The sequence below is a fragment of the Apostichopus japonicus genome, chromosome 14, assembly GCF_037975245.1.
Source record: "Apostichopus japonicus isolate 1M-3 chromosome 14, ASM3797524v1, whole genome shotgun sequence".
NCBI lineage: Eukaryota > Metazoa > Echinodermata > Holothuroidea > Aspidochirotida > Stichopodidae > Apostichopus > Apostichopus japonicus.
In genome coordinates, this window is record NC_092574.1 from 2,849,856 (window position 1) to 2,921,944 (window position 72,089).

The 72,089-nt window shown below is 43.1% G+C and overlaps 1 protein-coding gene and 1 pseudogene across 2 annotated transcripts; one reads left to right on the forward strand and one right to left on the reverse strand.

The window, feature by feature from the left end:
- Positions 1-8,856: 8,856 nt before the first annotated feature.
- On the forward strand, positions 8,857-21,268 carry LOC139979845 (sterile alpha motif domain-containing protein 3-like). 2 transcript variants are annotated; one of them, XM_071990999.1, is made up of 10 exons: positions 8,857-9,297; positions 10,846-10,901; positions 13,397-14,179; positions 14,508-14,684; positions 15,343-15,439; positions 15,841-15,986; positions 16,539-16,698; positions 17,282-17,459; positions 18,247-18,332; positions 19,068-21,268. In XM_071990999.1, exons 3-10 carry the CDS (start codon positions 13,635-13,637, stop codon positions 19,344-19,346), a joined length of 1,668 nt encoding a protein of 555 aa, XP_071847100.1. In that variant the 5' UTR covers positions 8,857-9,297; positions 10,846-10,901; positions 13,397-13,634; the 3' UTR covers positions 19,347-21,268. The 2 variants fall into 2 exon arrangements, with proteins under 2 accessions (XP_071847100.1, XP_071847099.1); XM_071990998.1 differs by lacking the exon at positions 8,857-9,297 and having other exon boundaries at positions 9,310-14,179.
- On the reverse strand, positions 21,245-25,412 carry LOC139980058 (uncharacterized; annotated as a pseudogene).
- Between the last annotated feature and the right edge of the window lie 46,677 nt (positions 25,413-72,089).

Consider the following 72,089-nt stretch of genomic DNA (forward strand, 5'->3'; position numbering starts at 1 on the left):
CATTCGATTGTTAGGTACAGCACATTCGATTGTTCGGTACCGCAAATTCGATTTATCTGTACCGCACTTTATATTGATCGGTACCACACATTTGTTTTATCGGTATCGCGCATTCGTTTTATCGGTACCGCACATTCGATTGATCGGTACCGCACATTCTATTGATCGGTACCGCACATTCGATTGATCGGTACCTCACATTAGACTGATAGGTACCGTGCTTTCGATTTATCGGTACCGCACATTCGTTTTATCGGTACCGCACATTCTATTTATCGGTACCGCACATTCTATTGATCGGTACCACACATTCGATTGATCGATACCGCACATTCGTTCAATAGGTACCTCACATTCGTTTTGTCGGTACCGCACATTCGATTTATGGGTACCGCACATTCTATTGATCGGTACCGAACATTCTTTTGATCGGTACCGCACATTCGATTTATCGATACCGCACATTCGTTCAATCGGTACCGCACATTCGTTTCATCGGTATCGCACATTCTATTGTTCGGTTGTTCGGAACCGCACATTCGATTTATCGGTTCCGCTCATTCGATTGTTCGATACAGCACATTCTATTGATCGGTACCGAACATTCGATTGTTCGATTATTCGGTACCGCACATTCCATTGATTGGTACCGCACATTCGATTTATGATTACCGCATATTATATTGTTCGGTACAGCACATTCGATTGTTCGGTACAGCACATTCGATTTATCGGTACCGCACATTATATTGATCGGTACCACACAATTGTTTTATCGGTATCGCACATTCGATTGTTCGGAACCGCACATTCGATTTATCGATACCGCACATTCTATCAATCGGTACCGCACATTCGTTTTATTGGTACCGCACATTCTATTTATCGGCACCGCACATTCTTTTGATCGGTACCGCACATTCTATTGATCGATACCGAACATTCTATTGTTCGGAACCACAAATTCGATTTATCGGTTCCGCCAATTCGATTGTTAGGTACAGCACATTCGATTGTTCGGTACCGCACATTATATTGTTTGGTAGAGCACATTCGATTGTTGGGTACCGCACATTCGATTTATCTGTACCGCACTTTATATTGATCGGTACCACACCTTTGTTTTATCGGTATCGCACATTCGTTTTATCGGTACCGCACATTCGATTGATCGGTACCGCACATTTGATTGATCGGTACCGCACATTCGTTCAATAGGTTCCGCACATTCGTTTTATCGGTACCGCACATTCGATTGATCGGTACCGCACATTCGATTTATCGATACCGCACATTCGATTGATCGGTACCGCACATTCGATTGATCGGTACCGTACATTCGATTTATCGGTACCGCACATTCGATTTATCGATACCGCACATTCGTTCAATCAGTACCGCACATTCGTTTCATCGGTACCGCAGATTCTGTTGATCGGTACCGCACATTCGATTTATCGGTACCGCACATTCGATTGATCGGTACCGAACATTCTATTGATCGGTACCGATCATTCGATTTATCGGTACCGCACATTCGTTTGTTCGGAACCGCACATTCGATTTATCGGTTCCGCTCATTCGATTGTTCGGTACCGCACATTCTAATGATCGGTACCGAACATTCGATTGTTCGATTGTTCGGTACCGCACATTCGATTGATCGGTTCCGCCTATTCGATTGTTAGGTACAGCACATTCGATTGTTCGGTACCGCACATTATATTTTTTGGTACAGCACATTCGATTGTTCGGTACCGCAAATTCGATTTATCTGTACCGCACTTTATATTGATCGGTACCACACATTTGTTTTATCGGTATCGCACATTCGTTTTATCGGTACCGCACATTCTATTGATCGATACCGCACATTCTATTGATCGGTAGCGAACATTCGATTTATCGGTACCGCACATTCGATTTATCGATACCGCACATTCGTTCAATCGGCACCGCACATTTGTTTTATCGGTACCGCAGATTCTGTTGATCGGTACCGCACATTCTATTGATCGGTACCGCACATTCGATTGATCGGTACCGAACATTCTATTGATCGGTACCGATCATTCGATTTATCGGTACCGCACATTCGTTTGTTCGGAACCGCACATTCGATTGATCGGTTCCGCTCATTCGATTGTTCGGTACCGCACATTCTAATGATCGGTACCGAACATTCGATAGTTCGATTGTTCGGTACCGCACATTCGATTGATCGGTTCCGCCCATTCGATTGTTAGGTACAGCAAATTCGATTGTTCGGTACCGCACATTATATTGTTTGGTACAGCACATTCGATTGTTCGGTACCGCAAATTCGATTTATCTGTACCGCACTTTATATTGATCGGTACCACACATTTCTTTTATCGGTATCGCACATTCGTTTTATCGGTACCGCACATTCTATTGATCGATACCGCACATTCTATTGATCGGTAGCGAACATTCTTTTGATCGGTACCGCACATTTGATTGTCGGTACCGCACATTCGTTCAATAGGTACCGCACATTCGATTGATCGGTACCGTACATTCGATTTATCGGTACCGCACATTCGATTGATCGATACCGCACATTCGTTCAATCGGTACCGCACATTCGTTTTATCGGTACCGCAGATTCTCTTGATCGGTACCGCACATTCTATTGATCGGTACCGCACATTCGATTGATCGGTACCGAACATTCTATTGATCGGTACCGATCATTCGATTTATCGGTACCGCACATTCGTTTGTTCGGAACCGCACATTCGATTTATAGGTTCCGCTCATTCGATTGTTCGGTACCGCACATTCTATTGATCGGTACCGAACATTCGATTGTTCGGTACCGCACATTCGATTGATCGGTTCCGCCCATTCGATTGTTAGGTACAGCACATTCGATTGTTCGGTACCGCACATTATATTGTTTGGTACAGCACATTCGATTGTTCGGTACCGCAAATTCGATTTATCTGTACCGCACTTTATATTGATCGGTACCACACATTTGTTTTATCGGTATCGCACATTCGTTTTATCGGTACCGCACATTCTATTGATCGATACCGCACATTCTATTGATCTGTAGCGAACATTCGATTTATCGGTACCGCACATTCGATTTATCGATACCGCACATTCGTTCAATCGGCACCGCACATTCGTTTTATCGGTACCGCAGATTCTGTTGATCGGTACCACACATTTGTTTTATCGGTATCGCACATTCGATTGTTCGGAACCGCACATTCGATTTATCGATACCGCATATTCTATCAATCGGTACCGCACATTCGTTTTATTGGTACCGCACATTCTATTTATCGGCAACGCACATTCTTTTGATCGGTACCGCACATTCTATTGATCGATACCGAACATTCTATTGTTCGGAACCGCAAATTCGATTTATCGGTTCCGCCCATTCGATTGTTAGGTACAGCACATTCGATTGTTCGGTACCGCACATTATATTGTTTGGTAGAGCACATTCGATTGTTGGGTACCGCACATTCGATTTATCTGTACCGCACTTTATATTGATCGGTACCACACCTTTGTTTTATCGGTATCGCACATTCGTTTTATCGGTACCGCACATTCGATTGATCGGTACCGCACATTTGATTGATCGGTACCGCACATTCGTTCAATAGGTACCGCACATTCGTTTTATCGGTACCGCACATTCGATTGATCGGTACCGCACATTCGATTTATCGATACCGCACATTCGATTGATCGGTACCGCACATTCGATTGATCGGTACCGTACGTTCGATTTATCGGTACCGCACATTCGATTTATCGATACCGCACATTCGTTCAATCGGTACCGCACATTCGTTTCATCGGTACCGCAGATTCTGTTGATCGGTACCGCACATTCTATTGATCGGTACCGAACATTCTATTGATCGGTACCGATCATTCGATTTATCGGTACCGCACATTCGTTTGTTCGGAACCGCACATTCGATTTATCGGTTCCGCTCATTCGATTGTTCGGTACCGCACATTCTAATGATCGGTACCGAACATTCGATTGTTCGATTGTTCGGTACCGCACATTCGATTGATCGGTTCCGCCCATTCGATTGTTAGGTACAGCAAATTCGATTGTTCGGTACCGCACATTATATTGTTTGGTACAGCACATTCGATTGTTCGGTACCGCAAATTCGATTTATCTGTACCGCACTTTATATTGATCGGTACCACACATTTGTTTGATCGGTATCGCACATTCGTTTTATCGGTACCGCACATTCTATTGATCGATACCGCATATTCGATTGATCGGTAGCGAACATTCTTTTGATCGGTACCGCACATTCGATTTATCGGTACCGCACATTATATTGATCGGTACAACACATTTGTTTTATCGGTATCGCACATTCTATTGTTCGGTTGTTCGGAACCGCACATTCGATTTATCGGTTCCGCTCATTCGATTGTTCGGTACAGCACATTCTATTGATCGGTACCGAACATTCGATTGTTCGATTATTTGGTACCGCACATTCCATTGATTGGTACCGCACATTCGATTTATCATTACCGCATATTATATTGTTCGGTACAGCACATTCGATTGTTCGGTACAGCACATTTGATTTATCGGTACCGCACATTATATTGATCGGTACCACACATTTGTTTTATCGGTATCGCACATTCGATTGTTCGGAACCGCACATTCGATTTATCGATACCGCTCATTCCATTGGTCGGTACCGCACATTCGTTTTATCGGGACCGCACATTCGATTAATCGGTACCGCACATTCGATTTATCGATACCGCACATTCGTTCAATCGGTACCGCACATTCGTTTTATTGGTACCGCACATTCTATTTATCGGCACCCCACATTCTTTTGATCGGTACCGCACATTCTATTTATCGATACCGAACATTCTATTGTTCGGAACCGCACATTCGATTTATCGGTTCCGCTCATTCGATTGTTCGGTACAGCACATTATATTGATCGGTACCGAACATTCAATTGTTCGATTATTCGGTACCGCACATTCCATTGATTGGTACAGCACGTTCGATTTATAATTACCGCATATTATATTGTTCGGTACAGCATATTCGATTGTTCGGTACAGCACATTCGATTTATTGGTACCGCACATTATATTCATCGGTACCACACATTTGTTTTATCGGTATCGCACATTCGATTGTTCGGAACCGCACATTCGATTGATCGGTACCGCACATTATATTGATCGGTACCACACATTTTTTTTATCGGTATCGCACATTCGATTGTTCGGAACCGCACATTATATTGTTTGGTAGAGCACATTCGATTGTTGGGTACCGCAAATTCGTTTTATCGGTACCGCACATTCGATTGATCGGTACCACACATTTGTTTTATCGGTATCGCACATTCGTTTTATCGGTACCGCACATTCGATTGATCGGTACCGCACATTTGATTGTCGGTACCGCACATTCTATTGATCGGTACCGCACATTCGATTGATCGGTACCTCACATTAGACTGATAGGTACCGAGCTTTCGATTTATCGGTACCGCACATTCGTTTCATCGGTACCGCACATTCTATTTATCGGTACCGCACATTCTATTGATCGGTACCACACATTCGATTTATCGATACCGCACATTCGTTCAATAGGTACCTCACATTCGTTTTATCGGTACCGCACATTCGATTTATGGGTACCGCACATTCTATTGATCGGTACCGAACATTCTTTTGATCGGTACCGCACATTCGATTTATCGGTACCGCACATTATATTGATCGGTACAACACATTTGTTTTATCGGTATCGCACATTCTATTGTTCGGTTGTTCGGCACCGCACATTCGATTTATCGATACCGCACATTCGTTCAATCGGTACCGCACATTCGTTTCATCGGTACCGCAGATTCTGTTGATCGGTACCGCACATTCTATTGATCGGTACCGCACATTCGATTGATCGGTACCGAACATTCTATTGATCGGTACCGATCATTCGATTTATCGGTACCGCACATTCGTTTGTTCGGAACCGCACATTCGATTTATCGGTTCCGCTCATTCGATTGTTCGGTACCGCACATTCTAATGATCGGTACCTGTCACAACTTCCGTGGGATAAAACAAAATGGCACCTTCTAGCGCCTCCTCTGTTGCGACCCCGGGTTTTTCCTTTGGCCTTCAAGGCCGATAAAAATAAAAGTTTTAGATAGATTCAGGGAAGTAAACTCAAAGGACCAAAAGACTACTGAGATGTTTCTGAAAGTTAACAAAACGATATATTTACAATGATACGATCTCTACTGATTTGTACAAGGATTATTGGTACTAGAAATTTGGAATATTACAGACAGATTTTACAATATTATACGGCCGTTAAATTTTTAAAAGATTACTTAACTTATCTTACGCGGCGCGTGCCGGCTCTCGGTTCCTTTCGTAGCTGTTCTGACCTCCTTGCGTCACCAACAACGATGTCGGGATTAGGCTCCCTCGTAGGCTGGTATCCCGTGACTTGGTCAGGAGCAAAACCGTTCCCCGCTGGTCCAATTCGACTCAACGTTTGTATCCCAAGGATGGCTTCCTCCTGGGTGAACTCCGAAAAACTCTGCCGAAGTCACGCCTGTCCCGGTTAAACGACGCACCAATCTAATAAACAAACAGTCCACCGGTTCCTCCGTCCGTCGTCTCGATTATTCTTTTATCTCAGATGAATTTCTTTTTACAATAGATCGGAAAACTCTGAACTAAACTCCTCATCACCGAAAATATCTCTTCTTATATATAGCCGGGTTTAATCTCCCGAAAGTTCTTTTCCCGGAATCCTGACGGAAAAACATCGAGAATCATCCATGTCTCGAAGATACGACTGATAGTTCAACGTTCATTGGTCGACGATATCCGGTCACCTGCTAAAAATAACTTCCCGTATGGTCTGGGAATTTGTACTCGCTAATACCGAATAGCGCCATCATTTCTCGACGCTTCCAGAAAAAACGCACAAGTTGTCAGTCACGACGAGTGACCTACTTATCACCCTGACCAGCATATACTGAATACACGTACAATGAATAAAGTCGTTCGTGACAATTACTCCCCCTTTAAGATAAATATTTTAAATATTTCATCTATAAATGGACGTGTATGCAACTTTAAATTAAACATAACTAATGAATATTGATAACCATCTTAAAATACTCAAACTAACAATCCCATAAATGTCAAATTCTATAAACTATAAACAATTCTATAATCCGACAAAACTATGTCAATCATAAATGTATGATAGCATAACAACAATCAATAGTGTTACAATTAACACATCTACATCTGATTAAATGAATGAATAACCCGCTTACATTCGGCTCATATAATCTGCACCAACATTGTACTTTCCTTTGATTGATTCTAGTCTGAATCTATACTCTTGTAGTACTAATGCCCATCTCATAATTCTTGAGTTCAGCAACTTCGCTCTATTTAAATAAGTGAGTGGTTCGTGATCAGTCTGTAAGACGAACTCACTTCCGTACAGATATACATGGAATTTCTGTACTGCCCAAACTAATCCTAGGCATTCTCTCTCAATCACTGAATAATTTCTTTCCCTCTCCAATAACTTTCTACTAGCATACGCTACTGGAAAAAAACTCTCCTTCATGTTCCTGTAGTAGGACCGCACCTATCCCTACATCGGATGCATCGGTCCTCAGAACAAATTGCTTATTTACATCAGGAAGCCTGAGAAGGGGTGGACTAATAAGCGCTCGCTTCAGATCATTGAACGCCTTGTCCTGGGCGCTTCCCCAAATCACTCTATTGGGTGAACCCTTCCTCGTCAGGTCCGACAGTGGGGCAACTAGTGCAGAGTAGTTTGGTATATAGTCTCTGTAATACCCCGTGAGACCAAGAAACGACCTGACTTGGGTTTTCGTCTCGGGTTTTGGAGCGTTTTTGATTTTATCAAGGGTACTCTGCTTCGGGCCCAACTTCCCGTTTCCAACTGTGTGGCCCAAGAACTCCAATTTAGTGAACCCTATTTCACACTTACTCGGACGAGCTGTCAGTCCGCTCTCTCTCAACGTCTGAAACAACAACTCCAAACACTCTACATGCTCATCCCATGTCTCGGTATGAATCAAAATATCATCCAGATAATTGACAACATTTGGCACATCCCTCAAAATGGTTCTCATTAACCTAGTGAAAACTGCCGGTGCCCCAACCAATCCAAAGGGCATCGTTTTAAATTGCCATAACCCATCTGGTGTCACAAAGGCAGTCTTCTCTTTTGCTGACTGTGTCATTTCAACCTGCCAATATCCCTTCGTTAGATCGATTCGACTGAAGTACTTGTCATTCGACAATTCCGAGAATATCTCTGTCATGGTTTGCATAGGTTCAGCTTCATACGTGGTTACTTTATTGAGCTTCCTATAATCCACGCAGAATCTCTTCGTACCATCAGGTTTAGGTACCAACACCACAGGTGAACTATAAGGTGAGTTTGAAGGTTCAATGACTCCCATGTCAATCATTTTCCTAACTTCCTCTTGTAACGAATCTCGCATCGAGAGTGGTACTGGGTAAGGCTTTGCTTTGATTGGCTTATCAGTAGTTAACTTGATGTCACATTTGAGAACATCAGTTTTGCCAGGTACATCAGTCAGGACATCAGTGAACTTGGATAACACTCGTTTAACCTCGTGTGATTGGCCTACACCTAATTCGTCATTTACGACAACATCCGATGCCGATTCACTCTGATTAGTCTGCAGCGCAGGCAGTTCGAAACAAACTTTCCTGCTCCTCATCCTCAGACATTGAAATGACTGTACACTGAAAAAATATTGGACGCTTTAGTGAGTTTAAATATGCAGTATGACGAGTAAATGATCGAAACACTCACTTCATATCATAAAGCTACTCACTTCACATTTATTTGTGAGTGCTTCTAAATACGTGTTTCGGTAAATGCGTTTTATAATACGCTTTTGAGTAATATAATCGAAATACGATCGACTGTAATAAATCTATTCACCAAAATAGTAAATATACTCACAATAATTTTTATTTACTCAATCTGAGTAAAGACAAGATCCGTAACAAAGCCGAAATACTCATATGGAATTTATTTTTAGACAAGTCGTGTTTAACGTTAATATTCATTTGAGTAAAAATACCACTAACTGAGTAGTTGTACGCAACCTCGTCGGCATGCGTTTGAATTGCCGGGCATGCAGTGGATACAACGACTGAACCATGGAACACAAAAATACCGTAAGTCAAAGATTGTACTTCAAAAAACGGTATAATTACTTACAATTTCGTAACTGTAGTTCATTATAAGAAACTATAGTCATTTTACTTGAAGTATTCACATGAAAGAAGTTCATCGTCCTCTTAAAATTACGCAAATGAGGAAAAGTTTTGAATCTGTGATTCACACTGAGCGATCGTCAGGTATAGGCTATGGGCATAAGCAGCATGTGTATGCAGTACGTTAGGCGAAACGTATACGGTATAGGTAGGCATATACAGTAGGCTAGACGTATATTAAATAATACAGAGGGAGACTGCATACTCGTGGGCTGTACAATGTTGCTGTAGCCTAGGGCCCTAGGCCAACGGTAACTCCGCCAATAAATGTGGATAAAGATAGTCGTTCTGTTTCATGTGGATTATATTATGTTATGCTGCCCTTAGTAGACCAGTTAGTACAGTAGAATAGTTTGACTAAAGTGAAGTTAGGCCAAACTGTGTACAGTAAATATGTTGATGAATGTCACCAAATTGTTTAGTCGGCTAACAATATTAATACCTTTTATGTTTGCATTTTGGAGTTGAAACCTTGGCTAAATTTTGTACAGGAAGTTCTGGGGTGCCGAGTTGCAGTGCATATATCACCATTAATTAGTATAAATAGTAAATAGGCCTAGTCCTAATCATGGCATCATCGACATTATCAGATGGTTAGTTTAAATTTATTAATTTTTTTTTTATTCCTTGTTAAAGGCATCTACAGTAGGCCTATGCGTTGGTGATGGCGTGTGTGACGCTTTGGCTTGTAAACATTGATATAACTAAAACTTGCTGGTAATTTAAACTTGGTATACAGTAGGTAGCCCTTTGTAACTGTAGACAGTCCCTCTTGGTTTTCATGGAGGTCAAAGGTCATTAGTCCAAGGTCAACATGTGTCTAAGTATGAAGGCCTGCAGCTAGTATATATGCATTGATCAGTGCAAGACCAATGCACATCTATCTGGTCAGCAATGGGAAAGGTTGAAAATCTTGTATCCAATTTTTCTTTTTATACTTGCAAGGAATCACAAAGTCATGTGACATTCTTGTTTTTAAACATTCAAAATGTTTCATAATAATGCATGCTGGTGACCTGCCAGTGCCAGCAGTGTAACAGGAATTTTCCTCAAATAAAGAACTTTTCACTGCCTTTTATTAGCAATGCACACTAACATGACCTAGATTGACCCTTACGTCTCTCAAATACAGAAACCACCCTATAGGAGACCAAGATCCTTTGGTGATATATTTCAGGTTATATAGGTTTTAAGCACTATATTCGGAAAAATGTCCACTGCAATATAACCAATAGAAGGGTAATTTTACAGTTTTAATCAACAGATTATATAATATAAATTTTGTCAATCATTCATATGAAATTACGCTTTTTGCTCAGTTGGTATATCTGGGTACTACTCCAGAAATGTCATCATCACTGCACAAAAACCATTCATCCAAGTTTTTACCTTTTCTGGTGACCTCTCAGGCCTTGCAATATTTTATATAATTTCTGTTTCATTTTACAGTTTATCAACCAGCATCCTGATGGCGTCTGGAAGAAAACGTATTAGAAGCACTGAAGGTAGTAATGCACAGGCATCTGAAGTAGAGGTATACCTCTGCCACAGGTGTGACTCTTATCAAACTAACAAATTTAGCTACTTGCTGAAACACTTACAGGATGTGCATTCATCTGAGCCTAGCTTTACTGTAAGATGTGGCATTGCCAATTGTGAAAAAACCTACACAAAACTTAACTCCTACCTCTGTCACATAAGAAGAGTCCATGGGTATGCACAAGTACCAGATGAAGTACAACATATATGTGATGTGGTTAATACCATTGGCAATACTGTTGATGCACAGCCAGTGCCAAATGAGGATATCAGTGAAACAATATCTGATACAAGCAATGAAACCATTCAGCGTAATCTAGCCATCATGATTCTAAAATGGTGTGAGAAGTATCAATTGCCAAAAACATGTCTTAATAATCTCCTAGAAGATGTTTCTGTCATTGTTTCAACCCATCAAAGGGAACAACTGAACAAAGTTAAAAAATGCTTACAAGCAAGTGATATTAATGTTGATGAGATCCCTGCATTACAAGAACTATTAAATGAAATCACTTCCAAATCAGTATTTGAATCTTTGCAAACAGAAGCCAAGCAACTTTCTTACTTCAAAAGTAATTTCTACTTAGTAGAACCAATTGAACTAGTGATTGGTCAAGACGAACGAGGAAAAGAAGAAACTTTTCAGTATATTCCAATTCTTGACACGATAAAGTCCTTATTGCAACATGAAGACATATTTGCACAAGTTATGAATTCACATGAAACTTGCCAGGATGGAGTACTGTCTAACTACTGTGATGGAAAGTTCTACAAAACCAATAGGTTATTTAATTCTGATGTTAAGACACTGCAAATATGTCTTTACAATGACGACTTTGAGGTTTGCAACCCAATTGGCACATTTAGAAAAAAACAGAAATTAAACAGCATGTACTTCTTTCTTGGGAATATAGAACCTAAGTATCGTTCGAAACTGCATGTGATTCAGTTAGCATGGCTGTGCAAAACTATATATGTGCAAAAGTATGGTTTTGCAAAGCTAAGTGAATACTTAATCAGAGATCTTCAGGTATTAGAGGAAGAAGGTATCAGTATCTGGAGAAACAATTGTCTGTATCAATTCAAAGGTACAGTTTCCATGATTGTGGCTGATAACCTTGGAAGCCATTCCATTGGTGGTTATTTTGAATCCTTCACAGCTAACAGGATTTGCAGATTCTGCATGTGTACCTATAAGAATTTGAAGGAATTGCATCTCAAAACTGATTTCCTGCACAGAAGTGAAGAGCTGTATAACAGGCATCTGGAATTGATTCAGAATGACCAGAGTCTCAGTTCAGTGTATGGAATAAAGCAAGAATGTCGCTTTAATAGCTTGTCTTTCTTCCATGTAACTACTGGACTACCTTCAGATCCAATGCATGACCTTCTTGAGGGTGTATGTCCACTTGTTTGGAGCAAAGTGTTGAGTCATTTTATACATACAAACAAAATACATTTGTCATCATTTAACCAGAGGCTTGCATTATTTGAACACAAAGGCAGTGATAAAAACAAAAAGCCAACTCCCCTTAGTTGGGCTTCTGGCACAGTTGCTATTAAACAGACAGCAGCACAGATGTCATGCTTCATGAGGACGGCTTTGTATCTATTAGGAGATATAATACCAGAAAGAGATACGCATTGGCAACTCCTGCTTTATTTGGCTGGAATATGTGAACTTACATTTGCCCCAGTACATAATGTCCAGTCACTGTCTTACTTGCATGGCCTAGTAAAGGACTTCCTTGAACTCTACCTTGACATATTTAGGAATGGATTAACCCCTAAAATGCACTTTCTTACCCACTATGGTGAACACATTGCAAACTTTGGTCCACTTTCTGCCTGCTCATGTATGCGATTTGAGTCGAAACATGGTTACTTTAAAAAATTAGCAAGGAAGACGATGAACATGAAAAACCTTGCCATGACTTTAGCAAGGCGCCATCAGCTTTTACAGTGTTTTTATAGTACATCTGCATTTTTCCTTGAAGAAAGTAACACCACCTCTACAGGTGGTAATGTTGTTGACATTAGCTGTTACAAAGAGAAAGTTAAGCATGTGATACAGAATGGCTTAAATCTTGGACCACAGCAGCAAGTATTTAGGGCTGAATCAGTTACAATCAATGGTGTTACCTATCACAAAAAAGCAGTTCTGATTACTGGGTATGATGATACATTCCTCCAGTTCAGTCTTATAGGTGGCATCTTTCTCAAGTCTGGAAAAACATATTTCTTAGTTTCCCAACTAGACACACTGTATTTTTCAGAACATTATCATAGTTATGTTGTTAAACCAGATCCTCATGGGTTGTATGTATTGCTTCAAGTACATGATCTGCTTGATCCTTTGCCTTTGCAATTTTGTATTTGTAAAGTCGGTATGTGTGTTGCTACAAAGTACAGACTGTTGTCAGAATTTACATAAACTAAGATTGATCTATTTGACTTACAGGTGTACTGCCAGCTGTCCAAAACATCTCTTTTGCAATTTCATTCGCTGAAGGTGGACAGTTTGTCAAAGCCCTAGATTTGTGTGGCTCACGATATGATGTAACCGACACTATAGTATGTGAAAGTCAAGCAATTGTATTTTTTTCGCTTCTTGGATTTCTTGCTGTAGTGAATGAGGCTTTCAGACAGTCATGGGATGTTCATGTACATGTAGTTAACAATTCAAACTTTCAGTAAACATGGAAAATCTCCGATTCCTTGCTTCTTACAAGGATGACAACATTGTAATAACTGCAAAGAAAACTGAAAACATTCTTGATGTCGTAAAGAAAGTGTTTTCATTACCTGGCAATTGCGATGTGAAGCTACAAGTGTTTGACACAGAATGGAAGGAGTGGGTTAACAAAGATCCAAAAGAAATAATCAACAGGGACAAAGTGAAAGTTATTTCAAAGAAACAGCCTGAACCTTCTCCAGTTGTGCCTAAGACAGGAATAGTTCCTTCATGGATAGATGATGATATTGGAAGCCTTGCTGGGCCCTCATCCAGTTCCCTACACCTGCCACAAACACACACTAATGCTTCCTTGTACGAGACATGTTTCATTCTCCCTGATGGTGAAGACCTAAGTTCCGAAGTATGTCTTGAGTCTCTTGAATCTGGTGAGGACAGTACTAGTCTTTCAGATGCCATTGCTGATATGGTAGATTCTTCAAGTTCATTACCCAGTTCAACTAATTACCCAGTGTCTCAGCAAATTCCTAAGCAGGTTGTGCCCAACAGGTATGTGTATTTTGTGCTAATTGTAAGAGAGTGGTTTACCTGAAATGACCTCTGACCAGCTATTACAAAAACAACAAGCTATATATGCCTAATTAAAACTAAATGCATACCACTTATACACATATTGCATAAACCATAGTGTTCACATGGGATCTACTTGCCTTTAAAAAAATACAGGAAGGAACTATTTATGGTCAGGCATTAAAACACAGGAATATCAAACAATTTTGCATCATGGAACAGTTTGGTTGTAAGAACTGGAACTGAATTAGTGAAAGCAGAATATCAAAGAAGATAACTATTACATAATGTTGACTTCTCTCTTTAGTCTTTACAACAGAATGGACAAAGTATCTCTAAAACCATGGCCTGCCAAATTTGACATTCCATTGGATAGCATGCCAGTTGACTTGCGAAATACCTTGGAAGAAGGCATATATCCCAATGAAAGACAACGTCGAAAACTGGTGCAGATCCTTTTTGACAAAACAGCAGAATATGTCAGGTAACAAAAAGTACCCAATTAGGAGTATATGCTTCATAATGAGCTATCTGTAACATAGGTCAGTCTAGCATGCATTGTTATCATGAAACTTTTCAGCATGGAGTGCTGGGGCCAGTGCATGGTCACAAAAATTTTAACAGGTGCCAAAATATACAACTTTGCATATGCCTGATGTGATCATTATGTATGCAGTTTGTTCAGGAGGTCATTTGATCTGAAATTGAGTCCACAACTGGCATTACTAATTGCAGAACTGGGTGTCAAGGGTATTAATGATTTCATATCTCTGATGCAGCTGTGAAGGATGATAGGTTGATGGCTGACCAATTAAATTCATAATAAAAACATAATGTAGTATTATTTCATTGTCTGTATGCATGCAATTGTTATACCCAAAAGTTATCATTGTTCATGACCTCTGCTGTTTTTAGAAGTAAAGTTGAAATATGTAGTAGGAAAAGGTGTCAAAGATGGTTGATGGGATAGATGATAGTTGAAAGGTGTTGCAAGTTGAACATGCAGAATGGTATCATTTATGATGGAGATTATTGGAGGGTGCAGGGTGGTTGAAAAGCATGTGCTTAAATCTTTTAGTATGAAATGTACCTCCAGGGACTTATTTGTATGAATTTAGATGTCTTCTTCTTTGATCTGACAGATACCCAACCAAATCACAGTACACTGACGTAGCTACAGCACTGGTTGAAAAGTTCCCTTGCCTAGCATTCAATGATATTCCATCAGTTAAACCCCATGTAAGTATCCCCAGGAGATTCACCAGAAGGGGTAGGTGGCTCACAAAATGCACTCTTTTTGTTTGGACAAGGTGAATAGCTTACATGGAGAATGCTGATTGTACAAGCCACCAGGGTTCATGCCTTACAAGTACAGGCACACTGTGCGACCCACTTAATTATACCTTTATTAGTGATGCAGCCTGAGGGTTCTGAAATTTTAGACCTGACCAGTGTTTCCAAGGGTGGTGAGATCAAGTGCTGTTAATTTAGCAGTAGTTCATAGTAGTGATATCCATTATTGATTGCTACAATATGCAATGTTACTGACTAGGTAGGAAACAAGGAAACAGTAAAGGGATGAAAATACTTAACTTGTAGTACTATTAATACATTTGTTATTAATATATGTATCTTTTCAGGAATACTGGAAAACAAAGTTGTCAGATAAATTCCGCAACGAAAGGAAGCATTTCAATGATGGACTGATAAAGAGGCAACCAAAAAGAAAGAGGGTGGAACTGCCAGTAGACACAGAAGACGAAAGAAGTATTGAAATGCATCAGAGGTATTTCCATAATTATTTGAATTCTTGCTAAATGTGAAGGAATCACTATATTAATGGTGGTGTGTATATATGACACTTGCTTATGAGGGCTCTGATCTTTTTGGTTTTAATGTAAATTGTAACCTTTGCATTCATGCTGGTTTGCTCATGCATGTGTGTGTGACACTATCTTGTAAACAAGATAGCTCAACAAGGAAACTTAGACATCTTTCATAATTGGTGTGTGGATATACCAATTGCATTAAAGTTGCCATTTGTTTTTCATGGAGGTCAAAGGTCATTTCAGGTAAGCAGGGGCAAAGTCTGAAAACCTTGATATTATTAAGCTCATTATTACTATGTCAGTCATTTGTAATTGTGGGGTTGCTGTGAATGTGAGATATAGGGAAAAAAATGTGGCCTGACATGAGTAAAAATTTGACCCATTTCTTCATACCTATCATTGTGTGGATTTTAACACAACATAAAAGGTCAGCAATTACTTATAGTTTAATGTGAGTTTTAGTTTTGGAAATAATCAACATTCTAAGCAAACGTTGTATCTATTGTTAGATGGATGAAGGAGGAAATAAGAAAGAAAACCAAGAACAAAAAGAAAATGGCAGAACTTATGAAATTGACGTTCCCAACAAGACGTCGAAGTATCGTGGAAGATGGAGCATTGGTTAAAACCATAAGGGAGAACTATCCAGCCTTGTTTGAAACTGAGGAGGTACTTTTAACTGCTTGTCAGTTCATACTATAAATGCAAAGCTTTTGGACCAAATGGAATAATTAAAAAAGAGAAACATTTCCATTGTATTCAATTTGGAATTCCCAAATAATTCATTAATAGTCTTCTTGAGGATAGGGATATTGCTTACAATGGAACACAATCATGTTAAAGACTAAAGAGTATAAGGAATTTTAAGTAATGCAGTACATGTTCCCAACTGTATTTGGGCAAGGGAGGAACATCCCCTTGAAGTAATAAATATTGATCTGTAATCTGGTCTACATACGAGACAGCGAGACACCTAACTATATGAAATATCCTGCCTTTCCATGTGCCCAAATTTGTTGAAAAATGTATCCATAGCAATGATATGCCTAGTTATCAAATCAAAATGGGCAGAAATGTAATGCTTAAGTTAAAGAAATAAAGAGTTGGGGTACTTCCTGTTTTTTTGCTATCAGACCTATGTAACATCTATATTTTCTGTTTTGAGTTTGCAAATATTAGTCCTTAAAGCTTAGAATATATGACATGATAATTTTTTTCTGATATTAATCTTTGAGCCCTTTTCATTTGGTAGTTACTGCAGGAATTTCAGAGAATAACTGGAAAAGAAATGTTTCCAACCATTCGAGATAGCCTTACTGGAATCTCATCAAAAGTAGTAAAGTTTGCTGAAAAGCAGGAACCAAAGAAAAAATTACTACGGTCTTTAGAACTACAGAAGATCTTTACAGTTGAGCAGACTAAAAAGAAAGGTAAAAACACACATGATTACTTTGATAGGTCTAGTAAGGATCAACATTCCTTGTGGCCATGTTCTCATAATGAATTCAAACATCTCCTTCCTTAGTACTAGCCATAGTGAACTCTGTTCAAGTGATAATAGAGCTCATTAGCAGTCAAATATGTTAATTGTACTAATTCAATAATGCAAACTTGTATGAATTATGTCCCATATGTTGTATGAAGATTTCCCATTACAAGTAGGTCAATCCTGTTGATTACTGTAGTGTTTCAAAGCTGTATTTTGTGTAGAAATTTGCCCATCCGTCCATCCTTTCAAAGCAATATTCTTCCAGGGATTGCATCCAAACTTGATGAAACTTAAAGACAATTATTAGTACCTGATGGTACATAACAGGTGTGCAAGGATTCAATTTTCATCATCATAATTTGGCAAGCACTGCTTACTGAAGTAAAATTTTGTATTTTGAAACATATGTTTAACACCAGTAAAAACATAAGAACATGTTTCAGCAATGTGATTAAAGACTTGTCCCACTGTGCTTCTGTAATACTAACTTTGAAATGCACATAACTTAAAGCAAAATCCAATAATGCCCAAACCAACAATCTTCCATCCTATAGATATAACTGTCTCAAGTTAGGTATGATTCTTCATGGGTGACATTGTTGTGGCCTCACTGCTAAGTGAGAATTGCATTTTTGTCACTGGGAAACAGTATTGTTTTGTTTTGGTTTGTTTACTTTATCATGTCACATTAATGGTTTCACAATGTTTCTTATTCTTTTCTTTCTCAGAGCTTGAAAATACATGTGCAGTTTTCATCTTGTCAAAATTGCTATCATCTAAAGACATCTTATGTAATGAGGAGGACAGAGACATGGTAATTATGTAATGTAGATCAGTTAGGAATATGGGTTTCAGTAAAGCATATGCCAAGTAGATATGTGGGTACCAAAGAGTCATAAAGGTGCCAAGTTGCTAGGTGGGTCAAGGTACCAAGTTGCTAGGTGGGTCTCAGGTGGACAGGTATCAAGTAGATGGTTTGTTGCCAGGTAGGCAGGAAGGTGACAGTTAAGTTCTTCGGTGTTCTTAGGTGCCAGGTAGGTAGGAAGGTACCAGTTTTTATAGGCTGCCAGATAGGTAGAGCCTGTCCAGCAGTGGCGTAGGAAGGTACTTTTGAGTGGGGGGGCTGAAGACTGATGGCCGGCCTGGGGGAGGGGTCTAAGGGGAGGGGGTGTCCCCCTCCCCTTTGGAATTTTTTGGCATTTCCAGGTGGCCTCAGATGCAATTTGGTGCAATATAGCACACTTCAACACCCACTCCATTTTGTAAAGAATTTTGCATTTTCACCTGGCCTTAGATGCAATTTGGTGCTTCAAATGAGATTTTTTTTTCTCATTTGGAAATGAAAAAGGGGTTTTCTGACTTGCGGAGCGGGGGCGGAACGATACTTCCGCCCCCCCCCCATATTTTTCACTGGGGGGGCTGGCGCCCCCCAGCCCCCCCCGGTTCCTACGCCCTTGCTGTCCAGTATGTTGGTGCTAGTGTGGGTTCAAAAAATATGCATTGTTTGTATAATGTACACTAACAGTGTTCTATATTTCTTCTATTTTAGAACACTGACATCACATCCCCAACCATATTTTGGAGAGGACAGACACCTTGTAATGCAGATAGGTTCATCATACATGCTGAAAATGAGGCATTTGGTGATACAACTGATGTTATAACTGCGTTGGGAAATTTGATGGCCACTTATTGGATCTTCAATATGTCATACCCCCAAGAGTCTAAAGACTTTTTCATTTTCACAGAAATGATACTTCTCAAACTAACTAATGGGAAGCCAACCAGAGCAGTGAACAATCTTGTCAGCATATTGAAAGGCTTTTAGATATCAATTGCTTGTAAAAACGACTGGGATTTGTAAAAAAATTCAGAAAAATTATGTCATATGAATCAGTTAATTTCACATATTGTATGGCCAACTATAAATCAACTTGATTTTCAGTAAGTCATACCCCAGTCTTTAAAGCCTTTATTGTATGATGAAATGTAATTTCTTAACTTAATAATAGAGCCCACCCAGTTTAGTTAGCAATTCTATCAGCAAACTGAACATTATGTAGATGCATTAGCCTTCATAATTCATATAGATATATGAGACATATGATGGAACATGAATCAGTTAACTGTACAACATGAAAATGTTGTATGTGGTGTGCAGTGAAACACAAAACTAGTATATGATAGTGTCATGAGAATACCCACTATTAAGATTCATTCCTTTGGGAAGCCTCCCCCCCCCCCCCCAAAAAAAAAAAAAGTAAATATCTTAAAAGCAACCATGTGCATTTATAGCAATTACTAAAAGTATTGTTTCGTTGTAAAATCAGTATGGAATCATATGAATACAATCTTTTAACATGCATATATTAATGCATGAAACTTAATTATGTTGTTATCCTTTAGGTTCACTGTTCATTTTACTTGTAAATGCCACAGTTAGTTTTGCTTGGTTGTGGATTAGTGGATGTATTTGTAGTACATATGTCACTACTGAACCTTAATTTAACACAGCATGGGAGTTATGGTACAAATATGTTTAATCTGTTTATGACATTATTCATGAAGTTGTGCTCTTATCCTTAAGGCTTATTTATTTATTTATTTTTGGGAAGGCAAAAAGCAATTCAAAATCATACTGGCATGTGTATCATGAAATTCATGAAATTTGATTTCGATTGAGATTTCTGTTTAGATGGGGCATGGTGAAAATGACAGGAATACTCTGTTGTTATATATCAGTCTCACTTTATTCTATGTTGAGTTTGACAGCTGTCAACTCAAAATGTTCTCCGCCAAACCATCTTTGAGCAGCATGTATAGTTGTGTTAATTAATGTTTTTACTCTTATTCTTTTGTTTAAACATATTAGTATCTGCCCACAGATGTTTTCCTTTGCTTGTTCTGTTCCTTTATAAATTGTCACTCAATATATGTTGCATGGTTCATTCAGTATAAGTTATTTGTAAAAGCTAGTATAAAGATAGCTAAAAAACTACCAGTACATATGCAGTAACTGTGGAACTGTGACATTTGAATGTCAAGCTGGTACAGTTGGAGAATGGTGGTGTCATGTTTTTAAAGTTAGAAGGACATATCTCATGGGTCAAAGTACTTGTAATGGACCTGACTATCACTTGTAAATTTGAGAAACTACCAGGACCAATTAAAAATCTAGTTGCAATATATACATTTCTTTGTATTTAAATCAGTAGAGTGCCAATCCATTTCAATCTGATGTATAAATTAAATTCTTAATTTTTTATCTGTTGATAGGGAGGAGGTGGCAATATGCATCACTGGCCAGATGATTGTTGGTGGGAAGGGGTGATGCAAAGGGGGTGATGCAAAGGGGTACTGAAACTGTCCAATAATGCCACTGGCCTTAGTATCCTGGGAAACTGTTGATTTTACCAACTTTTAATTTGTTTCTGCATATTCCAACTTTGTTGCTTCTTCAAAACATTTCATTTCTTCTTCAGTTTGAATAGAAGTATAAAAACTCAGCTCTGTGTTATTATGGATTTTTTTAAACTGTTTTGAGTGTTATTAAACACAAGTGAGTAAATAAACCACATGGTGAATACTATAAGGGACGAACTGTAATACTCAGCTAAACGAGTATTAGTAGCTTTTCACTGAGTAAATATACTCCTCATAGCTGAGTTATATTACTCCTATGGTGCATACTATAAGGGACGGAATTACTCACGTTTTTGAGTAAATTTAGCCGAAATATTTTTTCAGTGTAGTCCCAACCACATTTGACTTGTCCCTACTTATGTACTCTTTCAGCAGGTTTGCATGAAAACTTTTCGACTTCCCATTGACATCGATTGAATAGCTTGATTCGCCAATTTCACTCAATACGGTGAATGGCCCCTTCCACTGCATCAACAGCTTGTTTTGATCAGTAGGCAAGAGTATCAACACCAAATCACCTGGTTTGAACTTACGACTTTTAGCCTTCCGGTTATAGTACTTCTTGTACCTCTCTGACGATTCCTGTAACTCTGATCTAGCCAGAGCGCAAGTCTCCTCTAGCCGTTCTCTCAAATCTAGGACATACTGATATGTTGACCTAGTTTCAGGGTTGTCCACTTCAGATGTCCACATCTCTTTCAAAATGGCCATAGGACCTCTCACTGTCCTACCATAGAGTAACTCGAACGGTGCGAAACCTGTGCTGGCTTGCGGAGCCTCCCTATACGCAAATAGTAGTGGTCCTATATAGCGGTCCCAGTCTGACGGTCTCTCCTCACACATGCGCTTTAGCATCCTCTTCAAGGTACCATTGAATTTCTCAACTAGACCGTTGCAGATCGGGTGGTAGGGGGTAGTGGTGAGTTGTCGCAGTGACAGTAATCGACTCACCTCCTTCATCACATCTGAGGTAAACTGTGACCCCCTGTCAGTCAGGATCTCAGATGGGACTCCCACTCTTGAAAATATGTCCACCAAAGCTTCTGCCACTCTCTCAGTATCTATGTTACGCAATGGAACTGCCTCAGGGAACCTTGTTGCATAATCGACAAGTGTTAGGATATACCGATTCCCATGCTTGGAAGTAGGACTGATCGGTCCGACAATGTCTACCGCCACCCTCTTGAATGGTGTGTCAATCAAGGGCATGTGACCCAATGGGACCTTGGTGACCCTTCCCTTATCACATGTTCTCTGGCAAATATCGCATGACTTGCAATAACGCATTACGTCGGATCCTACACCTGGCCAGTAGAATTGAGACTGAACCTTGTCAGTTGTCTTGGCTATCCCTAGGTGACCCGCCATAATACTGTCATGAGCCAGTTTCATCACTTGATTTCTGAACTTTTCGGGTACAACCAATTGGTCACTAGGCTTGTCATTCCCCGAAACTTTGCGATATAGAATATCATTCCTTAAAATGAATTCGGAGATCCCCTCTTTACCTTTCAGTGGTCTGGGATTCCCAACATGCTTAAAGCAATTTTTGAGGGTTGAATCCTCCTTCTGAGCTTGTCTCAATTGCTCAGGTGTTACGTCATCCATAGGAACATTAGCCGTTTTTAGGGGTTTCAGATTTTCATTTCGTTTTTGCTTTTGTGCACGTGTCTCTACGGCACCTCCAATATCTGAGTCATCGCCTACGTCATCACTTGGAATCATTTGATCCGCAGCGACTTCCGGTTCATCACGTGACTCAACACTGGTTCCTATTTCAACACTAGCTGTTTCTTCCACATTGTGAGGTTCAAACTGCTCACTTGGAACTTTTTTTACACTCCAATCTGGGTCGGGATTCTCAGGACCTCGAACACCAGGAACATTCCCAATTATTAAGTCATACACTGGCCTCTTCATACAGAGAGCCTTGAGGGATCCTGTGAAAAAGGGCGTGTCCACCGCCACGATAGCTTCTGGAATCTTCCTCACTGTACCGTCAATCAGTACACACAGTTGATCTACACCGGTCAACTGATCATTGGAGATCAAATCTCTCCTAACGATGACACCAGAACACCCGCTATCGCGTAACACTGACACCTTCCTCCCTTTAAGATAGCCCTCAACCACCGGCATGCGCTCCTTAACATCTGACAAAATTTTCTCAGTAATGTCGGTAGGCTCCTCACACGCCGCACTGACTATTGGGATCTCGTGACCACACGCTAAATTAATTGAATAGCTGTCACTTTCCTTGATTTGTTTCATCAAACACAGATTCGCGGTTTGTCCGCTACGATGATCTTTTTGCGACCCATCGCTCGATCCTAGCTTGTCGGGTTTGGCATTTTCAGTCGCAACCGCCGATTGCGCTTTAAACCTCTGCCTGCAATCGTTTGCCTTATGACCCAATTTCCCGCAAACAAAGCATTTTATGGCTGAACGCGTGTTTCTGTTTTCACCCGCGTCCACAATTTTGGTTTTGTACTCCTGACTGTTGGGGTTACCGTCAGGTTTTTTCCCATTTCCCTGATTTGTTTGGAAGGATTTCACACATTTTTCAAGATCCCTGTGATGCGCTTCTAAGTATTTGTCAGCCAGCTCTGACAGCGCTTTAGAAGTCTTGCAGTCATGTTCTCTCAGGAATAATGCCAATTCCTTGCTGCATACATTTAGGAACTGCTCCCGCAACATGAGATCTGAAAATTCCTCGAACGTTTTCTTAATTCCGCCCATTTCCAACCATCTGGCCATATAATTTTCCAACCTTGCCATGTATTGAATTGATGTTTCCCCTTTTTTGGGCCTTTCTCGTCTGAATTTCTGACGGAAGCCTTCCTCTGTGAATTGAAATCGTTTCAACAGGGCTTTCTTTAGCTTTTGATAATCTTGTGAGTCATCGGGTGGCAGCCTAGAGTAAACACGGAGACTTTCTCCCTTTAGACACAGACTCAATTTAATGCCCATTGTTCCTCTGGCCACTCTTGCGCTGTTGCAAATCGCTCGAAGCGCAGCAAGTATGCGTCGAGGTCTTCCTTCTCATCAAAGTGAGGCATTTTGGGCGTTGGGATTCTATTTGGCTCGCGGCTTGAAGTGGAGCTACGGGAGGAATTCAAATCGGCATCGCCATTGCTATTTTGCTGCAACTCAGCTTGCTTTTCAAGCTTAGCCAATTCAAACATTCTTTGTTTTTCCGCCTCAGCCCTTTGCTTTTCCGCCTCAGCCCTTTGCTTTTCCGCCTCATCCCTTTGCTTTTCCGCCTCATCCCTTTGCTTTTCCGCCTCAGCCCTTTCTTTTTCCGCCTCAGCCCTTTCTTGTTGCCTTTCGTCACGAGCGATCTGCTGCTGTTCTTTGACGAAGTTTAAGAGTTCGCCACCCGTAAGACCCATTTTAGCCCCCAACTCAGTTAATTCTCTAATATCCATCATTCAGTCAGGCAAACACATGTACCAATAACAATATATCAAATATATATGGTTTCAGAAACTTCTCAGTTTGTAAGTCACTTCGGGATATACTCCTTTCTGGTGTTTTACACTTTTCCCGTTTTGTTTCTATCTTTTTAAACACTTCCCCGGTTTGTTTCTATCTTTTAAACAATTCCCGTTTTGTTTCTACCTTTTAAACAATTCCCGGATAAGCCCCCATTAATTGTCACAACTTCCGTGGGATAAAACAAAATGGCACCTTCTAGCGCCTCCTCTGTTGCGACCCCGGGTTTTTCCTTTGGCCTTCAAGGCCGATAAAAATAAAAGTTTTAGATAGATTCAGGGAAGTAAACTCAAAGGACCAAAAGACTACTGAGATGTTTCTGAAAGTTAACAAAACGATATATTTACAATGATACGATCTCTACTGATTTGTACAAGGATTATTGGTACTAGAAATTTGGAATATTACAGACAGATTTTACAATATTATACGGCCGTTAAATTTTTAAAAGATTACTTAACTTATCTTACGCGGCGCGTGCCGGCTCTCGGTTCCTTTCGTAGCTGTTCTGACCTCCTTGCGTCACCAACAACGATGTCGGGATTAGGCTCCCTCGTAGGCTGGTATCCCGTGACTTGGTCAGGAGCAAAACCGTTCCCCGCTGGTCCAATTCGACTCAACGTTTGTATCCCAAGGATGGCTTCCTCCTGGGTGAACTCCGAAAAACTCTGCCGAAGTCACGCCTGTCCCGGTTAAACGACGCACCAATCTAATAAACAAACAGTCCACCGGTTCCTCCGTCCGTCCTCTCGATTATTCTTTTATCTCAGATGAATTTCTTTTTACAATAGATCGGAAAACTCTGAACTAAACTCCTCATCACCGAAAATATCTCTTCTTATATATAGCCGGGTTTAATCTCCCGAAAGTTCTTTTCCCGGAATCCTGACGGAAAAACATCGAGAATCATCCATGTCTCGAAGATACGACTGATAGTTCAACGTTCATTGGTCGACGATATCCGGTCACCTGCTAAAAATAACTTCCCGTATGGTCTGGGAATTTGTACTCGCTAATACCGAATAGCGCCATCATTTCTCGACGCTTCCAGAAAAAACGCACAAGTTGTCAGTCACGACGAGTGACCTACTTATCACCCTGACCAGCATATACTGAATACACGTACAATGAATAAAGTCGTTCGTGACAGTACCGAACATTCGATAGTTCGATTGTTCGGTACCGCACATTCGATTGATCGGTTCCGCCTATTCGATTGTTAGGTACAGCAAATTCGATTGTTCGGTACCGCACATTATATTGTTTGGTACAGCACATTCGATTGTTCGGTACCGCAAATTCGATTTATCTGTACCGCACTTTATATTGATCGGTACCACACATTTGTTTTATCGGTATCGCACATTCGTTTTATCGGTACCGCACATTCTATTGATCGATACCGCACATTCTATTGATCGGTAGCGAACATTCTTTTGATCGGTACCGCACATTCGATTTATCGGTACCGCACATTATATTGATCGGTACAACACATTTGTTTTATCGGTATCGCACATTCTATTGTTCGGTTGTTCGGAACCGCACATTCGATTTATCGGTTCCGCTCATTCGATTGTTCGGTACAGCACATTCTATTGATCGGTACCGAACATTCGATTGTTCGATTATTTGGTACCGCACATTCCATTGATTGGTACCGCACATTCGATTTATCATTACCGCATATTATATTGTTCGGTACAGCACATTCGATTGTTCGGTACAGCACATTCGATTTATCGGTACCGCACATTATATTGATCGGTACCACACATTTGTTTTATCGGTATCGCACATTCGATTGTTCGGAACCGCACATTCGATTTATCGATACCGCTCATTCCATTGGTCGGTACCGCACATTCGTTTTATCGGTACCGCACATTCGATTAATCGGTACCGCACATTCGATTTATCGATACCGCACATTCGTTCAATCGGTACCGCACATTCGTTTTATTGGTACCGCACATTCTATTTATCGGCACCCCACATTCTTTTGATCGGTACCGCACATTCTATTTATCGATACCGAACATTCTATTGTTCGGAACCGCACATTCGATTTATCGGTTCCGCTCATTCGATTGTTCGGTACAGCACATTATATTGATCGGTACCGAACATTCAATTGTTCGATTATTCGGTACCGCACATTCCATTGATTGGTACAGCACGTTCGATTTATAATTACCGCATATTATATTGTTCGGTACAGCATATTCGATTGTTCGGTACAGCACATTCGATTTATCGGTACCGCACATTATATTCATCGGTACCACACATTTGTTTTATCGGTATCGCACATTCGATTGTTCGGAACCGCACATTCGATTGATCGGTACCGCACATTATATTGATCGGTACCACACATTTTTTTTATCGGTATCGCACATTCTATTGTTCGGAACCGCAAATTATATTGTTTGGTAGAGCACATTCGATTGTTGGGTACCGCACATTCGATTTATCTGTACCGCACTTTATATTGATCGGTACCACACATTTGTTTTATCGGTATCGCACATTCGTTTTATCGGTACCGCACATTCGATTGATCGGTACCGCACATTTGATTGTCGGTACCGCACATTCGTTCAATAGGTACCGCACATTCGATTGATCGGTACCGTACATTCGATTTATCGGCACCCCACATTCGATTGATCGATGCCGCACATTCGTTCAATCGGTACCGCACATTCGTTTTATCGGTACCGCAGATTCTGTTGATCGGTACCGCACATTCTATTGATCTATACCGCACATTCGATTGATCGGTACCGAACATTCTATTGATCGGTACCGATCATTCGATTTATCGGTACCGCACATTCGTTTGTTCGGGACCGCACATTCGATTTATAGGTTCCGCTCATTCGATTGTTCGGTACCGCACATTCTATTGATCGGTACCGAACATTCGATTGTTCGGTACCGCACATTCGATTGATCGGTACCGCCCATTCGATTGTTAGGTACAGCACATTCGATTGTTCGGTACCGCACATTATATTGTTTGGTACAGCACATTCGATTGTTCGGTACCGCAAATTCGATTTATCTGTACCGCACTTTATATTGATCGGTACCACACATTTGTTTTATCGGTATCGCACATTCGATTGTTCGATTGTTCGGAACCGCACATTCGATTTATCGATACCGCACATTCGATTGATCAATACCGCACATTCGTTTTATCGGTACCGCACATTCGATTAATCGGTACCGCACATTCGTTTTATCGATACCGCACATTCCTTCAATCGGTACCGCACATTCGTGTTATTGGTACCGCACATTCTATTTATCGGTATCGCACATTCTTTTGATCGGTACCGCACATTCTATTGATCGGTACCGCACATTCTATTGATCGGTACCGCACATTCGATTGATCGGTACCGAACATTCTATTGATCGGTACCGATCATTCGATTTATCGGTACCGCACATTCGTTTGTTCGGGACCGCACATTCGATTTATAGGTTCCGCTCATTCGATTGTTCGGTACCGCACATTCTATTGATCGGTACCGAACATTCGATTGTTCGGTACCGCACATTCGATTGATCGGTACCGCCCATTCGATTGTTAGGTACAGCACATTCGATTGTTCGGTACCGCACATTATATTGTTTGGTACAGCACATTCGATTGTTCGGTACCGCAAATTCGATTTATCTGTACCGCACTTTATATTGATCGGTACCACACATTTGTTTTATCGGTATCGCACATTCGATTGTTCGATTGTTCGGAACCGCACATTCGATTTATCGATACCGCACATTCGATTGATCAATACCGCACATTCGTTTTATCGGTACCGCACATTCGATTAATCGGTACCGCACATTCGTTTAATCGATACCGCACATTCCTTCAATCGGTACCGCACATTCGTGTTATTGGTACCGCACATTCTATTTATCGGTATCGCACATTCTTTTGATCGGTACCGCACATTCTATTGATCGGTACCGCACATTCTATTGATCGGTACAGCACATTCGATTGATCGGTACAGCACATTCGATTTATCGGTACCGCACATTATATTGATCGGTACCACACATTTGTTTTATCGGTATCGCACATTCGATTGTTCGGAACCGCACATTCGATTGATCGATACCGCAAATTCGATTGATCGGTACCGCACATTCGATTTATCGATACCGCACATTCGTTCAATCGGTACCGCACATTCGTTTTATTGGTACCGCACATTCTATTTATCGGCATCGCACATTCTTTTGATCGGTACCGCACATTCTATTGATCGATACCGAACATCCTATTGTTCGGAACCGCACATTCGATTTATCGGTTCCGCTCATTATATTGATCGGTACCACACATTTATTTTATCGGTATCGGACATTCAATTGTTCGGAACCGCACATTCGCTTTATCGGTTCCGCCCATTCGATTGTTAGGTACAGCACATTCGATTGTTCGGTACCGCACATTATATTGTTTGTTACAGCACATTCGATTGTTCGGTACCGCAAATTCGATTTATCTGTACCGCACTTTATATTGATCGGTACCACACATTCGTTTTATCGGTATCGCACATTCGATTGATCGGTACCGCACATTCTATTGATCGATACCGATCATTCTATTGTTCGGAACCGCACATTCGATTGATCGGTTCCGCTCATTTGCTTGTTCGGTACAGCACATTCTATTGATCGGTACCGAACATGCAATTGTTCGATTGTTCGGTACCGCACATTCCATTGATTGGTACCGCACATTCGATTTATCATTACCGCATATTATATTGTTCGGTACAGCATATTCGATTGTTCGGTACAGCACATTCGATTTATCGGTACCGCACATTATATTGATCGGTACCACATTTGTTTTAACGGTATCGCACATTCGATTGTTCGGAACCGCACATTCGATATATCGATACCGCACATTCGATTGATCGGTACCGCACATTCGTTTTATCGGTACCGCACATTCGATTAATCGGTACCGCACATTCTATTTATCGATACCGCACATTCGTTCAATCGGTACCGCACATTCGTTTTATTGGTACCGCACATTCTATTTATCGGCACCGCACATTCTTTTGATCGGACCGCATATTCTATTGATCGGTACCGAACATTCTATTGATCGGTACCGCACATTCAAATTATCGGTACCGCACATTATATTGATTGGTACCACACATTTGTTTTATCGGTATCGCACATTCGATTGTTCGGAAACGCACATTCGATTGTTCAGTACCGAACATTCGATTTATTGGTACCTCACATTCGATTGATCGGTACCTCACATTCGATTGTTCAATTTTTCGGTACCGCACATTCGATTGATCGGAACCGCACATTCGATTGATCGGTACAGAACAATCGATTGTTCGTTACCGCACAATCGACTGATCGGTATCGAATATTCGATTGTTCGATTGTTCGGTACCGCACAATCGATTGTTCGGTGTCGCACACACGATTGATCGGTACCGCACATTCGATTTATCGGTTTATCGGTACCGAACATTCGATTGTTCGATTGTTCGGTACCGCACAATCGATTGATCGGTACCGCACATTCGATTTATCGTTACCGCACATTCGTTTTATCGGTACCGCACATTCGATTGATCGGTACCGCACATTCTATTGATCGGTACCGCACATTCTGTTGATCGGTACCGCACATTCGATTTATCGGTACCGCACATTCGATTGTTCAATTGTTCGGAACCGCACATTCGATTTATCGGTTCCGCTCATTCGATTGTTCCGTACCGCACATTATATTGATCGGTATCGCACATTCGATTGATCGGTGCCGTACATTCTATTTATCGGTACCTCACATTCGATTGTTCAATTGTTCGGCACCGCACATTCGATTTATCTGTACCGCACATTATATTGATCGGTATCGCACATTCGATTGATCGGTGCCGTACATTCTATTTATCGGTACCGCACATTCGATTTATCGATACCGCACATTCGTTCAATCGGTACCGCACATTCGTTCAATCGGTACCGCACATTCTATTTATCGGTACCGCACATTCTATTGATCGGTACCACACATTCTATTGATCGGTACCGAACATTCTATTTATCGGTACCGCACAATTGATTGATCGGTACCGCACATTCGATTTATCGATACCGCACATTCGTTCAATAGGTACCGCACATTCGACTGATCGGTACCGCACGTTCGGTTTATGGGTACCGCACATTCTATTGATCGATACAACACATTTGTTTCGTCGGTATCGCACATTCGATTGTTCGATTGTTCGGAATCGCACATTCCATTAATCGGTACCGCTCATTCGATTGTTCGGTACCGCACATTCGTTTTATTGGTACCGCACATTCTATTTATCGGTACCGAACATTCTATTGATCGGTACCGCACATTCTATTAATCGTTACTGCACATTATATTGCCCGGTACCGCTCATTCTATTCATCGCGGTACCTCACATTCTATTGATCGGTACCGCACATTCGATTTATCGGTACCGAACATTCTATTGATCGGTACCGCACATTCGATTGATCGGTACCTCACATTCGACTGATAGGTACCGTGCTTTCGATTTATCGGTACCGCACATTCGTTTTATCGGTACCGCACATTCTATTTATCGGTACCGCACATTCTATCGATCGGTACCACACATTCTATTGATCGGTACCGAACATTCTATTGATTGGTACCGCACCATCGATTGATCGGTACCGCACATTCGATTTATCAATACCGGACATTCGTTCAATAGGTACCGCACATTCGTTTCATCGGTACCGCACGTTCGATTTATGGGTACCACACATTCTATTGATCGATACAACACATTTGTTTCATCGGTATCGCACATTCGATTGTTCGATTGTTCGGAACCGCATATTCGATTTATCGGTTCCGCTCATTCGATTGTTCGGTACCGCACATTCTATTGATCGGTATCGAACATTCGATTGTTCGATTGTTCGGTACCGCACATTCGATTGATCGATACTGCACATTCGTTTGATCGGTACCGCACATTATATTGTTCGGTACAGCACATTCGATTGTTCGGTACCGCACACTCGATATCGGTACCGCACATTATATTGATCGGTACCACACATTTGTTTTATCGATACCGCACATTCGTTCAATCGGTACCGCACATTCTATTTATCGGTACCGAACATTCGATTGATCGGTACCGCACATTCTAAGAATCGTTACCGCACATTATATTGACCGGTACCGCTCATTCTATTCATCGCGGTACCTCACATTCTATTGATCGGTACCGCACATTCGATTGTTCGGTACCGAACATTCTATTGATCGGTACCGCACATTCGATTGATCGGTACCTCACATTCGACTGATAGGCCGTGCTTTCGATTTATCGGTACCGCACATTCGTTTGTTCGGTACAGCACATTCCATTTATCGGTACCGCACATTTGTTTTATCGGTACCTCAAATTCCATTTATCGGTACCGCACATTCTATTGATCGGTATTGAACATTCGATTGTTCAATTTTTCGGTAGCGCACAATCTATTGATCAGTAGCGCACATTCGATTGATCGGTACAGCACAATCGATTTTTCGGTACCGAACAATCGATTGATCGGTACCGAACATTCGATTGTTCAATTGTTCGGTACCGCACATTCGATTGATCGGTACCGCACATTCGATTGATCGGTACCACACAATCGATTGTTCGGTACATCACAATCGATTGATCAGTACCGTACATTCTATTGATTGGTACCGAACATTCTATTGATCGGTACCGCACATTCGATTTATCGGTACCGCACATTATATTGATCGATACCGCACATTCGATTGATCGGTACCGCACATTTGATTGTCGGTACCGCACATTCGTTCAATCGGTACCGCACATTCGTTTTATCGGTACCGCAGATTCTGTTGATCGGTACCGCACATTCTATTGATCTATACCGCACATTCGATTGATCGGTACCGAACATTCTATTGATCGGTACCGATCATTCGATTTATCGGTACCGCACATTCGTTTGTTCGGGACCGCACATTCGATTTATAGGTTCCGCTCATTCGATTGTTCGGTACCGCACATTCTATTGATCGGTACCGAACATTCGATTGTTCGGTACCGCACATTCGATTGATCGGTACCGCCCATTCGATTGTTAGGTACAGCACATTCGATTGTTCGGTACCGCACATTATATTGTTTGGTACAGCACATTCGATTGTTCGGTACCGCAAATTCGATTTATCTGTACCGCACTTTATATTGATCGGTACCACACATTTGTTTTATCGGTATCGCACATTCGATTGTTCGATTGTTCGGAACCGCACATTCGATTTATCGATACCGCACATTCGATTGATCAATACCGCACATTCGTTTTATCGGTACCGCACATTCGATTAATCGGTACCGCACATTCGTTTTATCGATACCGCACATTCCTTCAATCGGTACCGCACATTCGTGTTATTGGTACCGCACATTCTATTTATCGGTATCGCACATTCTTTTGATCGGTACCGCACATTCTATTGATCGGTACCGCACATTCTATTGATCGGTACCGCACATTCGATTGATCGGTACCGAACATTCTATTGATCGGTACCGATCATTCGATTTATCGGTACCGCACATTCGTTTGTTCGGGACCGCACATTCGATTTATAGGTTCCGCTCATTCGATTGTTCGGTACCGCACATTCTATTGATCGGTACCGAACATTCGATTGTTCGGTACCGCACATTCGATTGATCGGTACCGCCCATTCGATTGTTAGGTACAGCACATTCGATTGTTCGGTACCGCACATTATATTGTTTGGTACAGCACATTCGATTGTTCGGTACCGCAAATTCGATTTATCTGTACCGCACTTTATATTGATCGGTACCACACATTTGTTTTATCGGTATCGCACATTCGATTGTTCGATTGTTCGGAACCGCACATTCGATTTATCGATACCGCACATTCGATTGATCAATACCGCACATTCGTTTTATCGGTACCGCACATTCGATTAATCGGTACCGCACATTCGTTTAATCGATACCGCACATTCCTTCAATCGGTACCGCACATTCGTGTTATTGGTACCGCACATTCTATTTATCGGTATCGCACATTCTTTTGATCGGTACCGCACATTCTATTGATCGGTACCGCACATTCTATTGATCGGTACAGCACATTCGATTGATCGGTACAGCACATTCGATTTATCGGTACCGCACATTATATTGATCGGTACCACACATTTGTTTTATCGGTATCGCACATTCGATTGTTCGGAACCGCACATTCGATTGATCGATACCGCAAATTCGATTGATCGGTACCGCACATTCGATTGATCGGTACCACACAATCGATTGTTCGGTACATCACAATCGATTGATCAGTACCGTACATTCTATTGATTGGTACCGAACATTCTATTGATCGGTACCGCACATTCGATTTATCGGTACCGCACATTATATTGATCGATACCGCACATTCGATTGATCGGTACCGCACATTTGATTGTCGGTACCGCACATTCGTTCAATCGGTACCGCACATTCGTTTTATCGGTACCGCAGATTCTGTTGATCGGTACCGCACATTCTATTGATCTATACCGCACATTCGATTGATCGGTACCGAACATTCTATTGATCGGTACCGATCATTCGATTTATCGGTACCGCACATTCGTTTGTTCGGGACCGCACATTCGATTTATAGGTTCCGCTCATTCGATTGTTCGGTACCGCACATTCTATTGATCGGTACCGAACATTCGATTGTTCGGTACCGCACATTCGATTGATCGGTACCGCCCATTCGATTGTTAGGTACAGCACATTCGATTGTTCGGTACCGCACATTATATTGTTTGGTACAGCACATTCGATTGTTCGGTACCGCAAATTCGATTTATCTGTACCGCACTTTATATTGATCGGTACCACACATTTGTTTTATCGGTATCGCACATTCGATTGTTCGATTGTTCGGAACCGCACATTCGATTTATCGATACCGCACATTCGATTGATCAATACCGCACATTCGTTTTATCGGTACCGCACATTCGATTAATCGGTACCGCACATTCGTTTTATCGATACCGCACATTCCTTCAATCGGTACCGCACATTCGTGTTATTGGTACCGCACATTCTATTTATCGGTATCGCACATTCTTTTGATCGGTACCGCACATTCTATTGATCGGTACCGCACATTCTATTGATCGGTACCGCACATTCGATTGATCGGTACCGAACATTCTATTGATCGGTACCGATCATTCGATTTATCGGTACCGCACATTCGTTTGTTCGGGACCGCACATTCGATTTATAGGTTCCGCTCATTCGATTGTTCGGTACCGCACATTCTATTGATCGGTACCGAACATTCGATTGTTCGGTACCGCACATTCGATTGATCGGTACCGCCCATTCGATTGTTAGGTACAGCACATTCGATTGTTCGGTACCGCACATTATATTGTTTGGTACAGCACATTCGATTGTTCGGTACCGCAAATTCGATTTATCTGTACCGCACTTTATATTGATCGGTACCACACATTTGTTTTATCGGTATCGCACATTCGATTGTTCGATTGTTCGGAACCGCACATTCGATTTATCGATACCGCACATTCGATTGATCAATACCGCACATTCGTTTTATCGGTACCGCACATTCGATTAATCGGTACCGCACATTCGTTTAATCGATACCGCACATTCCTTCAATCGGTACCGCACATTCGTGTTATTGGTACCGCACATTCTATTTATCGGTATCGCACATTCTTTTGATCGGTACCGCACATTCTATTGATCGGTACCGCACATTCTATTGATCGGTACAGCACATTCGATTGATCGGTACAGCACATTCGATTTATCGGTACCGCACATTATATTGATCGGTACCACACATTTGTTTTATCGGTATCGCACATTCGATTGTTCGGAACCGCACATTCGATTGATCGATACCGCAAATTCGATTGATCGGTACCGCACATTCGTTCAATCGGTACCGCACATTCGTTTTATTGGTACCGCACATTCTATTTATCGGCATCGCACATTCTTTTGATCGGTACCGCACATTCTATTGATCGATACCGAACATCCTATTGTTCGGAACCGCACATTCGATTTATCGGTTCCGCTCATTATATTGATCGGTACCACACATTTATTTTATCGGTATCGGACATTCAATTGTTCGGAACCGCACATTCGCTTTATCGGTTCCGCCCATTCGATTGTTAGGTACAGCACATTCGATTGTTCGGTACCGCACATTATATTGTTTGTTACAGCACATTCGATTGTTCGGTACCGCAAATTCGATTTATCTGTACCGCACTTTATATTGATCGGTACCACACATTCGTTTTATCGGTATCGCACATTCGTTTTATCGGTACCGCACATTCTATTGATCGATACTGCACATTCTATTGATCGGTACCGAACATTCTTTTGATCGGTACCGCACATTCGATTTATCGGTACCGCACATTATATTGATCGGTACAACACATTTGTTTCGCACATTCTATTGTTCTGTTGTTCGGAACCGCACATTCGATTTACCGGTTCCGCTCATTCGATTGTTCGGTACAGCACATTCTATTGATCGGTACCGAACATTCGATTGTTCGATTATTCGGTACCGCACATTCCATTGATTGGTACCGCACATTCGATTTATGATTACCGCATATTATATTGTTCGGTACAGCACATTCGATTGTTCGGTACAGCACATTCGATTTATCGGTACCGCACATTATATTGATCGGTACCACACATTTGTTTTATCGGTATCGCACATTCGATTGTTCGGAACCGCACATTCGATTTATCGATACCGCACATTCGATTGATCGGTACCGCACATTCTATTGATCGATACCGATCATTCTATTGTTCGGAACCGCACATTCGATTGATCGGTTCCGCTCATTTGCTTGTTCGGTACAGCACATTCTATTGATCGGTACCGAACATGCAATTGTTCGATTGTTCGGTACCGCACATTCCATTGATTGGTACCGCACATTCGATTTATCATTACCGCATATTATATTGTTCGGTACAGCATATTCGATTGTTCGGTACAGCACATTCGATTTATCGGTACCGCACATTATATTGATCGGTACCACATTTGTTTTAACGGTATCGCACATTCGATTGTTCGGAACCGCACATTCGATATATCGATACCGCACATTCGATTGATCGGTACCGCACATTCGTTTTATCGGTACCGCACATTCGATTAATCGGTACCGCACATTCTATTTATCGATACCGCACATTCGTTCAATCGGTACCGCACATTCGTTTTATTGGTACCGCACATTCTATTTATCGGCACCGCACATTCTTTTGATCGGACCGCATATTCTATTGATCGGTACCGAACATTCTATTGATCGGTACCGCACATTCAAATTATCGGTACCGCACATTATATTGATTGGTACCACACATTTGTTTTATCGGTATCGCACATTCGATTGTTCGGAAACGCACATTCGATTGTTCAGTACCGAACATTCGATTTATTGGTACCTCACATTCGATTGATCGGTACCTCACATTCGATTGTTCAATTTTTCGGTACCGCACATTCGATTGATCGGAACCGCACATTCGATTGATCGGTACAGAACAATCGATTGTTCGTTACCGCACAATCGACTGATCGGTATCGAATATTCGATTGTTCGATTGTTCGGTACCGCACAATCGATTGTTCGGTGTCGCACACACGATTGATCGGTACCGCACATTCGATTTATCGGTTTATCGGTACCGAACATTCGATTGTTCGATTGTTCGGTACCGCACAATCGATTGATCGGTACCGCACATTCGATTTATCGTTACCGCACATTCGTTTTATCGGTACCGCACATTCGATTGATCGGTACCGCACATTCTATTGATCGGTACCGCACATTCTGTTGATCGGTACCGCACATTCGATTTATCGGTACCGCACATTCGATTGTTCAATTGTTCGGAACCGCACATTCGATTTATCGGTTCCGCTCATTCGATTGTTCCGTACCGCACATTATATTGATCGGTATCGCACATTCGATTGATCGGTGCCGTACATTCTATTTATCGGTACCTCACATTCGATTGTTCAATTGTTCGGCACCGCACATTCGATTTATCTGTACCGCACATTATATTGATCGGTATCGCACATTCGATTGATCGGTGCCGTACATTCTATTTATCGGTACCGCACATTCGATTTATCGATACCGCACATTCGTTCAATCGGTACCGCACATTCGTTCAATCGGTACCGCACATTCTATTTATCGGTACCGCACATTCTATTGATCGGTACCACACATTCTATTGATCGGTACCGAACATTCTATTTATCGGTACCGCACAATTGATTGATCGGTACCGCACATTCGATTTATCGATACCGCACATTCGTTCAATAGGTACCGCACATTCGACTGATCGGTACCGCACGTTCGGTTTATGGGTACCGCACATTCTATTGATCGATACAACACATTTGTTTCGTCGGTATCGCACATTCGATTGTTCGATTGTTCGGAATCGCACATTCCATTAATCGGTACCGCTCATTCGATTGTTCGGTACCGCACATTCGTTTTATTGGTACCGCACATTCTATTTATCGGTACCGAACATTCTATTGATCGGTACCGCACATTCTATTAATCGTTACTGCACATTATATTGCCCGGTACCGCTCATTCTATTCATCGCGGTACCTCACATTCTATTGATCGGTACCGCACATTCGATTTATCGGTACCGAACATTCTATTGATCGGTACCGCACATTCGATTGATCGGTACCTCACATTCGACTGATAGGTACCGTGCTTTCGATTTATCGGTACCGCACATTCGTTTTATCGGTACCGCACATTCTATTTATCGGTACCGCACATTCTATCGATCGGTACCACACATTCTATTGATCGGTACCGAACATTCTATTGATTGGTACCGCACCATCGATTGATCGGTACCGCACATTCGATTTATCAATACCGGACATTCGTTCAATAGGTACCGCACATTCGTTTCATCGGTACCGCACGTTCGATTTATGGGTACCACACATTCTATTGATCGATACAACACATTTGTTTCATCGGTATCGCACATTCGATTGTTCGATTGTTCGGAACCGCATATTCGATTTATCGGTTCCGCTCATTCGATTGTTCGGTACCGCACATTCTATTGATCGGTATCGAACATTCGATTGTTCGATTGTTCGGTACCGCACATTCGATTGATCGATACTGCACATTCGTTTGATCGGTACCGCACATTATATTGTTCGGTACAGCACATTCGATTGTTCGGTACCGCACACTCGATATCGGTACCGCACATTATATTGATCGGTACCACACATTTGTTTTATCGATACCGCACATTCGTTCAATCGGTACCGCACATTCTATTTATCGGTACCGAACATTCGATTGATCGGTACCGCACATTCTAAGAATCGTTACCGCACATTATATTGACCGGTACCGCTCATTCTATTCATCGCGGTACCTCACATTCTATTGATCGGTACCGCACATTCGATTGTTCGGTACCGAACATTCTATTGATCGGTACCGCACATTCGATTGATCGGTACCTCACATTCGACTGATAGGCCGTGCTTTCGATTTATCGGTACCGCACATTCGTTTGTTCGGTACAGCACATTCCATTTATCGGTACCGCACATTTGTTTTATCGGTACCTCAAATTCCATTTATCGGTACCGCACATTCTATTGATCGGTATTGAACATTCGATTGTTCAATTTTTCGGTAGCGCACAATCTATTGATCAGTAGCGCACATTCGATTGATCGGTACAGCACAATCGATTTTTCGGTACCGAACAATCGATTGATCGGTACCGAACATTCGATTGTTCAATTGTTCGGTACCGCACATTCGATTGATCGGTACCGCACATTCGATTGATCGGTACCACACAATCGATTGTTCGGTACATCACAATCGATTGATCAGTACCGTACATTCTATTGATTGGTACCGAACATTCTATTGATCGGTACCGCACATTCGATTTATCGGTACCGCACATTATATTGATCGATACCGCACATTCGATTGATCGGTACCGCACATTTGATTGTCGGTACCGCACATTCGTTCAATCGGTACCGCACATTCGTTTTATCGGTACCGCAGATTCTGTTGATCGGTACCGCACATTCTATTGATCTATACCGCACATTCGATTGATCGGTACCGAACATTCTATTGATCGGTACCGATCATTCGATTTATCGGTACCGCACATTCGTTTGTTCGGGACCGCACATTCGATTTATAGGTTCCGCTCATTCGATTGTTCGGTACCGCACATTCTATTGATCGGTACCGAACATTCGATTGTTCGGTACCGCACATTCGATTGATCGGTACCGCCCATTCGATTGTTAGGTACAGCACATTCGATTGTTCGGTACCGCACATTATATTGTTTGGTACAGCACATTCGATTGTTCGGTACCGCAAATTCGATTTATCTGTACCGCACTTTATATTGATCGGTACCACACATTTGTTTTATCGGTATCGCACATTCGATTGTTCGATTGTTCGGAACCGCACATTCGATTTATCGATACCGCACATTCGATTGATCAATACCGCACATTCGTTTTATCGGTACCGCACATTCGATTAATCGGTACCGCACATTCGTTTTATCGATACCGCACATTCCTTCAATCGGTACCGCACATTCGTGTTATTGGTACCGCACATTCTATTTATCGGTATCGCACATTCTTTTGATCGGTACCGCACATTCTATTGATCGGTACCGCACATTCTATTGATCGGTACCGCACATTCGATTGATCGGTACCGAACATTCTATTGATCGGTACCGATCATTCGATTTATCGGTACCGCACATTCGTTTGTTCGGGACCGCACATTCGATTTATAGGTTCCGCTCATTCGATTGTTCGGTACCGCACATTCTATTGATCGGTACCGAACATTCGATTGTTCGGTACCGCACATTCGATTGATCGGTACCGCCCATTCGATTGTTAGGTACAGCACATTCGATTGTTCGGTACCGCACATTATATTGTTTGGTACAGCACATTCGATTGTTCGGTACCGCAAATTCGATTTATCTGTACCGCACTTTATATTGATCGGTACCACACATTTGTTTTATCGGTATCGCACATTCGATTGTTCGATTGTTCGGAACCGCACATTCGATTTATCGATACCGCACATTCGATTGATCAATACCGCACATTCGTTTTATCGGTACCGCACATTCGATTAATCGGTACCGCACATTCGTTTAATCGATACCGCACATTCCTTCAATCGGTACCGCACATTCGTGTTATTGGTACCGCACATTCTATTTATCGGTATCGCACATTCTTTTGATCGGTACCGCACATTCTATTGATCGGTACCGCACATTCTATTGATCGGTACAGCACATTCGATTGATCGGTACAGCACATTCGATTTATCGGTACCGCACATTATATTGATCGGTACCACACATTTGTTTTATCGGTATCGCACATTCGATTGTTCGGAACCGCACATTCGATTGATCGATACCGCAAATTCGATTGATCGGTACCGCACATTCGATTTATCGATACCGCACATTCGTTCAATCGGTACCGCACATTCGTTTTATTGGTACCGCACATTCTATTTATCGGCATCGCACATTCTTTTGATCGGTACCGCACATTCTATTGATCGATACCGAACATCCTATTGTTCGGAACCGCACATTCGATTTATCGGTTCCGCTCATTATATTGATCGGTACCACACATTTATTTTATCGGTATCGGACATTCAATTGTTCGGAACCGCACATTCGCTTTATCGGTTCCGCCCATTCGATTGTTAGGTACAGCACATTCGATTGTTCGGTACCGCACATTATATTGTTTGTTACAGCACATTCGATTGTTCGGTACCGCAAATTCGATTTATCTGTACCGCACTTTATATTGATCGGTACCACACATTCGTTTTATCGGTATCGCACATTCGTTTTATCGGTACCGCACATTCTATTGATCGATACTGCACATTCTATTGATCGGTACCGAACATTCTTTTGATCGGTACCGCACATTCGATTTATCGGTACCGCACATTATATTGATCGGTACAACACATTTGTTTCGCACATTCTATTGTTCTGTTGTTCGGAACCGCACATTCGATTTACCGGTTCCGCTCATTCGATTGTTCGGTACAGCACATTCTATTGATCGGTACCGAACATTCGATTGTTCGATTATTCGGTACCGCACATTCCATTGATTGGTACCGCACATTCGATTTATGATTACCGCATATTATATTGTTCGGTACAGCACATTCGATTGTTCGGTACAGCACATTCGATTTATCGGTACCGCACATTATATTGATCGGTACCACACATTTGTTTTATCGGTATCGCACATTCGATTGTTCGGAACCGCACATTCGATTTATCGATACCGCACATTCGATTGATCGGTACCGCACATTCTATTGATCGATACCGATCATTCTATTGTTCGGAACCGCACATTCGATTGATCGGTTCCGCTCATTTGCTTGTTCGGTACAGCACATTCTATTGATCGGTACCGAACATGCAATTGTTCGATTGTTCGGTACCGCACATTCCATTGATTGGTACCGCACATTCGATTTATCATTACCGCATATTATATTGTTCGGTACAGCATATTCGATTGTTCGGTACAGCACATTCGATTTATCGGTACCGCACATTATATTGATCGGTACCACATTTGTTTTAACGGTATCGCACATTCGATTGTTCGGAACCGCACATTCGATATATCGATACCGCACATTCGATTGATCGGTACCGCACATTCGTTTTATCGGTACCGCACATTCGATTAATCGGTACCGCACATTCTATTTATCGATACCGCACATTCGTTCAATCGGTACCGCACATTCGTTTTATTGGTACCGCACATTCTATTTATCGGCACCGCACATTCTTTTGATCGGACCGCATATTCTATTGATCGGTACCGAACATTCTATTGATCGGTACCGCACATTCAAATTATCGGTACCGCACATTATATTGATTGGTACCACACATTTGTTTTATCGGTATCGCACGTTCGATTGTTCGATTGTTCGGAAACGCACATTCGATTGTTCAGTACCGAACATTCGATTTATTGGTACCTCACATTCGATTGATCGGTACCTCACATTCGATTGTTCAATTTTTCGGTACCGCACATTCGATTGATCGGAACCGCACATTCGATTGATCGGTACAGAACAATCGATTGTTCGTTACCGCACAATCGACTGATCGGTATCGAATATTCGATTGTTCGATTGTTCGGTACCGCACAATCGATTGTTCGGTGTCGCACACACGATTGATCGGTACCGCACATTCGATTTATCGGTTTATCGGTACCGAACATTCGATTGTTCGATTGTTCGGTACCGCACAATCGATTGATCGGTACCGCACATTCGATTTATCGTTACCGCACATTCGTTTTATCGGTACCGCACATTCGATTGATCGGTACCGCACATTCTATTGATCGGTACCGCACATTCTGTTGATCGGTACCGCACATTCGATTTATCGGTACCGCACATTCGATTGTTCAATTGTTCGGAACCGCACATTCGATTTATCGGTTCCGCTCATTCGATTGTTCCGTACCGCACATTATATTGATCGGTATCGCACATTCGATTGATCGGTGCCGTACATTCTATTTATCGGTACCTCACATTCGATTGTTCAATTGTTCGGCACCGCACATTCGATTTATCTGTACCGCACATTATATTGATCGGTATCGCACATTCGATTGATCGGTGCCGTACATTCTATTTATCGGTACCGCACATTCGATTTATCGATACCGCACATTCGTTCAATCGGTACCGCACATTCGTTCAATCGGTACCGCACATTCTATTTATCGGTACCGCACATTCTATTGATCGGTACCACACATTCTATTGATCGGTACCGAACATTCTATTTATCGGTACCGCACAATTGATTGATCGGTACCGCACATTCGATTTATCGATACCGCACATTCGTTCAATAGGTACCGCACATTCGACTGATCGGTACCGCACGTTCGGTTTATGGGTACCGCACATTCTATTGATCGATACAACACATTTGTTTCGTCGGTATCGCACATTCGATTGTTCGATTGTTCGGAATCGCACATTCCATTAATCGGTACCGCTCATTCGATTGTTCGGTACCGCACATTCGTTTTATTGGTACCGCACATTCTATTTATCGGTACCGAACATTCTATTGATCGGTACCGCACATTCTATTAATCGTTACTGCACATTATATTGCCCGGTACCGCTCATTCTATTCATCGCGGTACCTCACATTCTATTGATCGGTACCGCACATTCGATTTATCGGTACCGAACATTCTATTGATCGGTACCGCACATTCGATTGATCGGTACCTCACATTCGACTGATAGGTACCGTGCTTTCGATTTATCGGTACCGCACATTCGTTTTATCGGTACCGCACATTCTATTTATCGGTACCGCACATTCTATCGATCGGTACCACACATTCTATTGATCGGTACCGAACATTCTATTGATTGGTACCGCACCATCGATTGATCGGTACCGCACATTCGATTTATCAATACCGGACATTCGTTCAATAGGTACCGCACATTCGTTTCATCGGTACCGCACGTTCGATTTATGGGTACCACACATTCTATTGATCGATACAACACATTTGTTTCATCGGTATCGCACATTCGATTGTTCGATTGTTCGGAACCGCATATTCGATTTATCGGTTCCGCTCATTCGATTGTTCGGTACCGCACATTCTATTGATCGGTATCGAACATTCGATTGTTCGATTGTTCGGTACCGCACATTCGATTGATCGATACTGCACATTCGTTTGATCGGTACCGCACATTATATTGTTCGGTACAGCACATTCGATTGTTCGGTACCGCACACTCGATATCGGTACCGCACATTATATTGATCGGTACCACACATTTGTTTTATCGATACCGCACATTCGTTCAATCGGTACCGCACATTCTATTTATCGGTACCGAACATTCGATTGATCGGTACCGCACATTCTAAGAATCGTTACCGCACATTATATTGACCGGTACCGCTCATTCTATTCATCGCGGTACCTCACATTCTATTGATCGGTACCGCACATTCGATTGTTCGGTACCGAACATTCTATTGATCGGTACCGCACATTCGATTGATCGGTACCTCACATTCGACTGATAGGCCGTGCTTTCGATTTATCGGTACCGCACATTCGTTTGTTCGGTACAGCACATTCCATTTATCGGTACCGCACATTTGTTTTATCGGTACCTCAAATTCCATTTATCGGTACCGCACATTCTATTGATCGGTATTGAACATTCGATTGTTCAATTTTTCGGTAGCGCACAATCTATTGATCAGTAGCGCACATTCGATTGATCGGTACAGCACAATCGATTTTTCGGTACCGAACAATCGATTGATCGGTACCGAACATTCGATTGTTCAATTGTTCGGTACCGCACATTCGATTGATCGGTACCGCACATTCGATTGATCGGTACCACACAATCGATTGTTCGGTACATCACAATCGATTGATCAGTACCGTACATTCTATTGATTGGTACCGAACATTCTATTGATCGGTACCGCACATTCGATTTATCGGTACCGCACATTATATTGATCGATACCGCACATTCTATTGATCGGAACCGCACATTCTATTGATCGTTACCGCACATTCGTTTTATCGGTACAGCACATTCTATTGATCGGTACAGCACATTTTGTTTTATCGGTATCGCACATTCGATTGTTCGATTGTTCGGAGCCGCCCATTCGAATTATCGGTTCCGCCCATTCGATTGTTCGGTACAGCACATTCGATTGTTCGGTACCGCACATTCGATTGATCGGTACCGCACATTCGATTGATCGGTACCGTACAATCGATTGTTCGGTACCGCACATTCGATTTATCGGAACCTCACCTTCCATTGTTTGATTGTTCGGTACCTCACATTCGACTGATAGGTACCGTGCTTTCGATTTATCGGTACCGCACATTCGTTTTATCGGTACCGCACATTCTATTTATCGGTACCGCACATTCTATTGATCGGTACCACACATTCTATTGATCGGTACCGAACATTCTATTGATTGGTACCGCACCATCGATTGATCGGTACCGCACATTCGATTTATCAATACCGGACATTCGTTCAATAGGTACCGCACATTCGTTTCATCGGTACCGCACGTTCGATTTATGGGTACCACACATTCTATTGATCGATACAACACATTTGTTTCATCGGTATCGCACATTCGATTGTTCGATTGTTCGGAACCGCATATTCGATTTATCGGTTCCGCTCATTCGATTGTTCGGTACCGCACATTCTATTGATCGGTATCGAACATTCGATTGTTCGATTGTTCGGTACCGCACATTCGATTGATCGATACTGCACATTCGTTTGATCGGTACCGCACATTATATTGTTCGGTACAGCACATTCGATTGTTCGGTACCGCACACTCGATATCGGTACCGCACATTATATTGATCGGTACCACACATTTGTTTTATCGATACCGCACATTCGTTCAATCGGTACCGCACATTCTATTTATCGGTACCGAACATTCGATTGATCGGTACCGCACATTCTAAGAATCGTTACCGCACATTATATTGACCGGTACCGCTCATTCTATTCATCGCGGTACCTCACATTCTATTGATCGGTACCGCACATTCGATTGTTCGGTACCGAACATTCTATTGATCGGTACCGCACATTCGATTGATCGGTACCTCACATTCGACTGATAGGCCGTGCTTTCGATTTATCGGTACCGCACATTCGTTTGTTCGGTACAGCACATTCCATTTATCGGTACCGCACATTTGTTTTATCGGTACCTCAAATTCCATTTATCGGTACCGCACATTCTATTGATCGGTATTGAACATTCGATTGTTCAATTTTTCGGTAGCGCACAATCTATTGATCAGTAGCGCACATTCGATTGATCGGTACAGCACAATCGATTTTTCGGTACCGAACAATCGATTGATCGGTACCGAACATTCGATTGTTCAATTGTTCGGTACCGCACATTCGATTGATCGGTACCGCACATTCGATTGATCGGTACCACACAATCGATTGTTCGGTACATCACAATCGATTGATCAGTACCGTACATTCTATTGATTGGTACCGAACATTCTATTGATCGGTACCGCACATTCGATTTATCGGTACCGCACATTATATTGATCGATACCGCACATTCTATTGATCGGAACCGCACATTCTATTGATCGTTACCGCACATTCGTTTTATCGGTACAGCACATTCTATTGATCGGTACAGCACATTTTGTTTTATCGGTATCGCACATTCGATTGTTCGATTGTTCGGAGCCGCCCATTCGAATTATCGGTTCCGCCCATTCGATTGTTCGGTACAGCACATTCGATTGTTCGGTACCGCACATTCGATTGATCGGTACCGCACATTCGATTGATCGGTACCGTACAATCGATTGTTCGGTACCGCACATTCGATTTATCGGAACCTCACATTCCATTGTTTGATTGTTCGGTACCACTCATTCGATTGATCGGTACCGCATATTCGAATTATCGGTTCCGCCCATTCGATTGTTCGGTAGAGCACATTCGATTGTTCGGAACCGCACATTCCATTTATCGGTTCCGCTCATTTGATTGTTCGGTACCGCCATGGACGTAGCTAAGGCCTGATGATTGGGGGGGTGTAGTGGCTGAAATTCCAACTGGATGGGTTTTGGAGCCAGAAAATTCCGACTGCTGCCTTGTACCCCCCCCCCCCCCCGCACTAATCGTCAACGATACGGTCAGTGTCAGTCAGACACCCCATCTCTCGCGACTGCACTTATGTTCCGAACTTTTTCGATACATTTGTACCTTATGGGGCAAAGTTTTTGCTTATGTTGATGGCACTTTTAAGCTTCCGTAGATTAGCATTGGTGTTTTAATTGTATACCGTAGAGACAATGTATACCCCAACGACGTAGCCAGGAGTTTGAAAGAGGGAGCACCTTTTGCGATTGATATGGGGGAAGGGTCTAAGGGGAGGGGGTGTCCCCCTCCCCTTTGAGATATTTTTGAAAAATTGAAGGTCCTTAGATGCGATCTGGTTCAATTTTGTTGCCAGTTTCATCATTATCATTTGATATCATATTATCAGCAGATTTTGTTTCCTGTTTGAATTCTTTTACATGTTCTTTTACATAATATACCAGAAATACATTTGACGAACTTAACTGATGGACAATATAAACTTTCATATTTTTTAAGACAGCTGTGCAGTGGCGTAAAAACAAATATTGTTATCGCCGTGTATTAGCAGTGTAATAACAACAGTTTTTAAACATATTTTTCGACACTGAAAGGGGGGAGCAGTCGCTCCCCTGCTCTCCCTGGCTACGTCCCTGTATATCCTGAACTTACTTGAAGCTAGCGAACAGGGTCGACCCACCCAATAGCAAAATTAATACATAAATTATCCGAATTGAAGCTGGCGAACGTTGTATTTTTTTTTTAGAGTATTCAAAATCATACGAAGTTTTGTATGGTGGAGTATAAGGATCGCGAGATACAATTTCTCAATGTGACGAGGAAAACGTGGTAAATATGACTGATTAAAGGTCAATTTTGATCGAAAATTTTATGCCACTCACAAATTACAAGAACATATGAAAATAAGAGTGCGACAGTCAGAAAAATTAGAGTGCGACAGTCGGAAATTCCGAATTGAAGCTGGCGACAGTCGGAAATTCCGACAGTCGGAAATTCCGACTGTCGCACTCAAATTTTCCAACTATCGTCATTTTTACCAAGATTGGGGGGTGAGACACCCCCCCACACACCCCCTCTAGCGACGTCCCTGGGTACCGCACATTCTATTAATCGGTACCGACAATTCAATTGTTGGATTGTTCGGTACCGCACAATCGATTGATCGGTACCGCACATTCGATTTATCGTTACCGCACATTCGTTTTATCGGTACCGCACCTTTGTTTTATCGGTACCGCACATTCTATTGATCGGTACCACACATTTGTTTTATCAATATCGCACATTCGATTGTTCGATTGTTCGGAACCGCACATTCGATTTATCGGTTGCGCCCATTCGATTGTTCGGTACAGCACATTCGATTGTTCGGTACCGCACATTCGATTTATCGGTACCTCACATTCGATTGTTCGATTGTTCGGAACCGCACATTTTATTTATCGGTACCGCTCATTCGATTGTTCCGTACCGCACATTCGATTGATCGGTACCGCACATTATATCGATCGGTACTGAACATTCTATTGATCGGTACCGCACATTCGATTTATCGGTACCGCACATTCTATTGATCAGTACCGCACATTCTATTCATCGGTACCGAACATTCTATTGATCGGTACCGCACATTCTATTTATCGGTCCTGCCAATCTATTGATCGGTACCGCACATTCTATTGATCGGAACCGCACATTCTATTGATCGTTACCGCACATTCTATTGATCGGTACCGAACATTCTAGTTATCGGTACCGCACATTCTATTGATCAGTACCGCACATTCTATTGATTGGTATCGAATCTATTGATCGGTACCGCACATTCGATTTATCGGTTCCGCACATTATATTGATCGGTACCGCACATTCTATTTATCGGTACCGCACATTCTATTGATCGGTACCGCACATTCTATTCATCGGTAACGAACATTCTCTTCATCGGTACCGCACATTCTATTGATCAGAACCGCACATTCTATGGATTGTTACCGAGCATTCTATTGATCAGAGCCGCACATTCTATTTATCGGTACCGCATATTATATCGATCGGTACCGAACATTCCATTGATCGGTACCGCACATTCTATTGATTGATACCGAACATTCTATTGATCAGTACCACACATTCTATTTATCGGTACCGCCAATCTATTGATCGGTACCGCACATTCTATTGATCGGTACCGCACATTCTATTGATCGGTACCGAACATTCTAATTATCGGTACCGCACATTCGTTTTATCGGTACCGCACATTCGATTTATCGGTACCGCCATTCTATTAATCGGTATCACACATTGTATTGATCGGTACCGAACATTCTATTTATCGGTACAGCACATTCTATTGATCAGTACCGCACATTCGATTTATCGTATCGCACATTATATTGATCGGTACCGCACATTCTATTCATCGGTACGTCACATTCGATTTATCGGTACCGCAGATTCGTTTGTTCGGTACAGCACATTCTATTGATCGGTACCGCACATTCTATTCATCGGAACCGAACATTCTATTGATCGGTACCGTACATTCGATTCATCGGTACCGCACATTCGATTATCGATAACGCACATTCGTTCAATCGATATCGCACATTCGTTTTATCGGTACCGCACATTCTACTTATCGGTACCGCACATTATATTGATCGGTACCGCACATTCGTTCAATCGGTACCGAACATTCTATTTATCGGTACCGCACATTCTATTGATCAGTACCGCACATTCTATTGATCGGTACCGCACATTCGATTTATCGGTACCGCACATTATATTGATCGGTACCACACATTTGTTTATCGGTATCGCACATTCGATTGTTCGGAACCGCACATTCGATTGATCGGTACCGCACATTTGATTGATCGGTACCGCACATTCGATTGATCCGTACCGCACATTCTATTGATCGATAGCGCACATTCGATTGATCGGTACCGCACATTCGATTGATCGGTACTGTTCATTCGAATTATCGGTACAGCACATTCGTTCAATCGGTACCGCACATTCGTTTTATCGGTACCGTACATTCTATTTATCGGTACCGCACATTCGTTTTATCGGTACCGCACATTCTATCAATCGCTACCGAACATTCTATTTATCGGTACCGCATATTCTATTGATCAGTACCGCACATTCTATTGATTGGTATCGAACATTCTATTGATCGGTGCCGTACAGTCGATTTATCGGTACCGCACATGAAATTGATCGGTACCGCACTTTCTATTCATCGAATGTGCGGTACCGCACATTCTATTCATCGGTACCGCACATTCTATTCATCGGTCCCGAACATTCTCTTCATCGGTACCGCACATTCTATTGATCAGAACCGCACATTCTATTGATTGGTACCGAACATTCTATTGATCGGTACCGCACATTCGATTTATCAGTACCGCACATTATATCGATCGGTACTGAACATTCTATTGATCGGTACCGCATATTCGATTAATCGGTACCGCCATTCTATTGATCGGTACCGAACATTCTATTTATCCGTACCGCACATTCTATTGATCGGTACCGCACATTCTATTAATCGGAAACGCCAATCTATTGATCAGTACCGCACTTTCTATTGATTGGTACCGAATCTATTGATCGGTACCGCACATTCGATTTATCGGTACCGCACATTCCATTTATCGGTACCGCACATACGATTTATCGGTACCGCACATTCTGTTTATCGGTACCGCACATTCGATTTATCGGTACCGCACATTCCATTTATCGGTACCGCACATACCATTTATCGGTACCGCACATTCGATTGATCGGTACCGCACATTCGATTGATCGGTACCGCACATTCGATTGATCGGTACCGCACATTCGATTTATCGGTACCGCACATTCGATTGATCCTCACCGCAAATTCGATTTATCGGCACCGCACATTCGATTAATCGGTACCGCACATTCGATTGATCGGTACCGCACATTCTATTTATCGGCAACGCACATTCGATTTATAGGTACCGCACATTCGATTGATCGATAAGGCACATTCGATTTATCGGAACCGTACATTCGATTGATCGGTACCGCACATTCGATTGATCGGTACCGCACATTCGATTGATCGGTACCGCACATTCGATTTATCGGCAACGCACATTCGATTTATAGGTATCGCACAATCGATTGATCGGTACCGCACATTCGATTGATCGGTACCGCACATTCGATTTATCGGTACCGCACATTCGATTGATCCTCACCGCAAATTCGATTGATCGGCACCGCACATTCGATTGATCGGTACCGCACATTCGATTGATCGGTACCGCACATTCGATTGATCGGTACCGAAAATTCGATTGTTCGGTACCGCACAATCGATTTATCTGTTCCGCACATTCGATTTATCGGCACCGCACATTCGATTGATCGATAAGGCACATTCGATTGTTCGGTACCGCACAATCGATTGATCGGCACCGCACATTTAATTTATCGGTTCCGCACATTCGATTGATCGTCACTGCACATTCGATTGATCGGCAACGCACATTCGATTGTTCGGTACCGCACATTCGATTGATCGATACCGCACAATCGATTTATCGGCACCGCACATTTAATTTATCGGTACCGCACATTCGATTGATCGGTACCGCACATTCGATTGATCGATAAGGCACATTCGATTTATCGGAACCGCACATTCGATTGATCGGTACCGCACATTCGATTGATCGGTACAGCACATTCGATTGATCGGTACCGCACATTCGATTTATCGGCAACGCACATTCGATTTATAGGTATCGCACATTCGATTGATCGGTACCGCACATTCGATTGATCGGTACCGCACATTCGATTTATCGGTACCGCACATTCGATTGATCGGTACCGCACATTCGATTGATCGGTACCGCACATTCGATTTATCGGCAACGCACATTCGATTTATAGGTACCGCACATTCGATTGATCGGTACCGCACATTCGATTTATCGGAACCGCACATTCAATTTATCGGTACCGCACATTCGATTGATCCTCACCGCAAATTCGATTTATCGGCACCGCACATTCGATTAATCGGTACCGCACATTCGATTGATCGGTACCGCACATTCTATTTATCGGCAACGCACATTCGATTTATAGGTACCGCACATTCGATTGATCGATAAGGCACATTCGATTTATCGGAACCGCACATTCGATTGATCGGTACCGCACATTCGATTGATCGGTACCGCACATTCGATTGATCGGTACCGCACATTCGATTTATCGGCAACGCACATTCGATTTATAGGTATCGCACATTCGATAGATCGGTACCGCACATTCGATTGATCGGTACCGCACATTCTATTTATCGGTACCACACATTCGATTGATCCTCACCGCAAATTCGATTGATCGGCACCGCACATTCGATTGATCGGTACCGCACATTCGATTGATCGGTACCGCACATTCGATTGATCGGTACCGAACATTCGATTGCTCGGTACCGCACAATCGATTTATCTGTTCCGCACATTCGATTTATCGGCACCGCACATTCGATTGATCGATAAGGCACATTCGATTGTTCGGTACCGCACAATCGATTGATCGGCACCGCACATTCGATTGATCGTTAACGCACATACGATTAATCGGTACCGCACATTCGATTGATCGGTACCGCACAATCGATTGTTCGGTACCGCACATTCGAATTATCGGCAAGGCACATTCGATTGATCGGTACCGCACATTCGATTGATCGATACCGCACATTCTGTTTATCGGTACCGCACATTCGATTTATCGGTACCGCACATTCCATTTATCGGTACCGCACATACGATTTATCGGTACCGCACATTCGATTGATCGGTACCGCACATTCGATTGATCGGTACCGCACATTCGATTGATCGGTACCGCACATTCGATTGATCGGTACCGCACATTCGATTTATCGGCAACGCACATTCGATTGATCGGTACCGCACATTCGATTGATCGGTACCGCACATTCGATTGATCGATACCGCACAATCGATTTATCGGTACCGCACATTTAATTTATCGGCTCCGCACATTCGATTGATCGTCACTGCACATTCGATTGATCGGCAACGCACATTCGATTGTTCGGTACCGCACATTCGATTGATCGATACCGCACAATCGATTTATCGGCACCGCACATTTAATTTATCGGTACCGCACATTCGATTGATCGGTACCGCACATTCGATTTATCGGTACCGCACATTCGATTGATCGATACCTCACATTGTGTTTATCGGTACCGCACATTCGATTGATCGGTACCGCACATTCGATTGATCGGTACAGCACATTCGATTGATCGGTACCGCACATTCGATTTATCGGCAACGCACATTCGATTTATAGGTATCGCACATTCGATTGATCGGTACCGCACATTCGATTGATCGGTACCGCACATTCGATTTATCGGTACCGCACAGTCGATTGATCGGTACCTCACATTCGATTGATCGGTACCGCACATTCGATTTATCGGCAACGCACATTCGATTTATAGGTACCGCACATTCGATTGATCGGTACCGCACATTCGATTTATCGGAACCGCACATTCAATTTATCGGTACCGCACATTCGATTGATCCTCACCGCAAATTCGATTTATCGGCACCGCACATTCGATTAATCGGTACCGCACATTCGATTGATCGGTACAGCACATTCTATTTATCGGCAACGCACATTCGATTTATAGGTACCGCACATTCGATTGATCGATAAGGCACATTCGATTTATCGGAACCGCACATTCGATTGATCGGTACCGCACATTCGATTGATCGGTACCGCACATTCGATTGATCGGTACCGCACATTCGATTTATCGGCAACGCACATTCGATTTATAGGTATCGCACATTCGATTGATCGGTACCGCACATTCGATTGATCGGTACCGCACATTCTATTTATCGGTACCACACATTCGATTGATCCTCACCGCAAATTCGATTGATCGGCACCGCACATTCGATTGATCGGTACCGCACATTCGATTGATCGGTACCGCACATTCGATTGATCGGTACCGAACATTCGATTGTTCGGTACCGCACAATCGATTTATCTGTTCAGCACATTCGATTTATCGGCACCGCACATTCGATTGATCGATAAGGCACATTCGATTGTTCGGTACCGCACAATCGATTGATCGGCACCGCACAATCGATTGTTCGGTACCGCACATTCGAATTATCGGCAAGGCACATTCGATTGATCGGTACCGCACATTCGATTGTTCGGTACCGCACATTCGAATTATCGGCAAGGCACATTCGATTGATCGGTACCGCACATTCGATTGATCGATACCGCACATTCTGTTTATCGGTACCGCACATTCGATTTATCGGTACCGCACATTCCATTTATCGGTACCGCACATACGATTTATCGGTACCGCACATTCGATTGATCGGTACCGCACATTCGATTGATCGGTACCGCACATTCGATTGATCGGTACCGCACATTCGATTGATCGGTACCGCACATTCAATTTATCGGCAACGCACATTCGATTGATCGGTACCGCACATTCGATTTATCGGTACCGCACATTCGATTGATCGATACCGCACAATCGATTTATCGGCACCGCACATTTAATTTATCGGTTCCGCACATTCGATTGATCGTCACTGCACATTCGATTGATCGGCAACGCACATTCGATTGTTCGGTACCGCACATTCGATTGATCGATACCGCACAATCGATTTATCGGCACCGCACATTTAATTTATCGGTACCGCACATTCGATTGATCGGTACCGCACATTCGATTTATCGGCAACGCACATTCGATTGATCGGTATCGCACATTCGATTGATCGATACCTCACATTGTGTTTATCGGTACCGCACTTTCGATTTATCGGCACCGCACATTCCATTTATCGGTACCGCACATTCGATTTATCGGTACCGCACATTCGATTTATCGGAACCGCACATTCGATTGATCGGTACCGCACATTCGATTGATCGGTAAAGCACATTCGATTTATCGGCAACGCACATTCGATTTATATGTACCGCACATTCGATTGATCGGTACCGCACATTCGATTTATCGGAACCGCACATTCTATTTATCGGTACCGCACATTCGATTGATCCTCACCGCAAATTCGATTTATCGGTACCGCACATTCGATTGATCGGTACCGCACATTCGATTGATCGGTACCGCACATTCGATTGATCGGTATTGCACATTCGATTGATCGGTACCGCACATTCGATTCATCGGTACCGCACATTCGATTTATCGGTACCGCACATTCGATTGATCGGTACCGCACATTCGATTGTTCGGTACCGCACAATCGATTTATCGGTTCCGCACTTTCTGTTTATCGGTACCGCACATTCGATTGATCGATAAGGCACATTCGATTGATCGGTACCGCACATTCGATTGTTAGGTACCGCACAATCGATTGATCGGCACCGCACATTCGATTGATCGTTAACGCACATTCGATTAATAGGTACCGCACATTAGATTTATCGGCATCGCACATTCGATTAATCGGTACCGCACATTCGATTGATCGGTACCGCACATTCGATTGTTCGGTACCGCACATTCGATTTATCGTCAACGCACATTCGATTGATCGGTACCGCACATTCGATTGATCGATACCGCACATTCTGTTTATCGGTACCGCACATTCGATTTATCGGTACCGCACATTCTATTTATCGGTTCCGCACATTCGATTTATCGGTACCGCACATTCGATTGATCGGTACCGCACATTCGATTGATCGGTACCGCACATTCGATTGATCGGTACTGCACATTCGATTGATCGATACCGCACAATCGATTTATCGGCACCGCACATTTAATTTATCGGTACCGCACATTCGATTGATCGGTACCGCACATTCGATTTATTGGTACCGCACATTCGATTGATCGATACCGCACATTCGATTGATCGTCACCGCACATTCGATTGATCGGTACCGCACATTCGATTGATCGTCACCGCACATTCGATTGATCGGCAACGCACATTCGATTAATCGGTACCGCACATTCGATTGATCGGTACCGCACATTCGATTGATCGGCACCGCACATTTGATTGAGCGGTACCGCACATTCGATTGATCGGTACCGCACATTCGATTTATCGGCAACGCACATTCGATTGATCGGTACCGCACATTCGATTGATCGATACCTCACATTCTGTTTATCGGTACCGCACATTCGATTTATCGGCACCGCACATTCGATTTATCGGCAACGCACATTCGATTGATCGGTACCGCACATTCGATTGATCGGTACCGCACATTCGATTTATCGGCAACGCACATTCGATTTATAGGTACCGCACATTCGATTGATCGGTACCGCACATTCGATTTATCGGTACCGCACATTCGATTGATCCTCACCGTAAATTCGATTTATCGGCACCGCACATTCGATTGATCGGTACCGCACATTCGATTGATCGGTACCGCACATTCTATTTATCGGCAACGCACATTCGATTTATAGGTACCGCACATTCGATTGATCGATAAGGCACATTCGATTTATCGGAACCGCACATTCGATTGATCGGTACAGCACATTCGATTGATCGGTACAGCACATTCGATTGATCGGTACCGCACATTCGATTTATCGGCAACGCACATTCGATTTATAGGTACCGCACATTCGATTGATCGGTACCGCACATTCGATTGATCGGTACCGCACATTCTATTTATCGGTACCACACATTCGATTGATCCTCACCGCAAATTCGATTCATCGGCAATGCACATTCGATTGATCGGTACCGCACATTCGATTGATCGGTACCGCACATTCGATTTATCGGTACCGCACCTTCGATTTATCGGTACCGCACATTCGATTGATCGGTACCGAACATTCGATTGTTCGGTACCGCACAATCGATTTATCGGTTCCGCACTTTCGATTTATCGGCACCGCACATTCGATTGATCGATAAGGCACATTCGATTGATCGGTACCGCACATTCGATTGTTCGGTACCGCACAATCGATTGATCGGCACCGCACATTCGATTGATCGTTAACGCACATTCGATTAATCGGTACCGCACATACGATTTATCGGCAACGCACATACGATTAATCGGTACCGCACATTCGATTGATCGGTACCGCACAATCGATTGTTCGGTACCGCACATTCGAATTATCGGCAACGCACATTCGATTGATCGGTATCGCACATTCGATTGATCGATACCGCACATTCTGTTTATCGGCACCGCACATTCGATTTATCGGTACCGCACATTCCATTTATCGGTACCGCACATACGATTTATCGGTACCGCACATTCGATTTATCGGTACCGCACATTCGATTGATCGGTACCGCACATTCGATTGATCGGTACCGGACATTCGATTTATCGGCAACGCACATTCGATTTATAGGTACCGCACATTCGATTGATCGATAAGGCACATTCGATTTATCGGTACCGCACATTCGATTTATCGGTACCGCACATTCGATTGATCCTCACCGCACATTCGATTTATCGGTACCGCATATTCGATTGATCGGTACCGCACATTCGATTGATCGGTACCGCACATTCGATTGATCGGCACCGCACAATCGATTGATCGTTACCGCACAATCGATTAATCGGTACCGCACATTCGATTGATCGTCACCGCACATTCGATTGATCAGCAACGCACATTCGATTAATCGGTACCGCACATTCGATTGATCGGTACCGCACATTCGATTGATCGGCACCGCATATTCGATTAAGCGGTACCGCACAATCGATTGATCGGTACCGCACATTCGATTGATCGGCAACGCACATTCGATTGATCGGTACCGCACATTCGATTGATCGATACCTCACATTCTGTTTATCGGTACCGCACATTCGATTTATCGGCACCGAACATTCCATTTATCGGTACCGCACATACGATTTATCGGTACCGCACATTCGATTGTTCGGTACCGAACATTCGATTTATCGGCAACGCACATTCGATTGATCGGTACCGCACATTCGATTGATCGATACCGCACATTCTGTTTATCGGTACCGCACATTCGATTTATCGGTACCGCACATTCGATTTATCGGTACCGCACATTCGATTGATCGGTACCGCACATTCGATTGATCGGTACCGCACATTCGATTGTTCGGCAACGCACATTCGATTTATAGGTACCGCACATTCGATTGATCGGTACCGCACATTCGATTGATCGGTACCGCACATTCGATTGATCGGTACCGCACATTCGATTTATCGACAACGCACATTCGATTAATAGGTACCGCACATTCGATTGATCGGTACCGCACATTCGATTTATCGGCAACGCACATTCGATTTATAGGTACCGCACATTCGATTGATCGGTACCGCACATTCTATTTATCGGTACCGCACATTCGATTTATCGGTACCGCACATTCGATTGATCCTCACCGCAAATTCGATTTATCGGCACCGCACATTCGATTGATCGGTACCGCACAATCGATTGTTCGTTACCGCACATTCGAATTATCGGCAACGCACATTCGATTGATCGGTATCGCACATTCGATTGATCGATACCGCACATTCTGTTTATCGGCACCGCACATTCGATTTATCGGTACCGCACATTCCATTTATCGGTACCGCACATTCGATTTATCGGTACCGCACATTCGATTGATCGGTACCGCACATTCGATTGATCGATACCGCACATTCGATTTATCGGCAACGCACATTCGATTTATAGGTACCGCACATTCGATTCATCGGTACCGCACATTCGATTGATCGGTACCGCACATTCTATTTATCGGCAACGCACATTCGATTTATCGGTACCGCACATTCGATTGATCCTCACCGCACATTCGATTTATCGGTACCGCATTCTCGATTGATCGGTACCGCACATTCGATTGATCGGTTCCGCACATTCGATTGATCGGTACCGCACATTCGATTTATCGGCAACGCACATTCGATTGATCGGTACCGCACATTCGATTGATCGATACCTCACATTCTGTTTATCGGTACCGCATATTCGATTTATCGGCACCGTACATTCCATTTATCGGTACCGCACATACGATTTATCGGTACCGCACATTCGATTTATCGGTACCGCACATTCGATTGATCGGTACCTCACATTCGATTTATAGGTACCGCACATTCGATTCATCGGTACCGCACATTCGATTGATCGGTACCGCACATTCTATTTATCGGCAACGCACATTCGATTTATAGGTACCGCACATTCGATTGATCGATAAGGCACATTCCATTTATCGGTACCGCACATTCGATTTATCGGTACCGCACATTCGATTGATCCTCACCGCACATTCGATTTATCGGTACCGCATACTCGATTGATCGGTACCGCACATTCGATTGATCGGTTCCGCACATTCGATTGATCGGTACCGCACATTCGATTTATCGGCAACGCACATTCGATTGATCGGTACCGCACATTTGATTGATCGATACCTCACATTCTGTTTATCGGTACCGCATTGTCGATTTATCGGCACCGTACATTCCATTTATCGGTACCGCACATACGATTTATCGGTACCGCACATTCGATTTATCGGTACCGCACATTCGATTGATCGGTACCTCACATTCGATTGATCGGTACCGCACATTCGATTTATCGGCAACGCACATTCGATTTATCGGTACCGCACATTCGATTGATCGGTACCGCACATTCGATTGATCGTCATCGCACATTCGATTGATCGTCACCGCACATTCGATTGATCGGTACCGCACATTCGATTGATGGATACCGCACAATCGATTTATCGGCACCGCACATTTAATTTATCGGTACCGCACATTCGATTTATCGGTACCGCACATTCGATTTATAGGTACCGCACATTCGATTGATCGGTACCGCACATTCGATTGATCGGCAACGCACATTCTGTTTATCGGTACCGCACATTCGATTTATCGGCACCGCACATTCCATTTATCGGTACCGCACATACGATTTATCGGTACCGCACATTCGATTGTTCGGTACCGAACATTCGATTTATCGGCAACGCACATTCGATTGATCGGTACCGCACATTCGATTGATCGATACCGCACATTCTGTTTATCGGTACAGCACATTCGATTTATCGGTACCGCACATTCGATTTATCGGTACCGCACATTCGATTTATCGGTACCGCACATTCGATTGATCGGTACCGCACATTCGATTGATCGATACCGCACATTCGATTTATCGGCAACGCACATTCGATTTATAGGTACCGCACATTCGATTTATCGGTACCGCACATTCGATTTATCGGTACCGCACATTCGATTTATCGGTACCGCACATTCGATTGATCCTCACCGAAATTCTATTGATCTTCACCGCACATTCGATTGATCGGTACCGCACATTCGATTGATCGGTACCGCACATTCTATTTATCGGCAACGCACATTCGATTTATAGGTACCGCACATTCGATTGATCGATAAGGCACATTCCATTTATCGGTACCGCACATTCGATTTATCGGTACCGCACATTCGATTGATCCTCACCGCACATTCGATTTATCGGTACCGCATACTCGATTGATCGGTACCGCACATTCGATTGATCGGTTCCGCACATTCGATTGATCGGCACCGAACATTCTATTGATCGTTACCGCACATTCGATTGATCGTCATCGCACATTCGATTGATCGTCACCGCACATTCGATTGATCGGTACCGCACATTCGATTGATCGATACCTCACATTCTGTTTATCGGTACCGCACATTCGATTTATCGGCACCGCACATTCGATTGATCGGCAACGCACATTCGATTGATCGGTACCGCACATTCGATTGATCGGTACCGCACATTCGATTTATCGGCAACGCACATTCGATTTATAGGTACCGCACATTCGATTGATCGGTACCGCACATTCGATTTATCGGTACCTCACATTCGATTTATCGGTACCGCACATTCGATTGATCCTCACCGTAAATTCGATTTATCGGCACCGCACATTCGATTGATCGGTACCGCACATTCGATTGATCGGTACCGCACATTCTCTTTATCGGCAACGCACATTCGATTTATAGGTACCGCACATTCGATTGATCGATAAGGCACATTCGATTTATCGGAACCGCACATTCGATTGATCGGTACAGCACATTCGATTGATCGGTACAGCACATTCGATTGATCGGTACCGCACATTCGATTTATCGGCAACGCACATTCGATTTATAGGTACCGCACATTCGATTGATCGGTACCGCACATTCGATTGATCGGTACCGCACATTCTATTTATCGGTACCACACATTCGATTGATCCTCACCGCAAATTCGATTCATCGGCAATGCACATTCGATTGATCGGTACCGCACATTCGATTGATCGGTACCGCACATTCGATTTATCGGTACCGCACCTTCGATTTATCGGTACCGCACATTCGATTGATCGGTACCGAACATTCGATTGTTCGGTACCGCACAATCGATTTATCGGTTCCGCACTTTCGATTTATCGGCACCGCACATTCGATTGATCGATAAGGCACATTCGATTGATCGGTACCGCACATTCGATTGTTCAGTACCGCACAATCGATTGATCGGCACCGCACATTCGATTGATCGTTAACGCACATTCGATTAATCGGTACCGCACATTAGATTTATCGGCAACGCACATACGATTAATCGGTACCGCACATTCGATTGATCGGTACCGCACAATCGATTGTTCGGTACCGCACATTCGAATTATCGGCAACGCACATTCGATTGATCGGTACCGCACATTCGATTGATCGATACCTCACATTCTGTTTATCGGTACCGCACATTCGATTTATCGGCACCGAACATTCCATTTATCGGTACCGCACATACGATTTATCGGTACCGCACATTCGATTGTTCGGTACCGAACATTCGATTTATCGGCAACGCACATTCGATTGATCGGTACCGCACATTCGATTGATCGATACCGCACATTCTGTTTATCGGTACCGCACATTCGATTTATCGGTACCGCACATTCGATTTATCGGTACCGCACATTCGATTGATCGGTACCGCACATTCGATTGATCGGTACCGCACATTCGATTGTTCGGCAACGCACATTCGATTTATAGGTACCGTACATTCGATTGATCGGTACCGCACATTCGATTGATCGGTACCGCACATTCGATTTATCGACAACGCACATTCGATTTATAGGTACCGCACATTCGATTGATCGGTACCGCACATTCGATTTATCGGCAACGCACATTCGATTTATAGGTACCGCACATTCGATTGATCGGTACCGCACATTCTATTTATCGGTACCGCACATTCGATTTATCGGTACCGCACATTCGATTGATCCTCACCGCAAATTCGATTTATCGGCACCGCACATTCGATTGATCGGTACCGCACAATCGATTGTTCGTTACCGCACATTCGAATTATCGGCAACGCACATTCGATTGATCGGTATCGCACATTCGATTGATCGATACCGCACATTCTGTTTATCGGCACCGCACATTCGATTTATCGGTACCGCACATTCCATTTATCGGTACCGCACATTCGATTTATCGGTACCGCACATTCGATTGATCGGTACCGCACATTCGATTGATCGATACCGCACATTCGATTTATCGGCAACGCACATTCGATTTATAGGTACCGCACATTCGATTCATCGGTACCGCACATTCGATTGATCGGTACCGCACATTCTATTTATCGGCAACGCACATTCGATTTATCGGTACCGCACATTCGATTGATCCTCACCGCACATTCGATTTATCGGTACCGCATACTCGATTGATCGGTACCGCACATTCGATTGATCGGTTCCGCACATTCGATTGATCGGTACCGCACATTCGATTTATCGGCAACGCACATTCGATTGATCGGTACCGCACATTCGATTGATCGATACCTCACATTCTGTTTATCGGTACCGCATATTCGATTTATCGGCACCGTACATTCCATTTATCGGTACCGCACATACGATTTATCGGTACCGCACATTCGATTTATCGGTACCGCACATTCGATTGATCGGTACCTCACATTCGATTGATCGGTACCGCACATTCGATTTATCGGCAACGCACATTCGATTTATAGGTACCGCACATTCGATTCATCGGTACCGCACATTCGATTGATCGGTACCGCACATTCTATTTATCGGCAACGCACATTCGATTTATAGGTACCGCACATTCGATTGATCGATAAGGCACATTCCATTTATCGGTACCGCACATTCGATTTATCGGTACCGCACATTCGATTGATCCTCACCGCACATTCGATTTATCGGTACCGCATACTCGATTGATCGGTACCGCACATTCGATTGATCGGTTCCGCACATTCGATTGATCGGTACCGCACATTCGATTTATCGGCAACGCACATTCGATTGATCGGTACCGCACATTCGATTGATCGATACCTCACATTCTGTTTATCGGTACCGCATTGTCGATTTATCGGCACCGTACATTCCATTTATCGGTACCGCACATACGATTTATCGGTACCGCACATTCGATTTATCGGTACCGCACATTCGATTGATCGGTACCTCACATTCGATTGATCGGTACCGCACATTCGATTTATCGGCAACGCACATTCGATTGATCGGTACCGCACATTCGATTGATCGATACCGCACATTCGATTTATCGGCAACGCACATTCGATTTATAGGTACCGCACATTCGATTTATCGGTACCGCACATTCGATTTATCGGTACCGCACATTCGATTTATCGGTACCGCACATTCGATTGATCCTCACCGAAATTCTATTGATCTTCACCGCACATTCGATTGATCGGTACCGCACATTCGATTGATCGGTACCGCACATTCTATTTATCGGCAACGCACATTCGATTTATAGGTACCGCACATTCGATTGATCGATAAGGCACATTCCATTTATCGGTACCGCACATTCGATTTATCGGTACCGCACATTCGATTGATCCTCACCGCACATTCGATTTATCGGTACCGCATACTCGATTGATCGGTACCGCACATTCGATTGATCGGTTCCGCACATTCGATTGATCGGCACCGCACATTCTATTGATCGTTACCGCACATTCGATTGATCGTCATCGCACATTCGATTGATCGTCACCGCACATTCGATTGATCGGTACCGCACATTCGATTGATCGATACCTCACATTCTGTTTATCGGTACCGCACATTCGATTTATCGGCACCGCACATTCGATTTATCGGCAACGCACATTCGATTGATCGGTACCGCACATTCGATTGATCGGTACCGCACATTCGATTTATCGGCAACGCACATTCGATTTATAGGTACCGCACATTCGATTGATCGGTACCGCACATTCGATTTATCGGTACCTCACATTCGATTTATCGGTACCGCACATTCGATTGATCCTCACCGTAAATTCGATTTATCGGCACCGCACATTCGATTGATCGGTACCGCACATTCGATTGATCGGTACCGCACATTCTATTTATCGGCAACGCACATTCGATTTATAGGTACCGCACATTCGATTGATCGATAAGGCACATTCGATTTATCGGAACCGCACATTCGATTGATCGGTACAGCACATTCGATTGATCGGTACAGCACATTCGATTGATCGGTACCGCACATTCGATTTATCGGCAACGCACATTCGATTTATAGGTACCGCACATTCGATTGATCGGTACCGCACATTCGATTGATCGGTACCGCACATTCTATTTATCGGTACCACACATTCGATTGATCCTCACCGCAAATTCGATTCATCGGCAATGCACATTCGATTGATCGGTACCGCACATTCGATTGATCGGTACCGCACATTCGATTTATCGGTACCGCACCTTCGATTTATCGGTACCGCACATTCGATTGATCGGTACCGAACATTCGATTGTTCGGTACCGCACAATCGATTTATCGGTTCCGCACTTTCGATTTATCGGCACCGCACATTCGATTGATCGATAAGGCACATTCGATTGATCGGTACCGCACATTCGATTGTTCAGTACCGCACAATCGATTGATCGGCACCGCACATTCGATTGATCGTTAACGCACATTCGATTAATCGGTACCGCACATTAGATTTATCGGCAACGCACATACGATTAATCGGTACCGCACATTCGATTGATCGGTACCGCACAATCGATTGTTCGGTACCGCACATTCGAATTATCGGCAACGCACATTCGATTGATCGGTATCGCACATTCGATTGATCGATACCGCACATTCTGTTTATCGGCACCGCACATTCGATTTATCGGTACCGCACATTCCATTTATCGGTACCGCACATACGATTTATCGGTACCGCACATTCGATTTATCGGTACCGCACATTCGATTGATCGGTACCGCACATTCGATTGATCGGTACCGGACATTCGATTTATCGGCAACGCACATTCGATTTATAGGTACCGCACATTCGATTGATCGATAAGGCACATTCGATTTATCGGTACCGCACATTCGATTTATCGGTACCGCACATTCGATTGATCCTCACCGCACATTCGATTTATCGGTACCGCATATTCGATTGATCGGTACCGCACATTCGATTGATCGGTACCGCACATTCGATTGATCGGCACCGCACAATCGATTGATCGTTACCGCACAATCGATTAATCGGTACCGCACATTCGATTGATCGTCACCGCACATTCGATTGATCAGCAACGCACATTCGATTAATCGGTACCGCACATTCGATTGATCGGTACCGCACATTCGATTGATCGGCACCGCATATTCGATTAAGCGGTACCGCACAATCGATTGATCGGTACCGCACATTCGATTGATCGGCAACGCACATTCGATTGATCGGTACCGCACATTCGATTGATCGATACCTCACATTCTGTTTATCGGTACCGCACATTCGATTTATCGGCACCGAACATTCCATTTATCGGTACCGCACATACGATTTATCGGTACCGCACATTCGATTGTTCGGTACCGAACATTCGATTTATCGGCAACGCACATTCGATTGATCGGTACCGCACATTCGATTGATCGATACCGCACATTCTGTTTATCGGTACCGCACATTCGATTTATCGGTACCGCACATTCGATTTATCGGTACCGCACATTCGATTGATCGGTACCGCACATTCGATTGATCGGTACCGCACATTCGATTGTTCGGCAACGCACATTCGATTTATAGGTACCGCACATTCGATTGATCGGTACCGCACATTCGATTGATCGGTACCGCACATTCGATTGATCGGTACCGCACATTCGATTTATCGACAACGCACATTCGATTTATAGGTACCGCACATTCGATTGATCGGTACCGCACATTCGATTTATCGGCAACGCACATTCGATTTATAGGTACCGCACATTCGATTCATCGGTACCGCACATTCTATTTATCGGTACCGCACATTCGATTTATCGGTACCGCACATTCGATTGATCCTCACCGCAAATTCGATTTATCGGCACCGCACATTCGATTGATCGGTACCGCACAATCGATTGTTCGTTACCGCACATTCGAATTATCGGCAACGCACATTCGATTGATCGGTATCGCACATTCGATTGATCGATACCGCACATTCTGTTGATCGGCACCGCACATTCGATTTATCGGTACCGCACATTCCATTTATCGGTACCGCACATTCGATTTATCGGTACCGCACATTCGATTGATCGGTACCGCACATTCGATTGATCGATACCGCACATTCGATTTATCGGCAACGCACATTCGATTTATAGGTACCGCACATTCGATTCATCGGTACCGCACATTCGATTGATCGGTACCGCACATTCTATTTATCGGCAACGCACATTCGATTTATCGGTACCGCACATTCGATTGATCCTCACCGCACATTCGATTTATCGGTACCGCATACTCGATTGATCGGTACCGCACATTCGATTGATCGGTTCCGCACATTCGATTGATCGGTACCGCACATTCGATTTATCGGCAACGCACATTCGATTGATCGGTACCGCACATTCGATTGATCGATACCTCACATTCTGTTTATCGGTACCGCATATTCGATTTATCGGCAACGTACATTCCATTTATCGGTACCGCACATACGATTTATCGGTACCGCACATTCGATTTATCGGTACCGCACATTCGATTGATCGGTACCTCACATTCGATTGATCGGTACCGCACATTCGATTTATCGGCAACGCACATTCGATTTATAGGTACCGCACATTCGATTCATCGGTACCGCACATTCGATTGATCGGTACCGCACATTCTATTTATCGGCAACGCACATTCGATTTATAGGTACCGCACATTCGATTGATCGATAAGGCACATTCCATTTATCGGTACCGCACATTCGATTTATCGGTACCGCACATTCGATTGATCCTCACCGCACATTCGATTTATCGGTACCGCATACTCGATTGATCGGTACCGCACATTCGATTGATCGGTTCCGCACATTCGATTGATCGGTACCGCACATTCGATTTATCGGCAACGCACATTCGATTGATCGGTACCGCACATTCGATTGATCGATACCTCACATTCTGTTTATCGGTACCGCATTGTCGATTTATCGGCACCGTACATTCCATTTATCGGTACCGCACATACGATTTATCGGTACCGCACATTCGATTTATCGGTACCGCACATTCGATTGATCGGTACCTCACATTCGATTGATCGGTACCGCACATTCGATTTATCGGCAACGCACATTCGATTTATCGGTACCGCACATTCGATTGATCGGTACCGCACATTCGATTGATCGTCATCGCACATTCGATTGATCGTCACCGCACATTCGATTGATCGGTACCGCACATTCGATTGATGGATACCGCACAATCGATTTATCGGCACCGCACATTTAATTTATCGGTACCGCACATTCGATTTATCGGTACCGCACATTCGATTTATAGGTACCGCACATTCGATTGATCGGTACCGCACATTCGATTGATCGGCAACGCACATTCTGTTTATCGGTACCGCACATTCGATTTATCGGCACCGCACATTCCATTTATCGGTACCGCACATACGATTTATCGGTACCGCACATTCGATTGTTCGGTACCGAACATTCGATTTATCGGCAACGCACATTCGATTGATCGGTACCGCACATTCGATTGATCGATACCGCACATTCTGTTTATCGGTACAGCACATTCGATTTATCGGTACCGCACATTCGATTTATCGGTACCGCACATTCGATTTATCGGTACCGCACATTCGATTGATCGGTACCGCACATTCGATTGATCGATACCGCACATTCGATTTATCGGCAACGCACATTCGATTTATAGGTACCGCACATTCGATTTATCGGTACCGCACATTCGATTTATCGGTACCGCACATTCGATTTATCGGTACCGCACATTCGATTGATCCTCACCGAAATTCTATTGATCGGCACCGCACATTCGATTGATCGGTACCGCACATTCGATTGATCGGTACCGCACATTCTATTTATCGGCAACGCACATTCGATTTATAGGTACCGCACATTCGATTGATCGATAAGGCACATTCCATTTATCGGTACCGCACATTCGATTTATCGGTACCGCACATTCGATTGATCCTCACCGCACATTCGATTTATCGGTACCGCATACTCGATTGATCGGTACCGCACATTCGATTGATCGGTTCCGCACATTCGATTGATCGGCACCGCACATTCTATTGATCGTTACCGCACATTCGATTGATCGTCATCGCACATTCGATTGATCGTCACCGCACATTCGATTGATCGGTACCGCACATTCGATTGATCGGCACCGCACATTCGATTGATCGGTACCGCACATTCGATTGATCGATACCTCACATTCTGTTTATCGGTACCGCACATTCGATTGATCGGCACCGCATATTCCATTTATCGGTACCGCACATACGATTTATTGGAACCGCACATTCGATTGATCGTCATCGCACATTCGATTGATCGGTACCGCACACTCGATTTATCCGCAACGCACATTCGATTAATCGGTACCGCACATTCGATTTATCGGTACCGCACATTCGATTGATCGGTACCGCACATTCGATTGATCGGTACCGGACATTCGATTTATCGGCAACGCACATTCGATTTATAGGTACCGCACATTCGATTGATCGATAAGGCACATTCGATTTATCGGTACCGCACATTCGATTTATCGGTACCGCACATTCGATTGATCCTCACCGCACATTCGATTTATCGGTACCGCATATTCGATTGATCGGTACCGCACATTCGATTGATCGGTACCGCACATTCGATTGATCGGCACCGCACATTCGATTGATCGTTACCGCACATTCGATTAATCGGTACCGCACATTCGATTGATCGTCACCGCACATTCGATTGATCAGCAACGCACATTCGATTAATCGGTACCGCACATTCGATTGATCGGTACCGCTCATTCGATTGATCGGTACCGCACATTCGATTTATCGGTACCGCACATTCGATTTATCGGTCCCGCACATACGATTTATCGGTACCGCACATTCGATTGATCGGTAAGGCACATTCGATTTATCGGCAACGCACATTCGATTGATCGGTACCGCACATTCGATTGATCGATACCTCACATTCTGTTTATCGGTACCGCATATTCGATTTATCGGCACCGTACATTCCATTTATCGGTACCGCACATACGATTTATCGATACCGCACATTCGATTTATCGGTACCGCACATTCGATTGATCGGTACCTCACATTCGATTGATCGGTACCGCACATTCGATTTATCGGCAACGCACATTCGATTTATCGGTACCGCACATTCGATTGATCGGTACCGCACATTCGATTGATCGTCATCGCACATTCGATTGATCGTCACCGCACATTCGATTGATCGGTACCGCACATTCGATTGATGGATACCGCACAATCGATTTATCGGCACCGCACATTTAATTTATCGGTACCGCACATTCGATTGATCGGCAACGCACATTCGATTAATCGGTACCGCACATTCGATTGATCGGTACCGCACATTCGATTGATCGGCGCCGCACATTCGATTGAGCGGTACCGCACATTCGATTGATCGGTACCGCACATTCGATTGATCGGCAACGCACATTCTGTTTATCGGTACCGCACATTCGATTTATCGGCACCGCACATTCCATTTATCGGTACCGCACATACGATTTATCGGTACCGCACATTCGATTGTTCGGTACCGAACATTCGATTTATCGGCAACACACATTCGATTGATCGGTACCGCACATTCGATTGATCGATACCGCACATTCTGTTTATCGGTACCGAACATTCGATTTATCGGTACCGCACATTCGATTTATCGGTACCGCACATTCGATTTATCGGTACCGCACATTCGATTGATCGGTACCGCACATTCGATTGATCGATACCGCACATTCGATTTATCGGCAACGCACATTCGATTTATAGGTACCGCACATTCGATTCATCGGAACCGCACATTCGATTTATCGGTACCGCACATTCGATTTATCAGTACCGCACATTCGATTGATCCTCACCGAAATTCTATTGATCGGCACCGCACATTCGATTGATCGGTACCGCACATTCGATTGATCGGTACCGCACATTCTATTTATCGTCAACGCACATTCGATTTATAGGTACCGCACATTCGATTGATCGATAAGGCACATTCCATTTATCGGTACCGCACATTCGATTGATCGGTACCGCACATTCGATTGATCCTCACCGCACATTCGATTTATCGGTACCGCATACTCGATTGATCGGTACCGCACATTCGATTGATCGGTTCCGCACATTCGATTGATCGGCACCGCACATTCTATTGATCGTTACCGCACATTCGATTGATCGTCATCGCACATTCGATTAATCGGTACCGCACATTCGATTGATCGGCACCGCACATTCGATTGATCGTTACCGCACATTCGATTGATCGGTACCGCACATTCGATTGATCGATACCTCACATTCTGTTTATCGGTACCGCACTTTCGATTTATCGGCACCGCACATTCGATTGATCGATATGGCACATTCGATTGATCGGTACCGCACATTCGATTGTTCGGTACCGCACAATCGATTGATCGGCACCGCACATTCGATTGATCGTTACCGCACATTCGATTAATCGGTACCGCACATCAGATTTATCGGCAACGCACATTCGATTAATCGGTACCGCACATTCGTTTGATCGGTACCGCACTATCGATTGTTC

Bases quoted from the DNA above. Each gene is read 5' to 3' on its own strand.
- LOC139979845 (XM_071990999.1), top strand. From the start codon at position 13,635: ATGGAAAATCTCCGATTCCTTGCTTCTTACAAGGATGACAACATTGTA. The intron at 14,685-15,342 runs GTAACAAAAAGT...TTGATCTGACAG, and splicing joins AAAACAGCAGAATATGTCAG to ATACCCAACCAAATCACAGT. The intron at 17,460-18,246 runs GTAAAAACACAC...TTTCTTTCTCAG, and splicing joins TGAGCAGACTAAAAAGAAAG to AGCTTGAAAATACATGTGCA.